This window comes from Onychomys torridus, chromosome 16, assembly GCF_903995425.1.
Source record: "Onychomys torridus chromosome 16, mOncTor1.1, whole genome shotgun sequence".
In the NCBI taxonomy this organism is placed as follows: domain Eukaryota; kingdom Metazoa; phylum Chordata; class Mammalia; order Rodentia; family Cricetidae; genus Onychomys; species Onychomys torridus.
The window spans coordinates 63245212-63306740 of NC_050458.1; the positions used below are offsets into that span (position 1 = coordinate 63245212).

At 44.5% G+C, this 61529-nt stretch overlaps 2 protein-coding genes across 2 annotated transcripts; both read left to right on the forward strand.

The window, feature by feature from the left end:
* Positions 1–28828: 28828 nt before the first annotated feature.
* Positions 28829–29756, forward strand: LOC118596670 (olfactory receptor 8S1-like). The gene has a single exon (XM_036207531.1). The coding sequence runs from the start codon at positions 28830–28832 to the stop codon at positions 29754–29756; it is 927 nt and encodes a 308-aa protein (XP_036063424.1). The 5' UTR covers position 28829.
* Positions 29757–49234: 19478 nt separating this feature from the next.
* LOC118596668 (olfactory receptor 8S1-like) lies at positions 49235–50170 on the forward strand. Its single transcript, XM_036207529.1, has one exon. The coding sequence runs from the start codon at positions 49235–49237 to the stop codon at positions 50168–50170; it is 936 nt and encodes a 311-aa protein (XP_036063422.1).
* Positions 50171–61529: the final 11359 nt, after the last annotated feature.

The window sequence follows — 61529 nt, forward strand, 5'->3', positions numbered from 1 at the left end:
AGAGAAGTACACTCTTGGTACTTGGAGGGAAGAAAGTCAGTGTAGATGGGAAATGAGCAGGATCTGGTGAGTAGGAAAATCCATCTGGAACCAGCCTGGGTACATCCTGAGCACGAAGCAAAGGAAGCACAAGGCTTGGGGGCAGAAGTCATGTGATCTATGTGTTGTACAGAGCCCATTCTGACTACTGCAGAAATATAAAAATGGCCCCGTTTACAGGCTTTGGCAGCAGCTCAGGAAATAAACATGGCTTGTCTGGAGGCCATGAGAAGTGATCAGATACACACACACACACTTTGAGGTACAGCCAGTAGGAAGAGCTAATGCAAGACAGGAAAGGAGTGGGTGATGAGTCCCAGGCTTTTGACCTGAGCTGGCACATGCACCATTTCATGCGAACAGGAAGAATGGGTCTCTAGATGGGTGGAATTAAGAATTTAATTTTGGCCGGGCGGTGGTGGCGCACGCCTGTAATCCCAGCACTCGGGAGGCAGAGCCAGGCGGATCTCCGTGAATTCGAGGCCAGTCTGGGCTATCAAGTGAGTTCCAGGAAAGGCACAAAGCTACACAGAGAAAACCTGTCTCAGAAAAGAAAAAAAAAAAAAAGAATTTAATTTTGGAGTGGAAGTTTCTGTTGGTTTTGGGGATATGTCTGGCCAAAAGGGATAAGTCTATATGATGAGGGAAGATGAAGAAGGAGCTTGGACTCTATAGACATTGAGATAAATAAGTAGGGCTGTCATGAAGGGAAGGGTCCTGGTGCTCTGATGGGTGGTAGACTCTAATTAGACTCTTCTCGGCAATAATCCTATAAGCAATCCACATTAGTGGGGAAGTGGTGTTCAGACAGCCCATGGTGCTCTCGCTAATAACAGCAGAAGTTCTAAAATCAACCCAGCCTTTTCTACAAATCCTAGTGGAAACAGGTGTGAGGGTGACCAGATGTCCAAACTTCTATTGCCTGGGTCTGTCCTGCCATTTTGTCATGAGTTAAATGCAATGTGACTCGACTTCAAATTCCAGATAGATCTTTGGGTACTCTGCTGAAGCATCATTGACTCTTTCCCACCATCACCTAGGCAGATTATGGGCTCTGGAATGTTCTTCTACCTCAACTCCTGCCTTCCCGGACACATGTCAAAGTTCCTACTTTGCTGGGAATGTCCCACACTGACACAGGTCTTCTCTGAGGCTGCTCCTCCTCAGGGTCTGGTCATAGAAGCAGCTAGACCTTGGTCCTGATGCTTCTTAGGATTTTTAGGCATATTAGCTTTTATTCATTATTATTCACCAGTGATTTTTGGTGATTTTCCAAGTCAAAACCTTCTGGAATTCAGAACAAGAATGTTTATCTTTACTGAAGTCTTGAAGTCAGATTTTCCATGCCCTCTTTTGAAACTCAAAACAGAAGATAGGTTCCACTCTGGGGCTCACTCTGGGGATCAATGGATGTTTCATAAAATTAACAGAGGAAAACAAAGGAGCCAGAGTCTCCAGAAACTAAACCTAAAATTTTATATTAGCTCTTTATTTCACCATTTTCACTCGGAGGTAAGAACACCTGAGGTGAGTCTAGAAGGGAGCCTACTGCCCCACATCTATGATGTCACAGCTGAAGTCACAAAGTGTTGGGAGGGACAAGCTAACAGCAGGGGGTCTGCTGTGATATGGGGCACAAAGGGGAGAAGGCTTAAGGGGGGAAGGGTGCAAAGTGTGCCCAGGTAAGTGTCTGGGCTAGGTGGCCTGGTCCCTGGTGGTTTGGAAGATGAGGAAGGGTGTCAGTGAGAGAAGCAGAATGGGACCCATCAAAGTAGGGCTTGTTCCCTATCCAGATCTGGGCTTTACAGGCCCAGGTGTACTGACTACTGTTCTCCTTCCCCTTTTCAAAGCACTTGAAGGCTAGAGCTGACTGACCGCCCACCATGTGTCCACCCTCAATAGATGACTAATTTTGAATTCACTATATACTGTTTTCTGACCTTGCCCTGGATCCCAACTCAAGGAGCCTCTGGTCAGCCCCTTTCCTACATTTTAAATGTGAGCTTCTCCAGTTATGAAGGAGAGCTTTCCTAGGTCAAATGCCTCCTCCACTCACCTTTATCTTTCTTTATGCATACTACACACACACACACACACACACACACACACACACACACACACACACACACTCAAAACAAGGACATTTCCTGGAGTACTTAAGCCACAACTCAGCTTCCTGCCCCGAGAGCAGATGCTTTCTTCTCACCATCCATCTACGGGAGTCTCCTCTTATTTACTTCAGGGCCTAAACTGCCTCCATCTCCAACTCCAGAGGCCTGGCCACATCAGAAACACAAGGATGGCTTCTGAACAGCAGAGAAGGTAGGTGGAGCCACCGACACCCCTCCAGGGCCCTTTGGTTGGATGTATCTATGGGAGGAGAAACAGCTCCCTGCTTCCCAGCTCCATCTGGCTGCACCTAGGGTGGAGTAAGCGGGGACTTTTTCATGTGCCCCTTCTCTCCTTGGTAGAAGGGGCAATCAGTGTCTTCATGTTCTACCCAAGAAGGTGTGGGCTTGTTGAACCAGTCCTCCGAGGGAACACTCAATCATTTCCAGGGCCAATGTTCTCTGAGTCTTTTATGTCCTCTCCAGAGTGAATCAAAGCCAGACATTCAACACCATGCTTCCCTTGGACTAGGATAATTAAAAAAAAAAAAAAAAAAAAAAAAAAAACCTGACATTTCTGTTAAATAAAAGAAGCAAAATACAAGTCCCAGGAAACATTAGCTAAAGTAAGGGGAGGAAGCTTGCTGTGAGCTTATCTATCAGAAAAGCTTCAGAAAAAAGCTGGAACTTGACTTAAGCCCTTGAAGCACAGGACAGATGTGTCAAGGTAAGAGTTTGTATGAATCAGGAGAGGGGAGGGGGTCCTCTTGTAGGTTTGTAGCCCGCCTGTCCTGAGTGGTTAAATTTGTCTCAGGCCCAAGATTGAGCAAAGAACCGAGAGCCTGAATCTTGGCAGATGGGAAGAGTTGTCTTCTGGACAACCGCTGACCTCAAGAACAAGATGGTGACTCTCTTGTGATTTTATATGAGCAAGCACATAAGCCACGCAGAGTCTTGAGTTCTCTACTTAAAAAGAGACTTTTTGTTTGGTTTGGTTGTAGCAGCAAAAGTGGACAAGACACTGAAAAGGTAACACAGATCGCAGTAATGCTTGAAATGAGCTTTACCATTAAAAGGCTTTCTCCATCAATCTCCAAACCCCAGATTTGAGGGCATTCCCCTTGTTGTATAGATGGGGAAGCAAACTCACGCAGGCAAAGGGACTTGACAAGAAAGGTTAGAATTCTGGCCCTAAATTCCATTCTTCTGACTGTAAAGGAATCAGCTTTCCAAGAACTCAACCACAAAACAAGCAGGTTGTGACTAGCACAGTTTACAGCAATCAAAAGCCTATGGTGGAATCAAAAGACCTGAGTTGAAATCCAAGCTTTTCCCTGTCAGCAAGCGTGTGCCACGGCCTGAATTTGCTGCTCAGCAGAGTAAGGCCACCCACAGCTGCTTCATGGGATGTCTGCAGAAAGAACGTGGGTCAGTGCTCATTCTTTTTCTACCTTAAAAGTTCAGGTAATTCTTCCATGAGTCTGTCTCTCTCCTGCTCCTGGTGAGCCTTTCTTCTCTCTGTCCCCATCTCTGTCGCTCTACACATACACACACATACACACACACCACACACACACACTCACACATACACACACACACTCACACATACACACACATACACACATACACACACATACACACATACACACATACACATACACACACATACACCACACATACACATACACACACATACACACACACATACACACACACACACACACACACACACACACAGAGAGAGAGAGAGAGAGAGAGAGAGAATTTGTTCCACTATCCTTGACAAGTATAATTAGTCATTATCTCTGTTTAGAAGAATTTGGATTAAAAATCAACATGGGCTGGGGAAAAAAAAGCTCAGTGGTTAAGGGCATGCTCTGCTCTTGCAAAGAATCCAAGTTCAATTCCCAGCACAGCACCCATGTCAAAACAGCTTACAATCACAGTAACTCCAGTCTCAGGGTGATCCGATGCCTCTGACCTACAAGGACTCCCACACTCGTATGAATAGATACACACACACACACACACACACACACACACACACACACACACACATTTACACATAATTAAAAAACAAAGCCCCTGGGGGATCCTACTTCTGTTCTCTCTATACCCCCTGGAGCAGACATAGAACCCCATGGAAAAGACTTGGGGATATTTTAGAATAAGGGCCATGGCTTGAACTGGAGTGAGGAACATCTGTCATCAGGTTATTTCCGTGGAGAAATAACAGTCTAGCTGGCAGAAGTCTACCCTGTTCCATCCTGAAAGCTCAACATCCTTTGGGGATCCTTTGCTATCCTCTTGTGTTCCCGGATTTCCTGGGGTTACAGGCCTTCATGCTGTCCCTTCTTGTGGCAGGAACAGTTCAAGCAGGACCTCAGATAGAGACCTCAGGGTTCTCAGGTTCTTAAATATGTTTTTCCCTCCATCATTTCACCTTCAAATCCTGAGGGGCTCTATCCAGAGGTGCCTGGAACCTTGGTGCCTGAAACCTTGCCTCTTGCAGATCACTTCCAATCCCCTGGTTCCTTTGGTACGTCATCGCTACACAAATCCCCATGTGGCCAGGAGACCTAAGATGAGTTTCCTTAGGAACCAATAGAACGGTAGCTAGCCATTGCCCATGATTCCCCCATCTCCATTCCTCTCCCATCGGCTAGTTCCCTACCCCACACTTATCCATCCCCTCTCCAGGGTAACTCTGGCTCTCTAGTAGTACTTAAGAATAAGACCTTAGTGGACTATTGATGCGCTACTGGCTTTTTGCCTATAGCTCATTTTATTTTGACACTCTGCCCTGGCTTAAAGAGGTCTATGCACTGTGACACCCACTTCCCCTTGTGTCGTCTTTCTCCAGAATTGTGTTTTCTAATAAATGGCACACGAGGAAAACATCAAGACGTTCAGTTCTGCTTCCCAGGATAGCAAACTAATTCTTCCTCAGCATTGTGCTCCAACCCCATCAGAAGCCATGGAGGAAAAGCAGAACACATCCAGGGACACAAAGACAACAGTTTTATAGCTGCATACACTTCCTCAAAAGGGTCCTAGGCAGTTCAAAGACAAGAGTGGGGTGTAGCTGTGATGGGCAGGAGGACGGTGAGGTACCGCTTCCCCACCGCTGCTCTGTGGGGCTCTCAAAGTTCTTTGTAATAGCCATGATGCCGAGAAGATGGAGTCCTGAGGGGAGTATAAGAAGCGGGGTCATGACTTTTCCTAAAATTTTAGAACTCTCGCTAGTCGAGTGGAATTAAGAGACAACTTTGAATTACCTTCCCTGCTTCTCCTCACATTCCGATCATCTTTCTTTCCAGTACATCTATTGAAGAGACAATAAAGGCACAGGTGGGTAAGACAGTCACATGTGTTGGTTTCTTGGCGGGAGGTGGGGGGGGGGGAGGGGGCTCCTCTGGGGAAAAAGAAAAGGTAGCTCTGGTCAGGAGGCAGGAAACTGTGTGGCAAAGATTGTATCTTTGTGGCACATAGGCTTTGTGGTTCTGGAGCTTGAAAGGCTGGTAGGTTACTGATACCAAGGCCAGGTCACAATTCCAACGCCATTTCTATACATGACAGTCCCAGGGCAGGCTCGTGGATGTTGACAAAGCAGGTCAATGTAGTCTGGATGTTTATAAGGCTCTGCGCTATCTGGAGAAAAAAATAGAGTAACTTTTAGAATTTCACCTCAGTTCCAAGAAATATCTTTTATTCCACCATGTTACATCAGGGCAGATTCTTGGAGAGTTTGGATAATGTTGCCAAGATTTGTCTTGTTATTTCAACAGGAAAGGGAGTTGGCAATAACTGAAACCCTGTGGGACCAGGTAAGTGCACAAGGTTGCTTTTGACAGCACAGTGATGGGGCGGGACGAATGTCTCTTCCTTTAGGCAGATTAGTGTTGAAGGTCACCCCGTTCCCGCCTGTCTTCTTCTATCATTCTTTGAACCCCAAATCCTCAAAAGCACCCATCCCTGTATATCTGCAGCTCCCAACACCCATCAGTCTGGCCCTGATCACAGTCCTGTCTGCGTTATTGGGTCTCACAGCTGTTGAACCCCTTAGGGCTAAGTGGTTGCCACAGACTTGTAAGAGCAGGTTTGGCCACTCCCGTGGGCTCAGTGTGATGCCAAGCTGTGCTGATTCCACACAGTAAACACTCATGGGACTGCATTTCCAAGCCAGTTAGAGAAATTCTTTTTTTCTTTTTAAAGATTTATTTATTTATTATGTATACAGTGTTCTGTCTGCACATATCCCTGCAGGCCAGAAGAGGGCACCAGAATTCATTACAGATGGTTGTGAGCCACCATGTGGTTGCTGGGAATTGAACTCAGGACCTTTGGAAGAGCAAGCGGTGCTCTTAACCTCTGAGCCATCTCCCCAGCTCTAGAGAAATTCTTCAGGTGTCATTCACTACCTCCAGCTACAAGGGTTTAAGTGAAAACCCAGGGCAGAGAAGAACACTGCGGGTGAGCCCAGTTCTGTGTTCTCTCCCTGCAAAACCCTCTGTAACAAGTCGATGGAACCCGGTGGTAAAGAAGCTCCGAAGTGTTTGGGGATAAGGGTCAGGATAAAAACTGAATGTAGACCTCCTCCTCCTAGGATCACAGATAGAAAATACTCCAGCTAGTGCTGTTCTGTATAGCAATGTGTTTGTGTACCACTGTGTGGAGACTGATGGAAACCAATGTAATTTTAATTTCCCTGAAGGCTAAAAATAAGCACTGTTTGAACTGTTTGCCAAACATTTTGTTCCTCCTTTTGAGACTCATCTGTTCAGTTTATTAACCAATGGCTGATTGGAAGATTTGGGAGGGTGTGGTTCTTTCTAGATAGTAGCCCCCTCTGGTGTAGAGTTGGCAAAAACTTTCTCCCATTCTGTAGACGTCTCCACTCTACAGGCCCTTTCCTTTGCTGGGCGGATTTTATGTAATACCTTTTGTCAGTTCCTGAAGTTATTTTCTGTGCTGTTGGAGTCCTTTCAGAAAGTTTTTGCCTTTGTCTATTATGGTTTTTGGTTTGTTTGCTTGTGTTTTTTGTTGTTTTTTTTTTTTTTTCAGACAGACTACTTCATGTAGCCCAGGTTATTCTCAAACTCATAGCTTCCCATTAGCAGTGCTAAGAGCCAGGAAATGTAAAATGATACATTTAAAGTCCTGAAAAATAAATAACTGCTGCCGGGCAGTGGTGGCGCACGCCTGTAATCCCAGCACTTGGCGGGAGGCAGAGGCAGGTGGATCTCTGTGAGTTCGAGGCCAGCCTTGGTCTACAGAGTGAGATCCAGGAAAGGCGCAAAAACTACACAGAGAAACCCTGTCTCAAAAAACCAAAAATAAATAAATAAATAAAATAAAATAAAATAACTGCCAACAAAGACCTCTCTCGGCTAGAGAAATGGTTCTGTAGTTAGGAGCACTTTTTGCTCTTGCAGAAGACCCATGTTTGGTTCTCAACATCAACGTGGTAGCTCACAACCATCTGTAACTCCAATTCCAAGGGACACGATGTCTTCTTCTGACCTCCACAGGCATCAGACACACATGTAATTGATGCATACACATTCAGGAAAAACATTCAGATATCTTTTTTTTTTTTTTTTTGGTTTTTTGAGACAGGGTTTCTCTGTGTAGCTTTGTGCCTTTCCTGGAAATCACTTGGTAGCCCAGGCTGGCCTCGAATTCACAGAGATCCGCCTGGCTCTGCCTCGGATATCTTTTTTAAGTAGGACTCTGAAAACTCTTTTTCAGCTACCTTTTTCTTTCCTAAGATTGTTCTTTTGATAGTTCCACACAGGTGTTTAGTGCGTTCTGATAACTGTCACCTCTGTTCTCTCATTTCCTCCTACCTCCCTTATACGCTTGCGCCTTACAAATCCCTTTCCCACATACACATCTTGTTTGTTTTGTGACCCACTGAGCTTTTAGTATGGCCACGGGTTTGATGCTATTCATTAGAGCATGGTAAGTGCCTCAGTGGGCACACAGCTGAATACAACGTCTGCCGCCCCTCAAAATGCAGCATGAGCTCCCCGTTCAGCAGGGAGGAAGGGGCAGAGGGCCACATGGGCTCCTCCACAATCTGGCTGACTACTGACAGGTCTAGGCTGGTACAGACCCATCTCTTGCTGCTGTGAGGTCATGATTGCATTGGCTGCCATACGTGCCCACAATACACACAGCAGTTCACAGATCATCTCTCTACATTCTGGCTCTTAGGTTCTTCCTCTTCATTCCCTGAGCCTTGGGGGGGGGGGGCATGAATGCCCTGTTCAGGACGGCGGCGTCAACTGTTGCTTATTCCCAGTCTCTTGAGTAGCCATGTATCACTCACTGCGTTCACAACTTCTTCGATCTAAAGAACAATGCTTCTGATTAAGACTCGGTAGCATTTGTCTATGGGTATAAACATTCAGAAGGTAGTGTGGTACTGAGCCAATTCAGTCAAATAATAATAATAAATTTCCCGAGGGCCTAAGACCTCCTCAGCCATGAGCTTTTCGCCATATTTAGAGTACCAAGCATGAATTCCCTCTCGTGGATGGTGTCTCAGAACCAACCAGAAACTACTTGGTTGCCCCATAATAGTGTGTCACCCATGGGCACATCTCGCCTGGCAGATTGATATTGTTGTAGGATCCTCAGCTGAGTAAAAGCAATGGTGCTTTTCTTCCCCAAGAAGTCTGCCTTGCACCTTTTGGCACCCTGAAAGTTGACCAATGAGAAGGAAACATCAGCTCAGCTAAAGTTTGATTTCTCTGTGTGATTACACCCTCAATATTTGGTGGCTTCCGCAACAAGGTCTTATCAACAGTTTCAGGGGTACAACCAAGAGGGATGGCAAGAGCCTGTGTTGTTTTGGGAGCCTCAGGAGCCTCTGACCAACAACTCGTAAGGAAGTATCCCATGCCTGGCACTAGGATTTTGTTATAATAATCACTGGTTATAAGATTCAGCATTGTTCACACATACAGGCTGTCCCCCCCGATGCTTGTATTTTTTCGTTGGCTCCCCTTCATGGTCTAACCCTCTGAATCCTTGAGCCCCATACAAATGATTTCTTCTATAAGCTTCCTTGGTCATGGTGTCTTAACACACCAATAGAAAAGTAACTAAGACATTGTTCTTATAGTGCTCCTGTCTGGGGATGGGAGTGTAGGCTACAGCACCTTCCTGACCTCAATGTTCCCCACAGACTCATATATTTGAAGGTTTGGTTCTCAGTTGGTGGACTATTTAGGAAGGATTAGGAGGTGTGGCCTTGTTGGAGGAGGTGTGTCTCTATGAATGGGCTTTGAAGCTCCAAAAGCCCGTGCCAGGCTCTCTCTCTCTCTCTCTCTCTCTCTCTCTCTCTCTCTCTCTCTCTCTCTCTCTCTCTGCCTCCTCCTTGTGGATCAGTTATAAGCTCTTAGCTCCTGCTTCAGTGCCCTGCCTGCCCTCTATTCTCCCCGCAACGGTGGTCCATGGACTTGCCCTCCAAAACCATAAGCAAGCCCAATCAAAGGCTTTCTTTCAGAAGTTGCCTTGGCCATGCTGTCTGTCTCTTCACAACCACAGAAAAACAACGTCTACCCCATCCCAGTGTGACCAGATGCCATTTTCTGGCTGGTGCCGGCTGCTTCTCTGTAAGAGATTTTACAGAGCTTTGTGTGTTTCTGGTGTTCTTCAATTTCTCTCAGCCGAACAGTCTGTTCTTATTCCTCCTGACCCTTCTCCCTGACCTGTCACAGAGAGGCAACTTCTAGCCCCCCATCTTGCCCAGAGGGCCTCAAAGGTACAGCTCAGACTGACCTCAATTCGAGATTCCTCTCCCCACCCTCTTCAGCACTGGCCTACAGGCAGGTACCAGCATGGCCAATGGTGTTCATTTTAATAGCTGTGCTCAGTTTCAACGGAAGAAGGACTGATTCAGCAGAAATGAAATACTGAGTTCACTAACAATCTCTTCAGGCCCTCTTAAGTACATTACTAACATTCACTCACCACATGGAGCAATGGCCTAGAGACCTATGTAGAGTTGAAGTCATTGTGGGTTATTACTGGGGCTAAAGAGCCCCAGCCTGTTGGAACTCACACTGCACACAGTGGAGCAATTAGGTCATGATATAAAATAATATTCTATAAACCGGGAGGTTAGGTCACTTAATGTTATATGTAAGTTCCCTGTGTGATAAGGTGATGGTTTGAAATACTAATCTGTTGTGTCTGTCTTCTCTTCTTCTGCCAGGTGCTAACAGCCTTTAAGGGCATCCAAAAGGAGGTGAGGTTAAGCTCTGACTCTCTAACTTCCCTGCCTTTTAACATCAATTTTTCTCCATGTTCTGCTGAGATGCGAACGCTTACCAAGGTGTTCATATCAAAGAATATGACCTGTCACCCCAGGCAACTGAGGCAAGAAGAGGCCTAACAACTCCCTCCAAAGAATTATAGTAAAATACTGGGGTCAGGAGGGTTGAATTTACCAGAGATTCTCTCAACAGAATCCTTGATGTGGTCACATGACATGCTGATCAGGGACTACATTGAGAGGAACCCTCTGGGTAGCCTTGAGAGATGATGTGCCCGTTAACTGTGGGAAGTGTGAATTACAGTCCAGGTCTAAACTTTTGTCCTCTCTGCAGAGTTCAGCTGGTTTTCTAAATGCTGATCAAATATTTAAACATGTTATTGAAGCAGGCACTACATTGCTGGCCTTTCCCCAGAGGCTGAGCTTGTCCTAAATGCTGAGGCACCTCGGAGCTGTCAAGTTCCCTGCTGTGCATCCGTCCCCTCCTCCCTCTCCCTCCCCTGCCTCTTCTAGCCTTCTCTACCCCTTTCCTCTATCTATATAATAACTTATATTCACAATTACCTATTAGCAGACTGCTTTCATAGGCTATAATCAGAAGAAAACATAATTTTGAACATGTATCATATCATAAAACAAATACCATAAAATGAGGGCAAACAAGAAATTTCCTTACACACTTCTTTTGTTCCTCAAAGAAAGACATAACTTCATTAAAATTCGACTCTAAATACACTGTGAGCCCCCTGTGGTCTTACAATCCTCCTCTCTTCCTAAGTTGGAGAGGAATACCGGCAAGGAGGCTGAGAAGGCACTAAAATATTTCTCTATTTCACCATTGCCTCTGGTCCCTGGAACTCCATCTGGTTCTGTAGTCCAGTACTCACACCTTGTGTCCTACACAGTGTCTGGCACCGACTCTCCTTATAATCACAGCAGGCTTTGCTTCTGGCTAGGTAAAGCAGGTGCTGGACAGAGATCAGAAACATCATAGTCCCGCCAGTTTTTGCCTCTCTGGTCAGGGCATTTTCTCCCTCCCCGACTTTTAGTCTCCTGAGATCACAGTCTCCTGCAGACAGAATCTGAGCTGGTGGAGGGGGAGATCCTTTTTGGTGTTGACTTGTAGCTTCTCAGGGTGTATATGAAGTTAACAGTCCATCTGCTCCCCGCCTCCCAACCTCACAGAAGGCCTCTGTGGCGCCTCCTCTTGGAGTGATACAGATAGAACCTTCATGTTGGTTCATACTAGATCCCCTAGTCATGGTATAGGGGAAATTTTTTAACTCAAATACTAAGATAAGACAAGCAAGGTGCTGGAAAGATGCTTCAGTGGTTGAGAGCAGTTATTGAGGATTCCCAAAACCCACAATGCAGCTAACAAAACTGTAACTCCAGTTCCAGGGATACGATGCCCTCTTCTGACCTCCACAGGTACTGCATGCATGGGATACAGCCATACATGCAGGCAAAAAACTCAATAACACGTAAAATAAAAATCTCTTTTAGAAAGGAGTCAAGCAAAAGAGAGTATAGAAGGTGTGAATTAGGATAAGCCTAATTTCCGATTAGATAACTCAGACCCACACTAGAGCAGCCATCTGAGTGCCTTACATGAGTTCAGTAGGACCACAATGAACCAGCAGCAGCTGTGTACGCTGAGGCATGTAGAAAGGATCTGCAAAAGCCCTTCCCAATTCTACAGGGAATCACTAGAGACACCATGAGGAAAGCAAAGGGGGAAAGAGAAACCAAAGCAGAAAAGCTAGAAGAAAATAAGTCAGTTCTCTCTATGTACATTCAGGCTGTTAAGTAATGAGCTGCATCTCCCATCTCTACTTTATTATCCACCATCTATTTGCCACATGTTGTAGGGAAGCATTATCTGAAGCAGCCAGCTTTGAAAGATACAAAGCCAATACAAACTCTGCTTTTATAGATTGTAGAGTTCCATCCCATATGTCTTAGGGTTTCTACTGCTGTGATGAGACATCATGACCACAGCAACTCTTATAAAGGAAAACATTTGATGACTTACAGTCTCAGAGATTTAGTCCATTATCAGCATGGTGGGACATGGCAGCATGCAGGCAGACATGATGCTGGAGAAGGAGCTGAGAGTTCTACATCTTGCAGGCAACAGGCAATGAACTGACTCCCTGGGCATGGCTTACGCATATACGAGATCTCAAAACCCACCTCTATGGTGACACACTTCCTCCAACAAGACCACACCTGCTCCAACAAGGCCACACCTCCTAGTAGTGCCACTCTCTTTGGGGGGCATTTTCTTTCAAACCACACCACCATACATCTGTGTTTCACAATTACTCACCTCTACATCTGGCTGGTCTGTGGCCAGCACACTGAAGACCCAGGGTTACCAGTCTTTTAAGTCTCTCATCATGAATCATCATTCTCTTTCAGCTTCAGGAAGATGCTCGGATTCGAGGTAAAAAGAAAGATGCCAAGGTTTGGATATAGTAAGGTTTGGAATAAAGAGTTTGAGAGTAAGGGGTTTATCCCAAGTCTCTTCTAAAGATCGGCCATCTGGATGACAGCTGGACGCTGGCTTCCTCCCCATCCAGTGGAACATTGGCTTTCCTTGAAGCCTCCATAAACACACTTCTCTTCTCCATCCAGCCCAATGACCTGGTATCTTGGTCTGTTAACACTGTTGTCATTATAAACAACAGAAGCTTATTTCTGTGTTAGCTGCCTCACTTCTACTGACCAGAGCCAGGCTACTTCCTGGATCATGGCTCGCCCCCCACACACACACTTTTTTCTTCCACCTTGAAGGTGGCATAGGAGTTGTTTGTTACAAGGACACTAATCCAATTTGTGAGAACTCCAGCTCCCAAAGCCCTGCTCTCAAAAAACATCACATTGGTGATTTGGTTTCAATATGTGATTGTGGAGGGACCACAGCATTCCATCTGTAGCCCTTGGCAATGATGGAAGGATCTTGAGACAGAAGGAATGACTCTTGGGAGACTGAGAACTCTTAGCTTCAATCAGACATGGCTCCTTCCAACAGTGGAGGGACAACTAACCGGGCAGAATGGTTTTCCAGTTGTGTGGGAAGGTTTAGTGGGGATAGGACAGTGGAGAATTTACATAGAATTAGTGACCAAGTTGTAATTATTTTTAAAGAGTGTGTGTGTGTGTGTGTGTGTGTGTGTGTGTGTGTGTGTGTGTGTGTGCAGGTGCCCTCAGAGGCCAGAAGAGGTCATCAGATCTGCTACATGCTGGAGTTAGAGTTAGAGGTGGCTGGGAGCCACCTTCTGTGGGTACTGGAAACTGAGCTCTGGTCCTCTGAAAGAGCAGCAATTGCTTTTAACCACAGAGCTATCTCTCTAGCCCAAATTTTAGTTCCCAGAATATTCAGGACTCTGAAGTTATCATCAAAGCCACACTTGAGGTTCCTTCCTCTACTCCTGCCAGAACAGCCCATCAGTCATGGTTCATTCAGTGTTTGTACTTATTTAAATCGTACAGGTCTCTTGCTAGGAAGCAGGAGTCTTAGGGTGGGCTTGAGTTCTGAGGATCCAGATCTGTCTCTATAATGGTACCAAAGCTGCTGATCTGTCCATCAGGATGAAGTGAGATTAATTCAGGGACCTCAAAATGCCACCCAAAGGTTGAAGACACTTTGCCTGAGGGTACAGTAGGCAAAAGGGCAGTATCATGAATACTGGGGTGGGGGACCCTCTACAAAACAGAACTCATAGGAGTACAAATCTTGGGGATATTTAAATATAGGCAGTTCAGAAAAGAGTCCCTCTGATATTTCTTCAAACTTAGCCCATCACACCCATGCAAGTAAATATGTTCTGGTAGACTCTAAGACATTGTCACTGAAGAGTGTTTTCTTGGATAGTGACCTCTAAGGTCAAAAGGCAAAGGGCAACACTTACTCCTACTTAAAGGATGACCTCTATCTAAGCAAACTTGACTTCCAAAGAAGTCAGTGTAGGAACTTGGGACTCCCTCTATGAGTGTCAACACTCTAAAAAAATGTGGGTTTCTGATCTAACTGCTGTTATTGCAGTTCTGTTTCCTAAAGGAGAACCCGGGATCAATTTTGAGTGATGAGAATGGATCCATTTCTCCACAGCTTGGAATCTAGCTTAGCTGGTGACAATTTTCATCTAGCATGCACAAAGCCCTGGCTTCAATACTTAGCATCACATAATGTCTGTAATTCAAGCACTCAGGGGGCTGAGGCAGGAGGATCAAGAGTTCAAGGCCATCCTTGGCTACATAGTGAGTTCAAGACCATTCTAGGATATGTCATATCCAATTCCAAGTAATATAAAAAAAAATCCACAGGCTTGGGAGAATTCTGTCAGTAAAATCCTTGCCATCCAAGCATGAGGACCTGAATTCAAGCCCAGAACCCACGCTTTAAAACTGAGTGTGGTGACATGTGCTTGTAACCTCAGTGATGGCCACTGAAGGCCAGGAGACCCTTGGGGCTTATTGGCCTACCTTTATTTGGTAAGTTCCAGGCCACTAAGAGATCCTGTCTCAAAAAGCAGTGTAGACAGTACCTGAGGAACAACATGTGTGTGAGTTTGACCTCTGGTACACACACACACACACACACACACACACACACACACACACACACACACACCATTTTCCCATTACCCTCCCCAAAATGCTATAAAAAGGAAGACAGTAGGAAATGGCTCCTCCAGTGGCCATGTCTGAGCCTGAGGTAGTCGACTCAGCAGCACTGGTTGCGCAGATCTCCAGTGCCACAACAGACTGTGCTTCAGAACTATCTGGTGCCACATACCACCTCCTCTGACAGGTTCTATGTTAACATGAGTCTGGCCCCTCCCACTCTGCCTGGCTAGACCCTGAACTGGAGATAGGAGCTTGGCAACTGGGGAGACATTTCCAGACCCCTATAACAGAATGTCTCCTTCCTCAGGCATGAGCAACCGTTCTGTGACATCCATGCCACCTACACCCCCCAGGACTGGGTAAGTGACCCTATTCTAATGGTCTGAAAAAGGGATAACATCCACCTAGATATGGGTGCTGTGGCCGGAAATGTAGCTAGCCATGAGCCCGCCTTCAGAAGTCTATAGTTGTGATACATGCCCTCCCGAAAGAGCATGAATTGGTAAGCAGCAAAGCCAAGGCTTCTTTCTCCATCCAGAAAGTTTTTCGTGAGTAGTGAAAAAAGATTATAGCATTATATACTTCAGGTGGATTTGAAGATATTTTTAAAATATCTGGTTGACATGTTTCAGGTATGGCCCTGCCTAAGCCAAGAACTGGAAAAGGTGAGCTCCCTAGACTCTATCTAAACATAATTTATCCCTCTCAGAGCACTGACCTTACAAAAATAAAGCCATTCCAACTATTATTTATTCTTTGTACAGCACTGGGGCTCGAACCCAGGGCTCTATGCTTGCCAGGCCAGTGCTCCACCACTGAGCATATCTTCAGCTCTCTTTTTGTACTCTTCATTTTAAGACATGGTCTAACTAAGTTGCCCAGGCTAGCCTCAAACTCATTCAGTAGCCTGGACAGGCCTTGAGCTTAGAATCCTCCTGCCTCAGCCTCCTCTAGGCTAGAATTACAGGTCTAAACCACCATGACCAGCACACACATACCTTGTAAACAGATTGGTAGTTACTCTTGATCAGTGCTGAACATGTAAGGAACATTGACATTCGAAAAGTTTTTACAGAAACTCTAAATTGAATTATCATAGACCTTTGCCATGAGGAACAACAATGATGGGCCAAAATTCTGCTAAACCTACCGTCTAATCTTAACTCCTCTGAAGCAAGCCAGAGGCATTTTCCTGATGAACATTTGGCTCTGACGAGCTTTGACTCTTAATCCTAATACCCAACAAGGGCTTTTTTCCTCATGGAATTGGAAGCCCAGAATCAGTGATGCTCATTTCCACTGGTATAAATGCTCAAAGACAGTAGAGAATGTGAAGGGGCACAAAGACTGGGGTCTCGTTCCTTCATGATCTACCATCCCTCTTATTTGGTACAGAAGCTTCAAGCCTCCAGATTTCTCTACAGCCCCAAATAAGGATCACAGGTCAACTCTGGAGAGCAGCCATCAGAAGCAATTCTTACAGCCCAAGGATGTTAACTAAAAGACCAGTCAACCTTCTACCCTAGACTCTAACTCTGTCATCAAGGAAGCTCTCCTGTGTTTCTTCCAGGTATTTACTCAAATACACTTCCCTGCCTACTCTTCCTGACTCCCCTGCTATTCATAGCAGGAACCCAGACTTCCTAGATACTCCTAACAACATAGCAGAGGAGTACCTTAGCAAGCAGGGATAGTCCAGAGCAAAGGTTGAAAAAGCAGACAGATGACGGCAGGACCAGCCCATGTTCTTTTGATCTCTCTGGTCAAGACAAAAACCAAAACAGAATGTGCCAGCCATAAATGGTTCCATATAGAAAAGAGTGTTCAAGAATCAGAGAAAAACAAGAGGTAAAGAGATGGAACCGTGGAGAGGTTAAAATGCTAATGAACATAAAGCCCATAGTTTCTTTCCTTTTTTTTTTGGTTTTTCAAGACAGGGTTTCTCTGTGTAGCTTTGCTCCTTTCCTGGAACTCACTTTGTAAGACCAGGCTGGCCTTGAACTCACAAGAGATCCACCTGCCTCTACCTCCCGAGTGCTGGGATTAAACGTGTGCGCCACCACTGCCTGGCTGCCTATAGTTTCTTTATAGAAAGTATCTTAGAAACTCACATCTCTTTGGGGTCTTAATTAGGCATCAAGAGTCAAACACTAGACAGACATGCATAATGGACTTCTTTTTAACTTTTATGACAGTTTCACACAACATATCACCTCCTCTAGTCTCTCCCCGACCTTACAATCTGCTCCTCCCTACATCCCCCTTCCCACATTCATGACTTTTGATGTTGCTGTTGCTGATGTTTGGCTGAGGCAGAGTGAGTTTATCCAGAGTTGTTCGTGTGACCACAGCTTCGGACTTATCCACTGCAGCCTGGTGGGCTCTTCAGTGTGCACACAACTCAAGAAGACGACTGTCTCTCCCCCAGAACCTGTCGGCAGTTCAGTAGGAAGAGGAAGGGGTCCTATCTTCCCCAACCCATGGCTGACTCTAGATTGACCGAGTCTTGTGTGGGTTTACTGTAGATAGCCATAACTGCTATGAGGTCATGGCCATGTTGGCTGTGTCGTATGGGCCCACAAGACAGTGTTTGACGGCCATTTTCCCTGTCTTCCAGCTCCTACATTCTTCCCTCCCCTTTTCTGCAACATCCCCTAAGCCTTAGCAGGGGTGGTATAAATATCTTGTTTAGAGCTCAACACTCAACTGTCACATTCTCTTTGAGCACCTGGAGTGGCCATGCATCTTTTCATTATCCACCGTTCATTGCAGAAAGAGTCCTCTGACTAAAGGTGAGAGCAGCGTTTGTCTAGGGTAAAAACATAAACATGGAAAGGCACTCAACTGCCTTCAAGATTCTTTTTAATAATGCAGTTGAGTGTGGTGCCCCCTGATGGACACTGTTTAACCAACGGCCATTTCCTCAACACTCTGGATGACTCCTTTGTTTTTTTCTCATCTGACTCTTAAGCCCGCATGCAGGAGACTTCCTCAGTTGCTTGCCTCTCCATGGCCGCCTCTGGGGCTCCCAGAGAATCCTCCTCAAGGCACAGCCTGAGTTACGGGTGACGGAAAAAAAATTGACTTCATCTGCCTGAGTCTTAGAACAGGGACTATATATTGTCTTAAGTGTCCTCTTTGAAATAGTTTATCCCATTTTCCCCAATAAATAATCAAAATACACAAAGATTCTAATATCCAAAATAAGATTACATCCTTCTAAATGAACAACTTTAGTCAGAAAGCTCTGGTCATCTCTCAAAAAACAACTTTTGATTTGGATGCAGAGGCAGAAATCTTTCCCAGCAGTGCAGCAGGTACGCAGCAACGAGGGTGCTGAGCTGGGCCTGCTCCGGCACCCAGTCCATAGTAGTAGCTCTCTGCCCTTGATTTATGTTGGATGTCTGGATGGGAGCCCGAAGCCAGTCACATCACCACAAGCACATCTTCCACATCACCTGACCAGTACATTATCTTTCAGGGCTCAACTCAGTTGCCTGATAAGCAAAGCATAAGAGACAGACATCCTCATTACCAGAGTCTACAGCAGCAACTGGGAACTTGGAAATCAACTGAGAGCCAAGGACACCTTAACTGCCAAGCAAAGAATCCATCAGATAAACAATGAAGCAAATAAATGGGATGTAAACAAAAGTCATCTTGGTTCTTCCTGGGTGGCGGGATCTGAGGATAGAGTTGATAAGTCACAGTGCTGAGCAATGGGAGAATACCCGAGTCACAGCTTGTACCCTCATCCTCTGTCTCTTGTTCTTTGTGGGGTTCAGTATCCTTTTGTGTGCAGGAAAAAGGCACAGGAGTGAGGACTGAAGGCTCCTTTCATGTCTAACACACTGTGCCCCAAATAGTCTCAAGGTACCATTCCACCATAGTCTCCCCCACCTATGGGAGAACCACCTAATCCAACAGAATTTCCTATATTATTTAGAATTTTGGAAATATAAATACATGTTACATGTCAAGAAAGACAGCTTTTATTTCTTTTCTAAACAGAATCTGAATAAATAGAACACAACATATTAAATAACTGTTCAGCATAGAACGTAATCCCAGGTGTAAGAGCTTGTCACTGGACTGGCTGGTCTTGTGTGCCAACTTGGCACAAGCTAGAGTCATCAGACAGGAAGAAGCTCGGTTAAGGAAATGCCTCCATGAGATCCAGCTGCAAGGCATTTTCTCAATTAGTGATCAGTAGGGGAGGGCCCAGTCCATGGTGGGTCCTGGGTTCTATAAGAAAGCAGGCTGAGCAAGCCATGGGGAGCAAGCCAGTAAGCAGCACCCCTCAATGGCCTCTGCCTCAGCTCCTGCCTCCAGGTTCCTGCCCTGTTTAAATCCCTGTTCTGACTTCCTCCAGTGATGCACTATGATCTGGAAGTGTAAGCCAAATAAACGCTTTCCTCCCCAATTTGCTTTTTGGTCACAGTGTTTCATTGCAGCAACAGAGACCCTAATAAAGACAGTCACACAGCCAAGACAACAATAAGCAGAATGTTCTAGAGCAATAGAGTAAGTTCCTAAATTGTCAACTCCTTACATACTGACCTGGTATTAGTTAAAATGCAAATTTTAACTCATTAAAATAGAATTACTAGGTGACACATCACATAATCATCGACAGTAATTGCTGGTTAAAAACAAAAACCAGATACAGAATTTCTCTACTTTCCTGTTAAACAGTATTTAAAATATGCTCTGATTCTTCTATTTCTAAAAGTGGCGTTTTGTCAAATATTAGTTTAAGGTGTGTTACTTTTGTTTCTGTTGCATTTGTTTAACTCTGTAAAGCTGTGTTACCATGCCTGCCTAAGACACCTGATGGTCTAAAAAAGAGCCGAATGAGGAACAGGGAGACAGGAGAAAGGATAGGCGGGGCTGGCAGACAGAGACTCCTCAGAAGGAGAGATCTAAGAAAGAAGAGATCAAGGAGTGAGAGGAGAACATCAGGGGCCAACCACTCAGCTGCACTGCCAGCCACAGAGGAAGAAAGAAAGGCATACTGACATAGAGGAAGGTAAAAGCCCAGAGGCAAAAGACAGATGGGTTAATTTAAAGTTAAGAAAAGCTGGCAAGAAACAAGCCAAGCTAAGGCTGGGCATTCATAATTAAGAATAAGCCTCCATGTGTGATTTATGTGGGAGCTGGGTGACGGGCCCCCTAAAGAGTAAAAATCCAGCAGCAGTGGAGTCAAGGGGTGAACTCTAAAGAAGAGGAAGGGAAGCGACGATGGGTGGAGGGGAGAGGAGAGGCTGATGGGGTGGATATGAGGAAAGTACATAATGTACAAATGCCATCGAGACACTCATTAGCCAATGAGTGTGCAAGCTGACACAATTTTAGAGGAGTATCCATTTTAGAGGTTAGACAAAAAAGTCTTTTTCTGCAGTGAGAGAACATAGTGTTTCAGTCGCATTAAAAAAAAATGTCAAATATTCCTGAAAATAGAATCAAATTACCAAAAAAAAAAAAAAGAAAAGAAAAAAAAAAAACTATAGAAGCAAATTTATAAGTGACTCCTACTGAATTTAGACTCTGGTTTGTTTGAGAGAGGAGAGAGCAAATAGAGGTATCAATCTGTGGAGCCATCTGAAAGTGCAGGGTATTGTGGAGCTGGAAAAGGACCCTCTCTTGCAGTTGTTATTTCTGAGAACTGGTAGTGGCCGTGCTGAGACACGTGCCCAGGCTGAAGGAAGCTTGATGGACTGAAGCAGTTAAGCTGCAGTTCTACACACAAAAGAACCAGGCGTGGGGAAATAGACTGGGTCATGGCCCTTCATTTGTAGTTTACACTGGAGAACTACGTAGCCATGGGTCTGCCCTGAAGGAGCAAACGCAAGACTAAAAATCTGTTTCCTGTCAAAAATAGCTTAGCATTTAAAAAACTAATCAAAGAAAGTAAATGCAAGTTGTAATTCTATATCTTAGAGAAAACAGACTTAAGCGTTTTGTGGGGCATGTGTGAGGGACCTCTGGGCCTCCAGCAGAACCTGGTTAGGAGAAACATCTCACCCACTCCCCTGGTGTGCTAGTCACTGTGGTAGGTTGCAGGAGGTGTCCCAAGGGCTCTTCCGGGCCTCGTGGCCAGTGACTGGACAGGAGGGGGTAGCCCAAAGAATGAGATAGCTTGTCTTTAAGAACATCATCAATTAAAAAACACCACTGGATGAAGCGGCTTGGTTGTTCTGTAGTAACTAGCTGCTTTCTAGTTGGATTTAGAGCCCACTCCACATGAAGAAACTTACACCTGGCACTACAAATATGTCCAAGATGCCAAGGTTGGGGACCTCAGAGGCCCCGATGGCTGAATCTGCTGCTGCTATTTTGCTAAATGGACTAGAATCAAACCTCTCTCTAAACTCACATCGTGTCAGCTCTAGATTCCTGCAGCTCTGAGACCCCATTGGAGAAGTTTCCTTGTGTGGTAACTGATGGTTAGCACAAACTCACAACTGGTTAAAGTGCAGAGAATGAAGAACTGTGGAGTACTAAGCCATAAGTAGGACATCCATCACATCCCTTCCCCGGGGCTAAGGGGACATCTCTAAAGAGGGGACAGAAAGATTACAAGAGCCTGAGGCGGGGGAGGATGAGAGATAACAGTGTTTTCTGGACATGATGGGACCACCACACTCTCAAGCTCTCGGCATCTGTGGTTGTCCGCACAAGATCTACAGAAGATCAAACCAGTCACTATTTTATGGTGGAAGACAGACGGAGGGGCTTAGATGCCCCACCCACAACAGAGGATCTATGAACAGTCGATGGCTTCTGGGGAAGCAAGAGTCAGTTTTCTTTAAGGGTTTGGCTCCTGGCAGTTGACCAGATTCCAGTGGTCGGAGTTATATGGGTTACATTTTTTAAAGGACACAAAATCGGGTCAGGGGTGCAGGGGTAGATCTGGAAGGAGTTTTGAGGGAGTAGTAGGGGATGAAAATGATCAAAATACATTGTATGAAACTCTCTAAAGAATCAATGGTTTTTAAGCATCCTGCTTAGTTTTCTCTTTTCTGGCCTCCAAGTATGCATTCTCCCTGGGTATCCACTCAGCACTGAGCACTGCCTTCTGGGGCTTCCCTGACCTTTTCAGTGGTGGAATAAGCACTGAAGAACCCATGGAAAGACCATAGCTGATGCCATAAATCAATGCCCATGGGCACCACCCCACTGTCCTGCCATGCTAGAGCATAGCTTTTCAATTGGCAGTGAAGAGAGCCCCAGCTTCTTAAACATGGCAGATTGCTTCTTCAGCCATGGTGCCAAGCGTCATGGACAACAAATTAGGAGAGGTCATTGCAACCCAGAAGAGCAAGGAGCAGCAGTAACACAAAATGTGTGGCATCTTGTAGATCACCAAACCCTGCAACCATAGACTAGGCCTCTCCTTCCCCAGCCTCCCAATGAATGTTCTTCAGAGAGTGTTGAAGTCCATCGGGCACAGCACAGCCAGCGCCTGTGCCCTACAAGGGGGGTATCTGGTATAGTGAAGGCATGAATGTGGATGAAGTCAAAGCCTTTGCTTCTCTGAGGAGATGGGAATGTACTGTGTTTATTGTACCCATTGTGGGAGCCAAAGTTGGTGGTAGGATCAACCCCTAAAACTGTTTGATGATAAATTGGAAAAGATCAAGAGGTTAGGTTTATAAATTCATTGCTTACAAGTTATGGTTTTTCTAACTATAGAACATAATTCATCTAAACTTTACGGGACTATATGTAGATGTCCTTTTTTTCCAGTGTCCAGTGGAGAAAAAGTATATCTGATCCAGGAACCTGACCATTCATGTTCCTTCCAACTGCCTTCATAATGAAACATAAATTCTCTAACCCAATAGAAGCTGTTTTCACTGAGCCCCTCACTTCAAACTGACCCTCATTAGAATAGCTCTGAGCATCCATACCTCAGATTCTTTAAGAAAATTCAGATCTTGGGTTGGGGATTTAGCTCAGTGGTAGAGCGCTTGCCTAGCAAGCGCAGGGCCCTGGGTTCGATCCTCAGCTCAAAAAAAAGAAAAAAGAAGAAAAAAAGAAAATTCAGATCTTTTCTGCCTTGTGTTTTACTTCATCTGGTATTTAACCATTACTCAATTCTGATGCTACTAATAGAGTTTACGTTAGTAGCTTCTAATACCAAAACCTTCTATACTTATTTCTGTAGCTACTATAACAACCTAACAAACCCTTAGTCACTTAAAACAATGAAAATGTCTTCTCTTGTAGTTCTGGGGTCCAAAAGCAGAGTATCAGCAGGTTTTGACTCCCACTGGAGATTCCCAGGTGCTGTAGTTCTATATCTCCGCCAGCTTCTGGTAACTGTCAACATTCTGTAATTGTAAATAAACTGGCTACATGCCTTAATCTCTACCTTCATGCTCACGTGTCTTCTTCCCTTTCTTGTATCTTCTCTCTTCTGTCTGTTTCAAACATCCTTCTGACTCTCCTTTGCAAGGACACTTGACATTATATTTAGTACTTAGAGGGTAATCCAAGATGATCTCATCACAACATCTTTAATAAAGTTTTCCAAGACTTTTCCTAATAAGATAAGAATTACAAATTCTGAGGATTGAGGTTTGGGTGTATTGTTTGGAAGCCAGCATTTACCCACTATGTAAGATACAATAGCATAGCTATTAAAATAGGATAAAATAGCATCTTGTGTTAAAGAAAAAGATTAGTACAATTTGAACCCATTCTTTTTTCAATGGCTATAACTTGGTTTCTTTTTTTTTTTTTTTTTTTTGGAGCTGAGGATTGAACCCAGGGCCTTGCACTTGCTAGGCAAGCGCTCTACCACTGAGCTAAATCCCCAACCCCAACTTGGTTTCTTTATATGAACCAAACTACAGATATATTGAAACAAAGCAGGAAAAGTTTACTTTCATAGAGCTTGAAATGCTTTCATTTAATAAGAGGAATCAGATAATAAGATAATAATGACCAAATAAATAAGAAGAGTCTATGTGGTGGTTATTGCATAAGAAAATAATATTGGAGCTCAGTAATATGTCACAGTTAAGCTCACTTGGGAATCCCCCATGTGGTCATGAAGAAAATAAACTTAATTGAGAATAAAATTTTCTAAGAAGATACCTCCTTATTCTTCCCTAATTCCTATCAACCTAATAAAAGTGCTCTTCTAGGCTTTAAATTGTCTTAATTTAGAAAGTCCAAATATTCCTGTTCTTCCCATTGCTTTCCCTTCTGGTTAATGAGGAATTGTGTAATTAGTGAGTCCAGAAATTGGCTTCAGTCTGAGGCTTCAGGGGATATCAGCCCAGCATCCCACGGGAGTCAAACATAGCCTATTGATACATGAGCACAGATAGCCTTTTGATTGGTTCTGCTAGAGAATTCCTTAATATTCTTAAAATAATAGCACTCAGAATATCACAAAGGAAAGAGATAGTCAAATAGCCCAGAGAGATGGCAGTTCACTTGATCTGAGATCCTGTGATGATGTCTTAATGAAATATGAGCTTCTTTAGAGGAAATATTTGTGTTTTTCCTTAATGTTTTACACTACAGAATGACACCGCTCTGGGGTTCGCTCCAGGAGAGTAGTCTCAATGCTGTAGCATCTCAAGTTTTTGTAGAGTCATTCCAAGCTCAACATTTATTGACAGCAGGAAAAGAACTGTCTTCTCCCAGATCAGTACTCTTGTGACAAGGTGAGCATGCCCCCTCTCTCTCTTTCTCTCTCTCCTCTCCTCTCCCCTCCTCTCCTCTCCTCTCCTCTACTCTACTCTCCTCTACTCTCCTCTCCCCAACCCCAGGACCACTTTACCTATGGTGCATCGACTTCCATAGCAGAGCCAGAGTGTGAAGAAGCTGCCTCCTGCAGAAGATTCCAGAAGCATGGTAATATATACCAGGATAGCTAATGCTCCTCCTAATTTTTCTCTCTGAAAGATGATAATTGTATTTTAATTTTGCTCACCATCCTTTCCTCCGTCCCTGATTCATCCCAACAGCACTAGATACTGAATCTCCCATTCTGTCTATCCCACTTCCTTCAGCTAGAGATGGAAACACCCCAGTCCTCGGGAAGCCTTCTCTTTCCCTGTGTTGGCCCCAGCTGTCTATTTCTAAATACATCACATTTGTTCCAAATGCTTTAGACAGCTTCTCTCCCCTCACTGCATGGCATGGGGAAGGGACATCTTAAAGCCCGTGCATAAATCTCTCCATGCTTTAGGGCTCCAAAAGAAAACCTCCTGCTAGGGTGCAAGAATATCAGAAACTATTGGAGCTACTTCTCCACTTGCACAGAACCCCCATTAGCAAGCTTTTCGATGATAGAAACTACCAAACTATGAGACGGTATGAATCATATGGATGAGCACAGGAGACACCTGGAGAGAGCCTCATCCTAAGTCCTACAGTCTGCCCCAAGCTCCAAAGATACTCTAAGCCACCTTGTCCAGGCTGACCTTCTAAACCTACACTTCACTCACTTTCTTATTCCAAATACATCTCCAAACAACCAGCAGGTGAGAAACTATCTGGGACCCTTCTAAAATCCTCTCTTCCTAATTCTTACTCTTAATCATCCCTTCTTGAACATCAGTCTTTTGTTCTGACCCATCTGTGTATAAATCCAACATGAATCTAAGTGTCAGTATAAAATTAAGCCCAAGTATTTCATGTGGTGATATTTTGTTGTACTCTCATAAAATTTGCCTGAAGATCAGAAGACAGAGCCAGCCACTAGATTAAACATAGAGGTCAGGCAGTGGTGGCACACACCTTTAAACCAGTATTTGGGAAGCACACATCCCAGCCCTCGGAAGGTTGAGACAAGAAGTGAAATGGCTGGGCAGAGACAGGCATATGAGGCGTGAGGAGATAGGAACAAGAGTTTTTTCAGCAGAGGACTCAGAGGCATTCAATCTGAGGATTCGTGGAGACAGGATCGGCTGAGGAGTTGGCGAGGTGAGAGGTGACGGTGGCTTGTCTCCTCTGATCTTTCAGCATTTACTCCAATATCTGGCTCTAGGCTTTTATTAGACCACTTAGGATTCATGCAAAAATTTCACCCAAAATAGTGAGTGGAAACTGAGATATTTAGCTCGGTTGGGACTTTTTACTTAGAATTTAGAAAAGTTTTACTAGAATCTGACCTAGGCTGGTTCATCCCTTAGGCAACCTGGCGGTCCCCCAAAAGCCAACACAAAGTGAACTCAATGGCAGTTTGGGGGATGTTTTGTCTCATAATGCTTTATTTGGGCATTGTTTTAGCCTCATTGGTCTTTTGTTTATATATTATGGTTTCCAAGAATGTGGTTTTCTGGGGTTTGTATGATGCACGAGTATATGTTGCTGCATATGGATGTTTCTTGTGTTTTTTATTTTGTTTTTCCCTCTGTTTGTTTGCTTTGTTTTATTCTGGTTTGGTTTTTTTATTTACCTGCTTGTTTTCTAGAGAGAGATAGAAAGAAGGCATGGAGTTTGGCAGGTGGGGAGAGGTGGGGAGGATCTGGGAGAAGATGAGAGAAGACAACCATGTCAGAATATATTGTATGGAAATTTTTAATTTAAAAAAAATCCCTAGAACCCACATAAAAAGCTCTGGCCAGTGGTGCATGCCTATAATACTGTGTTGGAGAAATGGAGACAGAATACCCAGTCTTGCTTGACAGCCACTAGAGCTGAATCAGGGAGTCTAGGGTTCAGTGAGAGACCTTGACTCAAAAGACAGAGAGCAATTGAGGAAGACACCTCACATTAACCTCTGACCTTCACATGCACACAACGCATACACACACATACACACACATACACACACACACACACACACACACACACACACACATAAACAAAATAACTCTGGAATCAGTTTGAAATGCCCTTCGAGATGATGAGGAGGGCTGGATCCTTTCTTTATGATGCTTCTAAAATCATCCAATGTAAAAAGATGTATTCTTTCATTCATACAATACATGAATGTTATAAGGAAAAATATTCCTTAGAAATACTACATTCTTCTTGGGTGAAACTCCATGCGCCCCAAAGACATTGTTGGCATCTCCTTGTGACTAACAGTGAAAGAATAGGTTAATTATTGATTAATTATCCAAGTCCTTGATTTTAAATATCCAAGTCCTTGAAAACAATAGAACAAATGTATCACCTCACATTGCTTTTGTAAACTTTTATACACTTATTCATGCAGGGTCATCAAAAGTTGTGACTATCAATGTCCAAGCTTCAGCATCTGTGGACCAAGCTGAAATTGCACGTGTGCATACACACACACACACACACACACACACACACACACACACACACGCCTCAGTTTGTACGCATTCAAGGGGGGCTGTGACTAGGGTCTAAGATGCTCTTTAGCTTTAGCTGATGGGTCTGCCCTTGGGAGCAGAATTTAAGCTATCACTGAGGAAGAAAAAACAAGGTATGCATTGAGGTTGAAAGGCGGATATGAGTTCCGACCAATAGAATAAAAGAGGACATTGAAATGAATGGCAGTATGGGTGAAGCCCCAAGAGAGAAGCTTTTTGTTCTCCAAGAAAATCAATGAGCCAGCATGCTGTAACTCCAGCATCAGAGAAGAATCAGGAGGTCAGGGTCACCCTCAGATAAATAACGAGCTCAAAGTCGGACTGGAGTATATAAAGACCTTGTCTTAAAACACACACACACACACACACACACACACACACACACGGAAAATTCCGCCTTCCATGCAGGCAGTCCAGAGCCACCATGAACGTCTGTTGGGTCCGCCTGCCAGCCTTTCAAAGTCCTGAATCAGGAAGGTGTGACCTGTCCTTTTTCATCTCTTTCTTTCTGATGCTGGCCAGGAACTAAGCAAGCTTCCTCTAGTATGTGAGGTTCTCACCTTCCCTAAGACTCTCCTCCCTGACTCGAGGCTGCTTGTCCACCAGGTGGCTGACCTCTGGACCTAACTCAAACAGCATGGCTGTCTTCCTCCATCTCTCTCCTCCAGGGAGCTGCGAGGATTTACAGCTTGGTGTCCTGGGTTTCTCGTTTTTAATTCTAATAAAATTTTCCTCAAGCTTCAAAAAATAAATGTAATAAAAGAGAGGAGGGAATGACTGGAAGTCAAGTTAGGGTAAGTAAGGAAAGTTCCAAAATACTGTGGTTGGAAAATTGGTCTTTATCGGTGTGGAACCCACCTGAAATACTGGACTAAGAATTAGGAAAACAAGGGGTTTTTTCCCCTGGCCCCTCTACTTGACATCAACACCATCCACTGTCACCTTTCCCAAGGGTAGAATGAAAACAGCTTGCAGAGACTGGAACCATTTCCTGGAATTGCTGCGAGAACAAACAGGAAGAGGAAGAAAGCCCTCTGAATACAATTTTTAATGTTAATAAGATTTCACATACTGGTAAGTATCTTTGGCTTATCCTGAAGGAGGAATGCGGGCGAGTGGGAAGTTCAGAACAGCCATTGTATATGCAATGCAATGGATTTCCGAGCTGCTGTAGAACATGTAGGGAAAGCTCCATGTCTAAGTAACCCAGCGGTATTTCATGTCTAGTCAAGCCTGTGGAGCAGGAATGGGATTCTCTGAACTGGGTAAACACTGTGAGCAGAGAGTAGTGACGGCAAGGTGTCCGGAGAGCAGCCTGACACGCGGGAGCTCAGGTTCAAACAGAGCAAGGGGAAATGAAAATGCAGGCATGGTGATGGCCCAGCTAACACGAAAAACCATAGGAAACCTCACCTCTCTTTCCGCTTTATTCCAAGGAAATAATCACAAATGGCCTGGAGGAACCACAGCGCCATCACAGAGTTCCTTCTCACGGGGCTCTCTGACGACCCCCTGATCGAGGCTCTACTTTTCGTGCTTTTCCTGGGGATTTACCTCCTCACCATGATGGGGAACCTGATGATGATGCTGGTGATCGGGGCTGACTCCCACCTCCACACGCCCATGTACTTCTTCTTAAGCAACCTATCGTGTATAGACCTCTGCTTCTCGTCCGTCACGATACCGAAGCTGCTGAAGGACTTCCTGTCTGTGAAGAAGAGCATCTCAGTCGAGGGCTGCCTGGCTCAGGTCTTCTTCGTGTTTTTTTCTTCTGGGACTGAAGCCTGCCTGCTGTCAGTCATGGCTTATGACCGCCATGCTGCCATCTGCCATCCACTGCTCTATAGCCAGGTGATGAGAACTGAGTTGTGTGTGAGGCTTGTGTTGGTCTCGTGGGGCGTGGCCTCTCTCAATGCAACCATCATTGTGCTCTTGGCTGTCAACCTGGACTTCTGTGAGGCTCAGACCATTCACCACTACACCTGTGAGCTGCCTGCCCTCTTCCCCCTGTCCTGTTCAGATATCTCTATCACCGTTGATGTCCTGCTCTGCTCCAGTTTATTGCACGGGCTGGGAACCTTTATCCCAATCTTCTTCTCCTATGCCCGCATTGTCTCCACCATCTTGAGCATCAGCTCCACCACGGGGAGAAGCAAAGCCTTCTCCACCTGCTCGTCCCACCTCACTGCGGTGATTTTGTTCTTTGGGTCAGGATTTCTCTGCTATCTCATGCCCCCCTCTGGGTCCTCCCTGGATTTGCTCTTGTCCTTGCAGTACAGCGCAGTGACCCCCATGCTGAACCCCCTCATCTACAGCCTGAAAAACAAGGAGGTGAAGGCGGCTGTCAGGAGGACGCTGAGAAAGTACCTGCTGTAGGCAGTGGACTATGTAAAATGGCCTGGTTATATGCTTTTATCCCACATCCTTCAAACACAGTCTCAGGTATTGGGGGGGGGGGATCTTCCGTGGCTTGACTGAACATCTAATCTCATCATTCCAAGGTATGAATGGGCTCTAGATTTGGATTTTTATTGGAAAAGTGTACACTCTGTTGGTTGGAACAGAATGTGAAGACAGAACTCCACAGAGGAGAGTAATATGAATGGACAGATACGTGCTGGGAACACAGCACAGTGGTAGAATACTTGACTAGTCAGTCCGCAGCCCTAGCTAGGTTCAGGATTCCCTTGCTCCCACAAAAAAAAGGGGGGGAGTCCAATGATCACTTCAGGAGATTCTGAATCTAACCCTGAGGACTTAGTGAATTTTCTAATGAGAACTTGACAACTTTACTAAAAAGGAAAGAAAATTTTAGGTCAACAAAAACTCAAAACTCTGTGTAGACTATTGTAGACATAAAAATGTTGCATGCTAAAACTGTGAAAAACTTCAATGAAGTCTTTGGGGAAAACAAACATCTATCATTAAATGGCTATTAATAAACAAAAGTTCAAATGTCTGCATGTTCAAATCCAGACCTTGGAAAGAGAACAAGACCTGAGCTCAGGGAGCAGCTCAGTTGGTAGAGCCTTCATGAAGCCTTGGGTTTGGTCACCAACACCTCACAAACTGTCATTATGGCACACATAATAAGGACCTTTCATAAATAAAATGCAATAATAAAAAAAATCCCCAAAAGAGCAGAAACACTGATAATTTCTCAAGTTAGTCTTACTAAACTTTAATGCTATTTACATTCTCTAGACTAAAATACTAAAATGATACATATTCAGGGCTAAAGTCATTATTATTCAAAATCTGGAAAAAAATATTCTCGAGTGACTATATTAAGCAGTAATTCTAAATGAAGTATTAATTACTGAATCCAAAGGTGTACTGGCAGATTGCTACTCTGTGTTGTAGTCCATGACCAGGTCAAACTTATTCTGATTTGATTCTTCAGTCTGTAGGTTAAACAAAATAGTCTTATTTTATCTGATAAATTTTTTAAGTACTTTTTATTTTCATTTTTAATTATGTGTGTGTATGTGTGTCTGGGGTTCCGTTGAGGCCATATGGATTAGGATCCCCTGGAGTTGGAGTTATGGGAGGTTGAGACACCTGGTGTGAATACTGGTATGGAATTCAGGTCCTCAGCAAAAACAGTGTGAGGGTGTGTGTTGTTACCTGCTGAGCCGTGTCTCTAAGGCTCCTGACTCTTAGCAGGCAAAAAGTCAACAATTATTTTGACCTTAACTACTTAGTATAAATTCAATTAATTCTTTCTTCCACAAAAAAATCTTTACCTTTAAACAACAAAGTGAATGGGGGAAAGGCCACTCAACTCTACATAAAGAGCAACAGGAAATTAAGAATTTTGAGAACCAAAAAAATAGTCTTTGACAGGCAGTGGTGCCACATGCCTTTAATCTCAGCACCCAGGAGAGAGAGCCAGGTAGATGTCTGTGAGTTCAAGGCCAGCCTGGTCTACAGAGCGAGATCCAGGACAGGCACCAAAAACAACACAGAGAACCCCTCTCCCAGAAAAAAAAAAAAAAAGGTTAAAAAAAATAGTCTTCCCCAGGAAAGAGCACATCAACTGGTTACCCAAAACCAAATGACCAGCCATGAAAATTTACATACAAGTAACATTATACAGACTGAATAGGTTATATTTAGGAATATACATGTATATACATATATGTATATGCATGTAACAAGAATTAATGAAAAAGACACCATTCATCTGAAAGAAAGCAAAAAGAGATATATGGGAGGGTTTGGACAGAGGAAATGGAGGGGGAAATGATGCAATTATAATATCAAAAATAAAAATAATTAAAATTTTTACCTCTAAGCATATAAAGCCATAAGCTGCATGGTATAAAAAAAAATCACACTGGAGCCAAATCACACTGTGAAGAACAATGTTTTTTATTAAAATCTCTTGTCTTAAATTGTAACCACATTTATAAAACAGATTCAGGGACCCTAGGAAAGACCCAGGGATCACCCAATGACAGAGAAATGGATGAGATCTACATGAACAACCTAGATGACAGTGGGAGTAATGAAGGGCAAGGTTTGAGGGAAAGAAAGCTTAGGGGATCAGGAGATCCCAGCTGGATCAAGAACAGAAAGGGAGAATGAGGAATAACAGACCATGATAAATAATGACCACAGGAGAACAGGAATAGGCAGAGTGCTGGAGAGGTCCCCAGAAATCCACAATAATATATCCTCTGTGGACTGCTGGCAATGGTTGAGAGAAAGCCTGATCTGACCTAGTCTGGTGATCAGATGACTAAACACCCTAACAGTCATCTTGGATCTCTCATCCAATAACGGATGGAAGTGGATGCAGAGATCCTCAGCCAGGCCCCAGGTAGAGCTCCAGGTGTCCAATTGCCGAGAAAGAGGAGGGACTCTAAGAGTGTGAATTGTTGAATCCAAGATTGCAAAAAGCACAGGGACAAATAGCCAATTGAATGGAAGCACATGAATTATGAACCAACGGCTGTGGAGCCCCCAGCTGGATCAGACCCTCTGGATAAGTGAGACAATTGAATAGCTTGATCTGTTTGGGAGGCTCCCAGGCTATGGGACCAGGAACTGTCTGTGGTGCATGAGCTGGCTGTTTGGAACCTTGGGCTTACACAGGGACACATGCTCAGCCTGGAAGGAGGGGACTAGACCTGCCTGTACTGAATCCACCAGGTTTAAATGAGTCCCCAGGGGTGTCTTGGTCCTGGAGGACATGGGAATGGAGGGGAGGGGCTGGGGGGAAGGTGGGAGTGGGGCAAGAGGGGGGAGGACAGGGGAACCCATGGCTGATGTGTAAAATTAAAACACATAATAATAAAAAAATCAAAAAAAAAGAAAAGGAAAAAAACAGATTCAGACAGACTAACATTCAACAGAACAACTGTATCTTAACCAAATCAATGAATTTAAAAAAAAAAAAAAAGCCAGCATAGTACCAAGCAAAGATGGTTCGAGGGGTTTAAGGTTTTCACATGCTTCTGTCTAAATATTTCTCACTCCAAGTCTTGAGGTTCACTAGTTTCCTCGTAGGACTCCAAATTTAGCACAGAGAATTACTGAATGTAAACTGAGCTCTGTAACTCAGCCACTCTCACATCGTATCCTAATCTACCAACTATCTCAAGCAAAGAGTGTCTTCCAACACTTTCCTGAGGTTCTTCATGACCTGAGACCTATGGAGGTCAGAGGCATCGGATGCCCCATGGTTAGATTTACAGACTATTGTAAGCCCCCTTAAATAGTTGCTGAGAAAACAAACTCAGGTTCTCTACAATAGCACTGTGTGCTCTTAACCATTGATTGGCCTCTCCAACTCTCCCCCAGACTGTTGGATAGCCGTGTAGAATCAAAACCTTCTTTATAAAAGGGGACTGTTGGAAAGATCACCAAACAGTTGGGGAGCTGTGCAGTAGTTTGTGACAAATTGGGGGTGCTCACTAAAGAATGAAGCTGCTGAAGAGAAAGGAAGTCTACAGCCTCTCCTTGGCGTGCTAACTGCATGTGCATGACGTCACTAATCAGTGATCCACAGGAGGAGCTTAACCAAAACACTCAGATCTTCTTTTGAAAAAAATCCATCATTCTGAGGAAGGATAAAACCAGAAGATGGAAAAAGCCAAGAATCACTTATTTTGTGGCATCATTCTAACCAAATGAAACCCAAGTTTTTCTTTATTGAAAAGTTTTGTTCATACAATGAATTCTGATTATGGTTCCCCTCCCCCAACTCCTCCAAGATCCTCCCTGCCCTGAATAGAACAAAATAAACAAATAAACAGAAAAACAAATAATAAGATAAAACAGAAACAAACCTGAATAGAACAAAATAAACAAACAGAAAAACAAATAATAAGATAAAATAGAAACAAACCTGAATAGAACAAAATAAACATAAAAACAAAGAGCAATGAAAAGACACAAGAAACACAAATAGACACACACACACACACACACACACACACACACACACACACACTGACAAACACAGAAAACACAAAAACATAAAAACACAACATTGGAAACCATTACACATAAGCAAAAGACTTGCAGGGTAAGAAAAAAAGTGTGTGTTGGAGGGGACCCCAAATAAAGCATTAGGAGACCAAAGAAACCTCCAAAAGTATCATGGAGTTTGATTTGTGTTGGCCATCTATTGCTGAGCATGGAGCCTGGCCTTGAGAGTGGTGGAGCCCAACCAAATGTGTAAGGACAAACTCCAGTGGGCTTTTGAGAAGGATCCTGTGTGATGGCTATTCTTGGTTGTCGACTTGACTATATCCAGAATGAACTACAATCCAGAAATGGAGGGCACACTACCCTTGTGTGGTGGTTTGAAAGAAAATGGCCCCCAAAGGGAGTGGCACTGTTAGGAGGTGTGGCCTTGTTGGAGCAGGTGAGGTCTTATTGGAGGAAGTGTGTCAGTGTGGAGGTGGGCTTCTGGGTCTCAAATATGCTCAAGCCACACCTGGTGAGACAGTCTACTTCCTGTTGCCTGCATATCAACATGTAGCAGCTCCTTCTCCAGCACCACGTCTGCCTGCACCCTGCCATGCTCCCCACTATGATGATGATGGACTAAACCTCTGAACTGCAAGCCAGCCCCAATTAAGTGTTTTCCTTTATAAGAGTTGCTGTGGTCTTGATGTCTCCTCACAGCAACAGAAACCCTGACTAAGACACCCCTGACACCACTTTTCCCTCACAACTTCATTGCTCTTTTTTTTTTTAATCCACTGTGTCCACTTAGTGCCACCTGTATATGCCCAAGTGTAGAACCATCTGCTGAAGTCTGGGTAGAATGTTAAAAAACTGATACTCCCTCCCTGTCTTAGTTACTTTTCTGCTGCTTTAATAAAACACCATCACCAAGGCAACATATAAAATGAAGCCTTTAATTGGGCTTACAGTTTCAGGGGGCTAGAGTCCATGATGGTGGGGTGAAAGCATAGCAATAGGAATAGCTGAAGTTTGCATTTTGAACCACAAACAGAAAGTAAAGAGCGTACTAGGGATGGCAGGAAGTTTTTGAGGTCTTAAAGCCTGCCCCCATGACACACCTCCTTCACCAAGACCACACCCCTAATCCTTCCCAAACAATTCCACTAACTAGTGACCAAATATTCAAACACATGAACCTATGGGAGCCATCCTCACTGAAACTACCACACTGGCCAGGCATTCATCTTGTTAATAGCTCCTCAGCTAGGCTAGGACTTTGTGAGCATCCCTGATCATGCTGAGATTCATAATATATAAAATAAAAGTGCAAGTATTATATAATCCAGTACCCCCACATCTCTGGTTATCTACTGAAGGGAATTCATATAAGCATCTAAAAAACACATCCAAATGTTCACTGCAGCCAAAACACAGAAACACCCTAAATATATATTGACGAATGAATAGACAAAGTGTGTGTGTGTGTGTGTGTGTGTGTGTGTGTGTGTGTGTGTATGCATGCACAAACTACAAAGTTGGCTCAAACAGTAAAGTGATTCCCTGGGACCCACATACCTGTAAGCCCCGCACTGGAAGATAGACATAGAGACAGGCGCTTACAAGGAGCTAGGTTAGAAGAGACCATCAAGCTTCAGGTTGAGACTATCTCAACTTCTGGCCCCCACATACATTCACAGTCATGCACATGCATGCACATGAATAGGTACATACACACATACAGTTAAACTAGAACATACATACATACACACACAATAATGAATTAATATTCTGCCTTCATAAAGAAGGGAATCCTGGCTTAGGCAACAACATGCTATGCCTGAGGGACAATATGCTTTGTGAAATAAAGTAGGCTCAGAAAAACTGCTACTGCATTAGGAAAAGAAGCAGAAAGACTGACAGGTGTGAGACTTTTGGCCAGAGGTAAGAAAAATGGGGAGTTGCTGTTAAAAGGTACAAAGCATTTTGATATATTAATGAAAGCTATTGGGGTCCAGCCCCAAATAGACTTCTCCTAGCGTCCCCGGAAGAATCTACAGCCAGCTGGGAAATCTGCTTATCTATGAATAAATTTGCTTATCTGAGGGTATATCAACAAATCTATGCACACTGTGCTCTTTCGGTCCATCCACTTTATTGTTCTAAGTAAGCTTCCTCATCTCTGCTTTGTTCTCCTGCTTCTCTACATCTACAGCTTCTTCTCAGCTCTCAGTCTTAGCTCCTCTCTTGCCTGACTACCCGTACATTTCTAACAGGAGATTCCTTGATATCCTGAGAAAAGTTTTAAAAACCTCAAGGTCATTCCTAGAATAGACAACAAGGAGCAGAGCCATTACCATGGTAACACAAGGTTCCAAGGTCTTAGGACCAGAGGGAGGGGCCAGTGCCCAGTGCAACAAACTGAGACATAGCTTTTTATCAGCAGACTTGGCAAGAGAAGAACTGGCAGGCTTTTCTTAGGGTGTTTTGTGTTAGTAACCTTGGCAAGACACCTGAGACTCTGACCTTGTGCATAACTGTAAAATTTTTTAAATGATTTATTACCAAAAGCCTTTAGTCTAATTTGAATTTGCTCTGAGGTAAAAATGAGCTAAATGCATGCAGTTAAATGCAGTTTGAAATGAGCTAAATGCAGTTTGTTGTTAGACTGAGGAGAGATTATTATTTTCTGTGTTAGTCTGAGCAAAAGGAACAAAGCAGGCAGTAAGTGTCTACAGTATCATGGGACAATGAACCTGGCTATGAAGCATATTCTAGCATATTTTCTATATATCAAAATTATACACCTAGGTGAAAAGTCATCTTCCTGACCACTCACAGATATATGTGCCCATCAGATTGAGATGTAGTCATGAGATTACATATACACATATACATTACATGAAGACGCATGGTGATGGGGAGAATCATAACTGTTATTGCATAAGAAGTTTCCAAGAAACAGCCAATTCATTCAAAAGGCAATAACTCCAACACACCTTGTGTGATGGCTTAGTCCTTTTTATAAAGATTTATTTATTATGTATACAGAAGAGGGTGCCAGATCTCATTACAGATGGTTGTGAACCACCATGTGGTTGCTGGGAATTGAACTCAGGACCTCTGGAAGAGCAGTCGGTGCTCTTAACCTCTGAGCCATCTCTCCGGTCCCCTGGCTTAGTCCTTTACCAGAACACTTGGTTCTGATAGGTTGACCTTTTGAACACTAGCTGTCCCCTACTGTATACTCCCATGACCTTTTGCTACCAGCAGCTCCCAATAATATATGAGTAAGTTCTGTCTGTCCACCTTACCTTAACACACTTGGTTCTGATAGGTTGACCTTTTGAACACTAGCTGTCCCCTACTGTATACTCCCATGACCTTTTGCTACCAGCAGCTCCCAATAATATATGAGTAAGTTCTGTCTGTCCACCTTACAGCATGTCTTACCTTAACGCCTGTATGGAATTGTGTTAAGTATGCTGTGTTTTGGAGGCAATGAACAAATTTATGTACAATTAATAACATCAACTATGGTGATAGTTTTATGAGTTCACACATCTCCAAACCAATCATGTACAGCATTTTACATGTCAGACATACCTTAATAAGATGTTTTGTTAAGTAGACCATGTTAACTGGACCATGCATGAGATCCTAGGTTTAAATCCCACAGAGCATAGAGGAGAGGGAGGGAGGGAGGGAGGAAGAGAGAGAGAGAGAGAGAGAGAGAGAGAGAGAGAGAGAAGAAAGTCAATTCCATCTCTAAAAGGATAGAGACAGAGTCATCATTTGTGAAATCTAAATTTGGTTGTGAAGATTTTTAAGCAACAATTGAGACTCCAGTGATCAATCTTCAGAAGAATATGCTTGAGCCGATTTTATCCTGGCATGCTCACACCCACAGCTGTTCACACCCACAGCTGGTTCCTCATGCTCTGAAATCATCTTTTTCCAGACATGTGTAAAAGTAAGGTAACTGTCAGTGTGTCAGTGTCAGTGAAGCAGAAGCCAGGCTCCAGGGTGTTTAGTAAATAGATATAAAAAGCATCAATAAGTGGTACGAAGGTCGAGGGATTCATTTTTAATGCGGAAGTGGTTGGGCGAGCTAGGGGATGAAGAAAAACGTCGGAAACGCTGGCAGAATCATGAAGTTCAAGTAGAGAAACTGCGGAGGCCGGGCTAAGGGAGTCCGACGCCCACTTTCCGCTAGTCACTGTGAGCAGGGGACTGAGAGCTGTGATGTCTGTGGGCCCCGATGAGCGTGGAGACTGCGCTCCTGAGATCTGGGACACGTGAGCCCAAAGACTGAGAGGGTATTCCTAAAATGCGTCCTTTTCCACCTTCGTTGCTTTGATCTGCACTGTTCATATTTGTCCTGCATTCGGGTGTTGTGTTCCCAGTCCTGTGTCGTCGTCCCCACCCCCACACACACACCCGCCACCTCCGCCCCTGTCTGTCTAAGTTCCTAGTGACCTGACAGCCAACTCCAGCATTAATGGTGCCGGGTCATTCAGAACCAGATGTCAAAGTCCTCCAATGTCAAACTCCATCCACTCTCATTCAACTTAACTTAGGCATTGTATGGCGTCCTTCAAGATAGAATCACTCGTCCTGTCTGAATGGTGCCAACCTGGTCATTTTAATGTCCAGGATTCTTCTACCGTTTGACCATCTCACTTTTTACTTGCTCTGTGACTCTCAAAGTTCCAAGTTCCTCATTTCATCCCTCTCCTCACCATCACTCAATTACAGTTTTTCTTTCTTTCTGTCCCGATTCCCCGGTGTATCACTGTGGAAGCCCAGGTCTATGACTCCAGCGTCTCTGTCCACTTGTTCTTCAATTACATTCACAAAACTGACTGCTTTCTCCATTTCAGTACCCAGAATGCAAGTCTCTCCAATGGTTTGACCCTTGGAACTCGTGGTGGTTTGAATGACATGCCCCCCATAGTCTCAAGCATTTGAATGGCTGGTCCCCAGTTAGTGGCGCTGTCCGGGGGATGCGTAGGAGGTGTGGCCTTGCTGAATGAAGTGTGTCACTGGCCGTGAGTTTTGAGAGTTAGAAGAGTCACATCATTCTACTCCCCCTCTCTGCTGCGTGCTTGGAGTTTAAGGTCTGCGCCCTCGGCTTCTGCTCCAGCTGCCTGCCTGTCACCTGGTGCCTGCACTCCACCAGCAGATGCTCTGATCCTCTGGACCCAGAAGCCCAAATAAACCCTGTCTTCTACAAGTCACCTTGGTGGTGATGTTTCATCACAGCAATATAAGAGCTCTCACCCTTCTTCCTCCTTAAACTTTCAAGGATCTCCCATCCCAAAACCAGAATTTCTCATTTTCCTCCATGCCCAGAAATGATCTGTCTATATCTGCACATGATTTGGTCCCTTTATTTCATTATCATGAAACAGTTTATAAAAATGGGTTTATACCCTCTCCTCACTCTGTCTCCCTCTCTCTGTCTCTCTGTCTCTCTCTCTGTCTCTCCCCCCCCACATTGTGTGTCTCTCTGTCTGGATATGTATGTGTTGGGTTGAATGAATCTTTACCATCTCCTCCTAGACCTTAAATTAACACGTAAGTGTTTGCACTTTAAACTTGGTTCTATAAGTACTTTCTAGAGATATAAACATACGGTTTTGTCCTGTCATAAGAATTGTCCAAGCGTTATGGCACACATCTGTAATTCCAGCACTTGAGAGGCTGAGGCAGGAAGGTCATGCATTCAAGAACTATATTGTGAGAACCTATCTCCAAAACTAAATAACTCGTCATCTCCCTTCACTTCCATTTCTCAGTCTTACTGTCTTCAGAGTCGTGTTCATATGTTCACAAACTATTGGTTCACAGCCAGATAGAAAGATGATGATCAAGACACACTGTCTGACTTTAAGGAAACTGTCAAGGGTAATGACAGTTATAAACAGGTAACTGTACCGTACAGCATCCTTTCAACTCAGGCCATGTTCAGACTGCCTTCCTTCATCTGCATTTACCATCTTGTCCTAACTTCTTACTTCTGCTCAGAAGATGAACACCAACACGGCCAAGTGGATGAACACCAGCACAGCCAGGTGCATAAACACCAGCATGGCCAGGTGGATGAACACCAGCATGGCCAGGTGGATGAACACCAGCATGGCCAGGTGGATGAACACCAGCATGGCCAGGTGGATGAATACCAGCATGGCCAGATGGATGAACACCAGCATGGCCAGGTGCATAAACACCAGCATGGCCAGGTGGATGAACACCAGCACGGCCAGATGGATGAACACCAGCACAGCCAGGTGCATAAACACCAGCATGGCCAGGTGGATGACCACCAGCATGGCCAGGTGGATGACCACCAGCATGGCCAGGTGGATGAACACCAGCATGGCCAGATGGATGAACACCAGCACGGCCAAGAGAACGCAATGACAAAGGGGGACCCTTGAAGGGGTGCTTCCAGGTCCTTGGCTCCTTGTCCTCAGCCTGAGCTGTGGGGCTCTTGATGACATTTTCCTTCTTCTTTACATGCTGCCTTTTGTACTTCCTGGTCCTTCCCAGGTGGAGAGACAAGCCCACCCAAGTCTGATTGAACTTTCCATTTCTACCATCCATGAATATGCCACTTCATCCACAATTCTGTCCACAAGAGTCTTTACTTTCTACTGCATGTGCTTTCCTGGAATTATCCTGTTTACCTCCACGGAATCAATGACCACTCATTTGGCACTGAGTTTACATTCTATAAACTGGACATACTGTGCTATCTCAAAGGAAACATATATAAAATTGAGCATATTTCTTATACATTCACAAAACCAACATTGGTAAAAATAAACTGAATATCAAACACTGAAAACATGCACACCCATTACATCATCCCCATGCATTTTTTTATTAACAAATTAAACTCTGGCTGGGCAGGGGTGGTGCATGCCTTTAATCCCAGCACTTGGGAGGCAGAGGCAGGTGAATCTCTGTGAGTTCAAGGCTAGCCTGCTCTACAAAGTGAGTTCCAGGACAGCCAGGACTGTTACACAGAGAAACCCTGTCTCAAAATAAAAGAAAAGAAAAAAAGAAAATTAAACTCTGATACCTTCGTGTTTGCTGCACCTAAATCAGACGAAACTTACGTTGTGGAACTCATGTTGTCACCACCTACCTCATTTTAGATCACTTTCATTTCCTAACTTAGAATCAGTGAAGAGTAAACTAGGTCAAATGTTTTCAAATGTGGTTTAGCTCTGATTGCATATTTTTAAATCTTCCATAAGAACATGAAAGATGAAAATGACTCAGATGTACCTGCTCTGGATTAACTGGCAGCTTTGAGAAGATGCGGCCCCTACCTACACCCTTTCCCTGTCTGTCCCCACCAAAGTCCACAGGGTGGCTCTGATTGTCACAGAGAAACATCAAGTCCTAACCTGCCCCAAGCTCTAAAGGCACTGACTCTGTTTGCCCTCATGCTCTGTTTCTGCATGCCAGATGTCCTCGTCAGGGTTTCTGTCGCTGTGACAAAACACCATGACCAAAAAGCAGCTTGGGGAGGAAAGGGTTTATTCGGCTTACACTTCCTCATCACTGTTCATCAATGAAGAAGTCAGGACAGGAACACAAGCAGGGCAGGAACCTGAAGGCAGGAGCTGGTGCAGAGGCCATGGAGGAGAGCTGCTTACTGGCTTGCTCCCCATGGCTTGCTCAGCCTGTTTTGTTTTTTTATAGAACCCAGAACCACCACCCACTGTGGACTGGGCCCTCGTCCATCCATCACTGATTTTTAAAATGCCCTGTGGCCGTATCTTATGGAGGCATTTCTCAGTTGAGGTTTCCCTCCTTGCGGATAGCTGGCTTGTGTATCAAGCTGACATAAGATCAGCCAGCACAACTGACCCCTGGTCAACCTGACACTCAAGCCCATCACTATTAAGCCATAACCCTTCCTTTCTTATTCATCCCTAAGATGTCACATTAAAAACATAAATAACGGGGCTGGAGAGATGGCTTAGCAGTAAAAAGCACTGGCTGTTCTTCCAGAGGACCAAGTTCAGTTCCCAGGACCAAGGATCTGACACCTCACGCAAACATGCATGTAGGCAAAACACCAGGGAGCATAAGATAAAAATAATAAATTTATTTAAAAAACATAAATAACTTTAAAAGTCCCACAGTCTTCACAAACCCAAACACACTAAAATTTCCATCTCTTTAAAGTATCCAATCTCTCTAAAAATCCAGTATATCTTCTAAAAGTTCAAAGTCTTTCAACTGTGGGATCCTGTAAAAATCAAAATTAAATTAAATACCTTCTTCAAGAGAGAAGACACAGGGCACAGTCAAAATTTGAACAAAGCAAAACCAGACTCCAACAGTGTTAATAACTCAATGTCCCACTATTCAGAATTCACTCTCCATCTTCTGGTCTCCTACAAGGAACTTGGGTCTCTTCTCCAGCTCTGCCCTCTGCAGCACACACAGCTTGTCTTCTAGGCTCTGACCAGCTCCACTTGCCACTGCTGCTGTTCTTGGTGGCCATCCCATGGTACTGGCATCTCCAAGACACTGGACGGCAGCTGGACTGCACTGTCACCAATAGCCTCTCATAGGCTCTCTTCTTGGTATCAAGCCTCAGCTCCTATGCATGACCCCTTCAGGCCTGGACCTTCAACTTCTAATGAGGCTGCACCTTCACCAATGGCCTCTCACAGTGCCAAGCCTCAGCTGCTCTCCATGACCCCCTCATACCTTCAAAACCAGTACCACCTGGGTGACTCGTACACATTACCAAGTCCAGCTGCCAGCATGAGGTACAACCTTGGCCACCTCTGCAACACAGCTTCTCTGTGCTCTCAGGAAACACTTCCCAGGAGATTTCATCTCAGCGATGCTGGTCTCTTTTTAATCACCGCTAATTTCTTAGTTCCAGCTGGCCAGCATCAAGTATCCCAGGAAAGCAAAGTTTTGCTTTAGTGGTGCTTTGGGGTCGGGGGTGAGACAGGGTTTCTCTGTGTAGCTTTGGCGCCTTTCCTGGAACTCACTCTGTAGCCCAGGCTGGCCTCTAACTCACAGAGATCCGCCTGGATTAAAGGCATGGGCCACCACCACCCAGCACATTAGTAGTTCTTGTATCTTGTTAATCACAGCTGATTCTTCAGCCCCAGCTAACCAGAACCACGGGATATGAATTCAAAGTAGCAAATGGCCCTGACAGAGTCTTTAATCTTCCCTCTGAAACTTCACAAGCCAGGCCTCCATCTTCTGCCCTGCTCCCAACACTCTTACCTTCCAAGTTACCACAGAACAGCCCACAGGACTCTCAACACTCAATGGCTCTTCTAGCCCAAAGTTCCAAAGTCCTTCCACAATCCTCCCCAAACATAGTCAAGTCTGTCACACAATACCCCACTATGCTGGTACCAACTTGTCTTAGTTAGGGTTTCTATTGCTATGACCAAAAAGCAAGTTGGGGAAGAAAGGGTTTATTTGGCTTACACTTCCACAGCACTGTTCATTATTGAAGGAAGTCAGGGCAGGAACTCAAACAGGGCAGGATCCTGGAGGCAGGAGCTGATGCAGAGGCCATGGAGGGTGCTGCTTACTGGCTTGCTCCCCATGGCTTGTTCAGCACCAGGAGCCCAGGGATTGTATCACCCACAGTGGGGTGGAGCCTCCCCTGTAGTGGGTAGCCATCCCAGCCTTGGCCTGGAAGTTCCAACCCCCATTGAGGCTTCGGTAATGGTCATGCCCACAAGGCAGGGCTGAGGGAGGAAGGTGAAGACCCAGGATGGAAAGGAGAGGTGTCTCTTGTCTCTGGGACCCTGGACGCTGGAGTTCTCCAGAGAACACTGCCAGACTGTGCCATACCTTTGCCAGACGCTGTTAACTATCCCTTCATTTGTAAGTTACCTAACAAAATAAACCTCCCTTTTAACTATGTGGAGTGGCCTTAATAATTTCAGCAATACTCCCCATTGATCACTAATTAATAAAAAGCCCTACATCCTGATCTTATGGAAGCATTTTCTCAGTTGAAGTTCCCTGCTCTCTGATAACTCAAGTTTGTGTGTCAAATTGATATAAGACTAGCCAGCAAGTCAGTCAAAAGCAGTGTGCTGCAAACACAGCCACAATTACTCCACATGGGGCTTTAGTACATGCTTGCTTCCTAGAATGGAGGTTTTTCTTTTCTAACAAGGCAACAGCTTCTCAGGAATCAGTCGATCTGGATTGAACTTCCCTCAAAGGACAGTGTTTGATGATAATGCTGGGGCCAGGGTTGTAGTTCAATGGTAAAGGGTTTGCCTGGCACTTGTGGGTCTGTGAATTGGATGTCAATGACACAATAAATAAGTTAATAAATAAAAAACAAATAAATAAAGCCTATTTCTACCTAAGAAAGCATAGCCTGGTTTTAGGATGACAACTCGTTCATTCTGGAATCCTTTGTCTCTCACCGTGCCTGGTCCTCACCTCTCACTGAAGAAATGATGGGGAAATGAATGTTTTATGGATTTCTGCATCACTTCATCCAAGTCAGAATAATGCAGTCAGCTTCTTATTTATATATTAACTCCATTGAAATACTGCTGAATCTTCCCTGATCAAACAATAAATTGTTCACTTTAGATGTCTTTTAACCCAAGTATGTTTTTATACCAGAATTAGTTCGGCTTTGGAAAATATATTATATGTGGGGCTGGAGAGATGGCTTGGTGGTTAAGAGCACCAGCTGCTCTTCCCAAGAACTTGGGTTCAATTCCCAGCACCCACACTCAAAACCATCTATAGCCTAAGGTCCAACACCGTCTTCTGGCCTCCCTGGGCACCAAGCATGGAATTCAGGAACAGACCAATGTGCAGGAAAAACACCCAAACCCATTAAGTAAAAATTAAAAATGAATTCAAGATTTAAAAATATGAATCCTGTGAGGGTTTTTAAAAATACATCATATACTTGAAATGAAATTCAAGGCTGAATGATTTTTTTTGGAGGGCAGAAAAATAAAGAAAACTTAGGGCTAAGGTTCAGTTGGTACACTGCTTGCCTGACATTCAACAAAGTCCCGGACACTATTTCGTGTACCACATGGTGGCACATGCCTGTAATCCCAGTACTCGAGAGTTTGATGCAATGGGGTAAGAAGTTCCAGGTCATCCTCAGCTATGTGTGAGTTCAAGGCCATCCTGGGATCCCTGAGACTCTAACTCAAAAATAAATAAGTAAGTAATGAAAACACAATGTGCACTAGAAAATGGCATGGGGTCTGTAATGTGTCAAGCTCTTCTCCCTTGACAGCGACCAGCAGGCACTCTCAGCCTATGATGCCATGAAAAAAAAAAAAAAAAAAAAAAAAAAAAAGCCTGTTCTCCAACTGAACCTTTTTCCTTAAGTCCTCTCCCTCTCTTTCTCCACCACCCGTGTCTACTGAGAGTTGACTTCTAGGCTTCAACTAATTGCCTTGCATCATAGGTTCAGATATTGCCCTGCAGGCTGTTCTCTGAGTCTCCACCCTCAACTTCTCAGCTTCTACTGGAAGCCGAGCTTGGCTTCGGGCTGGTACTTCAGGGAACCTGGCTCTGGCCCAGTTTCCCTTGGCTACCTGCTTAAGCACAGAGAGCCTTCTCATTGGTTCTGTTAGGGGAATCTTGTTCCTTAAATAGTACTTCTCCAAGAATATTCCAAGTCACAGAAGAAATAAATGAAGTTGGATACTGCACCTGGCGCTGCTGAAGACAATTTAAAAGCAAGGCATGCATATTGTTCAAACATAAGCTTGGCAGGAAATGCCCTCATCTCTCCCTCTGGGGGCCTGCGCTACAGAATGGCACTCCAACTTGAGGTCCTCAGAATAACTGTGGTTAGGTGAGGTAGCCACAGTTCCCACATTTATATTATCATAACATCTTGTGCTCATTGATATCAAAGAGAAATGTCTTTTGTGCAGAATCAGACTCCTAAAGTTGGGATTACCTCATATGAAGATGGTTTTTTTTTTCCTGTGAAATGTCTGTCATGATGAGAAATACAGAACGCACACAGCTACTTCCTCCAGGAAAAGCCAGGAGAATGGTAGGTGGCTGTCTCTGATCCTGCTGGGCCCTCATGTTTTGTGCTTTAATTCTGCTGCTGACTGCTCCCCTTCTCTGCACGCCTGATTGGCTCTGTCCATCCTGGTCCTCTGAGCCACTTCATCCCTAAGCAAGAGACAGGCACCTCCTAACCCCTGACAGACCATCTCCTCCTTACAGGACCCAAATGTCCCTGTGTTTCCAAAAGGTCTATTTGTAGCTGCTGCCTTAAATACCTTCTCAGAAAAGTCATTACTCACTCCCTGACTGCCACTGAGGACAGCAAGGCCTTAAAGACTAAGCATAAACCCATTTACACCAAAGGAGTACAGACCCCTAGAACGCAGTAGATGTATAGAAATAGATGTTGGTCTGTTGGGGCTGCCTGTTTCCCAGCTTGCCTGGTCTCCAGTGAGGGGAACTGCACTAAAGCTTCGCTGTCATTGAAACCATCCTCAAATCTGCTCACCACAGGCACAAGTGTGAGCGTGTGCAGAAGTGGTTGTGTGCCAGCCCTCCTGCCCACCTCCATGCTGAGTCCCCGAGCGTCTACAGCCTGAACGGCAGTCTTCAGCCCCCAGGACCCTCCCATCACCTTCCCATAGCTCACCTTCTACACACACCCCTCACTCCTTTAGTCCAATAATGTCTTCAAGCAACTAGTGTCCCACATCCTTATAATAACTTGTAATGGGAGACATAGGCTCTGTCTTCTCATGCAAAATGTGCATTGAGAGACAGATCTGAAGAAAGAAGAAAAAAAAAAACAGGATTTGAAACTTCCCCTGAGACACAAGGGAGGGCAGCTCTGAGGTAGCTGAGCAGAGTCAGGTAAAGTAGAGGGCTGGATCAGATGGGCTGACCCCCATGGAAACATGTCCTCCAGAGGACCCAGTGTCCTTCTCACCAGAGCCTGCAGCTGCTGTCCTGCCCTGAGACCCCTTTAAAAAAGAAACAGAATAGAAGAGATTTTCAGGATATTTTTATGTAAACACACCTTGAAATATCTGACTCCTTACAGAAAATGTCTCCCACTTGACTAGCGTACATGGCTTTCAAAGCATTTGCTTTCAACGGTGTTTACTATTTCATCTGTGCAGAATCCTCAAAAGTAACTTCCCCAGCTGCCTGTGTTTCCTCATCGTTGTCCCTGGCCTCCCAGCACACAAAGGTAGGTGTTTGTCCGGCATCAGGTGGCCTAGACTTGGATCTAAGATGGGCCGAAGCTCAGGTTGGTAGATTTGTTAATAAATCAGAATTTACAATTCTCTTAATGGTTTATCACCTGTCTAAACATTCCTGGCGAGGATAGAAGGGTTGGAATCACAGCTGCCTGAATAAGCAAGGTGAAAAGTTTTCTATAAAAGCAGAAGCCTGCCATAGAAGCTGATTACAGAAACCAAACAGAAGCAGAATATTGGTAAATTAGATTGTGAGGGACAAGTGAACAGGATCTTTACCCAGGATGGCGACATCCTCACACAGCCCATAATCAGGTTTCAATTATTTTTAGTATCACCATTACCATAAGCATTGTACTCTTGGCCCTCTTAGACATAGCGTTTATGTAAGTAAACTAAAATAATAATAATAGTAGTAGTAGTGTGATAGCAGATGATAAAAGAATAATACAGAGACAAGGAGAACACTGCAAACATTCTTCTGAACTAATGCAACATTGTTTGCAGCCTCTCCAAAACTGAGGGCCTCAGAGGATGCTGCAGGATTCACTCTGCTGATGAAAGCTTCCTTGAAATTCAGCAACAGTCTCCTCAGACTAGATCCGCAATCCTTCTGCCAGGAACTAATGCTGTTGAGGGATTAGAGGATGAGATTACAGCTGAAGTAGTCCAAGGCTCTTGTCCAAAGCAAGCCACAGAGTGTGGGCATCCAGGCCAGTGTGGGAGGTGTGGCCTGGAACCCCCAGGAAAGGGGTGTGGCGGTGCCCAGAGAAAGAGATACTTTAAGACAGTTGTTACAGAAGGTGGAAGGAAACTGCAATGCATGTTTGACCTGAGGGAAGAAACAGAACTCAGACCATGACTAAAGCAAGACAAAGTGTGGGCTGAAGAAGAAGTCACCAAGACAGGCTATTTTTATGTAGTCTTTGGGGAGACATTGGAGAGCTCATGGAAGTTTAGATTCCTAAAATTAAAAGGAGGCTGTATTTAAAGTGTTAGAAAACACAACCAGTGACAGAGAAAGAAGCAAATCTTCTTTTATGTCAAAAATCAGTAAAATGGCTGCAAGATGAAAGGATGGATATCAAAGTCAGACACTGTAACTCTTCACTGCGAGCCCAGCGAGGCAGAGTCCGCAGTCCAAGGAAAGCGGGTCATTATTTTTTTTTCACATGTTGCCAAGCTGACATTACAACATCTCCCTGGGTACCAAAGTTCTCACGGCAAAGTAGGAACAAAACTGTGTCCTAGGGAAGCGGGTTTCCCGCCTCCCTCACAGGTTTTCCTTAAAAGCAGCTGAGAGAGAGGCTGAGAAATGTTCTATGTACAGCTCTACTGAGGTGTGCTGTCCGTGAGGTCACTGTGACTTCCTCGCATGCCAGCTGCTTTTGCTTTTATGGGTCCCCATTCCCATAAAAATAATTTATATTTTATTACAGTGTCATAAAGATAACTAAAATTAGTCTTGTTGTATCCATTGTTTCCTTTTTTTTTTTTCTTTTTTGAGGTAACATTTCATTTTGTACCTGAGATTAGCCTAGTAATACATACATAGCCCAAGGCATGGAACTCATAGCCATCCTCCTGCCTTAGCTTCTAAAGTGCTGAGATCGTGAGTCTTCACCACTGCAACCAGCTACTTCTAATCTTATAGAAATTATTTTCACCTGCCACTGAAAGGTCATGACCCCAGGCACTGTGTCAGAGTCGGCCCTATTGGAGTCAGCCCTGGTCAGGAGCCATTGAATTAATTTGAACCAAAAACAAGAGAGAGAGAGAGAGAGAGAGAGAGAGAGAGAGAGAGAGAGAGAGAGACAGGGAGGGAGAGAGGGAGGGAGGGAGATTAGACGCCACAAACCTGTGCTATACATTTTCAAATTTCTGGACTGAGTGCAGGAAAAACCAAGACTAAAATGGTGGACCCAGAGATACTCACTCTCCCTGCAAATGCCAGTCAGAAATGGAGAGAATTCTCTTGAAGCCTGTGAACCCTGAACTGCCGACAACAACGACAAAACAGGGTTTGAAACTTCCCCGGAGACACAAGGGAGGGCAGCTCTGAGGGAGCTGAGCAGAGTCCAGGCAAAGTGGAGGGATGGACTACATGGGATGAACCCCCCAAAGGACATGGTCACAACCGTCAGAGATGTAACCTCTTTCCGCTTTATTCCAAGGAAGAACCATCCACAAATGGCCTGGAGGAACCACAGCGCCATCACAGAGTTCCTTCTCACGGGGCTCTCTGACGACCCCCTGATCGAGGCTCTGCTTTTCGTGCTTTTCCTGGGGATTTACCTCCTCACCATGACGGGGAACCTGACGATGCTGCTGGTGATCGTGGCTGACTCCCACCTCCACACGCCCATGTACTTCTTCTTAAGCAACCTGTCCTTCCTGGACCTCTGCTTCTCGTCGGTCACGGTACCGAAGCTGCTGAAGGACCTCCTGTCTGAGAAGAAGACCATCTCAGTCGAGGGCTGCCTGGCTCAGGTCTTCTTCGTGTTCATCACTGCGGGGACAGAAGCCTTTCTTCTCTCAATGATGGCCTACGACCGCTATGCAGCCATCTGCCACCCGCTGCTCTACGGCCAGATAATGAGCAATGAACTCTGCCTGAAGCTGGTTCTGCTCTCCTGGGGCCTGGCCTCTCTCAGCTCGGTGGTCATTGTGCTCTTGGCTGTGAACCTGGACTTCTGTGAGGCCTACATCATACAGCACTATATGTGTGAGCTGCCCTCTCTCTTTCCTCTGTCTTGCTCTGATATCTCCATCCACGTTGACATCTTGATCTGCTCCATCTTGCTGCACGGGCTGGGAACCTTCCTCCCGGTCTTCCTCTCTTATGCACGCATCGTCTCCACCATCCTGAGCATGAAATCCACCACAGGCCGGAGCAAGGCATTTAACACTTGCTCTTCCCACCTTGTGGCCGTGGTCCTGTTTTTTGGGTCAGGTTTGGTGCGTTATCTCGTGCCCACCTCCGGGTCCGCCCTGGATTTGCTCTCCTCCTTGCAGTACAGTGCAGTGACCCCCATGCTGAATCCCCTCATCTACAGCATGAAAAACAAGGAGGTGAAGGCAGCTGTGAGAAGGACCTTGGGGAAATGCCTGCATTGCCTGGAGTGACCGCTCAGAGTGGCAGGAAAAGATTCTGTGTTGCCAAGAACTGGAACTTCAGGCAGCGTTTTAGACCACTGACTTAAAGGGCGCCTCTGGCAATGCTAACAATGAAAAAGTATGTAAAACTATATATAGTTAGGTAAAGTTTATATCTAAAACATATGGCCCAGCTTGGCTTGTCTTAGCCCTGTAATATTTCTACCACAATGTTCTTCCTGAGTTACCTAGTTAAGAGTTATAACCCCTGAACTGGTATCTTATTTTTTTAATATTTCTATTAATTCTTTAGGAAGTTCATAAAATGTTTTCTGATCATGTCCACCCCGCACTCTTCCTCCTAACTTCTTCAATATCCACATACCCACCTTCGCATCCCATCCCCAACTCCATCTCTTCTTTTTTAACTTAATATAAATTCAGTATGAAATTCTTTAAAAATTTATTCCCATCCCTCCTCTCCCCCTTCTAACTCCTCCCATGTCGCCCAGCTAAAATTCATGGCCTTGTCTTCTGTAGTTACGTGTGTGTGTGTGTGTGTGTGTGTGTGTGTGTGTGTGTGTGTGTGTGATTTAAAACCTACTGAGTCCGTTTAGTGTTGCTGGTGTGTACATGTGTTTAGCGATGACCACTTATCTCTGTAGAAAACTGATTCTCCCTTCTCAGCAGCCATTGATCTGCCTATAGCTCTTCATCTAAAGGGAGAACCTTGTGGAATTCGCCCCATACACATTAGCATGCTAACAGGTCCCTGCAAGTCTTCTTTAGGCGGCCCTGTGTTGAGATCTCATGAGTGCATCATCTGTACCATGTCTAGAAGACCCTAGTTCACGGCAGGCCTGCCTCCTCCGCTGCCTCCTCTGGCTCTCATCTTTTCTCTCCCTCTTCCGTGATGTCCCCTGAACCTCAGATGTAGGGGTTGCATTGTAGATGTGTTATTTGGGGGTTGGACACACCTAAAGGTATTATCTGCATTCCGACTAGTTTGGATTGTTGTGATCTGCTTGGCTTAAGGACTGATCTAGCTTGGGTAAGGAGGGAATGTAAAACCAAAGACACAGAAACACTGTGCTTGCCAGTTTTATATCAGCTTGACACAAGATAGAGTTATCTGAAAGGAGGGAACCTCAACTGAGAAAATAATTCCAAGATCTGGCTGTAGGGCACTTTCTTAATTACTGTCTTATGGAGGACGGCCCAGCCCATTGTGGGTGGTACCATTCCTGGGCTGCTGGTCCTGGGTTCTATAAGAAAGTAGACTGAGCAAGCAAACCATGAAGAGCAAGCCAGTAAGCAGCACCTCACCATGGCCTCTGCATCAGCTCCTGCCTCCAGGTTCCTGCTGTGTTTGAGTTCCTGCCCTGACTTCCTTCAGTGATGGACTGTTACCCGGAAGTGTAAGCTGAAACAAACCCTTTCCTCTCCAAGTTTGTTTGGTTATGGTGCTTTATCACAGCAATAGCAACCCTAACTAGGAACAGAAAATGGTACCAAGACCATGGGGCATTGCTGTGACAGACCTGACCATCTTGTTTGGGGGAGGATTGTGGAAGGACTTTGGAACTTTGGGTAAGAAAAGCCACTGAGTGTTGAGAGCTCTGTGGGCTATTCTAGAGCAGTCTGGAAGATAGGAGTGTCAGGAGCAGTGCGGAGGGTAGAAGGCCTGGTTTATGACATTCCAGAGGGAAGTGCAGACTCCAACAGGCCTTCTGTGTGAAGAATCTGTGGTGTCTGGTCAGCTGGGGCTGAAGTCTCAGCTGGGATTAACAAGAGACCAGCGTCTTTGAGGTGAAATCCTCTGGGAGGTGGTTCTTCATGGTCAGCACACAGAAGCTGTGTTCCAGGTGCAGGCAAGGTTGTACCTCATGCTGGCAGCTGAACTTGGTAGTGTAAGAGTCACCCAGGTGATACTGGTTCTGAAGGCATGAGGGGGTCATGGAGAGCAGCTGAGGCTTACCACTGGAAGGAACCAGGAGAGGCCACTGGTGAAGGTGCAGGCTCAGGATTAGTTGAAGCCCCACAACTGAAAGAGTCATGAAGAGAAGTTGAGGCTTGGCATCATGAAAAGAGCCCAGAAGTGGCTATTGGTGAAAGCGCACCCCAGTTCCATTAGGAGATCCCAGCATTTTGGAGATGCCAGTACAATGGGATGACCACTAAGAACAGCAGCAGCAGTGGAGTGGAGCCAGCTGGAGCCTAGAAGACAAGCTGTGTGTGCTGCAGAGGCAGAGCCGAAGAAGTGACCCAGGCTCCTTGGAAGAACCCAGAAGATTATGAGTGGGTGCCAGATAATTAGACATCAAGTTACATGCACTTTTGGAATTTGGTTTGCTTTGTTCAGATTGTGGCTGTGTCCTGGTTCTTCCCTCTTGAAGTAAAAAGTTTTTTTTTTTTTAATTTTACAGGATCATACAGTTGAGAGACTTTAAATTTTAAAATATTTTGGATTTTAAAAAGACTGAATTTTTAAGTTCTTTTTTTTCTTATTAAATTGTTTTATTTATTTTACATATCAACCACAGTTTTCCCTCCCTCTTCTCCACCCATTTCCTCTCCCAACTCCATTCTACGCACCCCAACCCCATCTACTCCTCACAAAGGGGCAGGCCTCCCATGGGAGTCAACAAAGGATGGTATATCAAGTTGAGGCAAGACCCTCCCCAGCTGAATCAAGGCTGAGCGAATGATCCCACCATAGGGAAGAGGTTCCAAAAAGCCAGTTCATGAGCCAGGGACAGATCCTGGTTCCACTGCTAGGGCCCCATAAATAAACCAAGCTACACAACTGTCACCCACGTGGCAGAGGACCTAAATCGGCCCCATGCATGCTCCCTAGCTGTCAGTCTAGCTAGAGTCCTTGAACTCTCATTTCAGGTCAGCTGAATGCTCTGAACTTCTAAGTGTTTGAATTTCTGAAAACTGTGGGACTTGAGTTCAGGCAAAGAGCTTAGTGTGCTAGGAAGTGAGGCCTCCTTCCTCCGGGCCCCCCACGACCTCCAGCCTGTGGGTGGATGAGCCCCTCGATCCCGGAACACTCACAACTGCCCAGACGGAACAGGATGTGACAACCACATGAGGCCATTAGGAAATGCGGCCGAGATATACCCGCCTCTGTAGAGGGCCTTGTATATAGTATGAGAGAGATTTCTCTCTTTGAGAGAGACCTTTGGCTAAATCTGGACATTTAACAGTAGAGACTGCCTACGCAGTGTAAAGTAGAGAGAGGAAATCACATGTGTACCCAGTCATCATTAAAAACATGTTGGGGATTTAGCTCAGCGGTAGAGTGCTTGCCTAGCAAGCACAAGGCCCTGGGTTTGTTCCTCAGCTTAAAAAAAAAAAATCATAGGTGTGTCTTCAAGAAGTGGCTTTGAGAGGGGCACTCAGGATGCAGAGGCAGGTGGATCTTTGTGAATTCCAGGCCAGCCTGGGCTACAGAGCAAGATGGGGGGGGGGGGCAGTGGCTTTTAAATGGAATTGTTTAGGCGACTCTAGAAAGACCCCAGGGGTGATACTTGTCCTTGTGTGTTCAATAGTTAGAGGACCCAGCCAGAGGAAGAAGAGGTCCAGAGCCAGACTGGTCACGTAAAGAAGATGTCTTTTTTAATGTTCTAACTATTATATTGTTCATGCATTTTATTCATTTCAAGCCCCACCCCGAGTGTGTGTGTGTGTGTGTGTGTGTGTGTGTCTGTGTGTCTGTGTGTCTGTGTGTGTGTTTGAAATGCCAAGTATTTTTTGGAAATATCTTTCTACCTGCTCTAAAGTGCCTGATGTGTTTTATAAGTAGTAGTAAAAACAACACATTATGTAAATACGGTTTTTTCTAGGTTCATTTGAAAGATTGCATGGGGAGGAATAGCCACACCCCTACTAAGCTGACCACATTGTGTTTCAGCCCTGGTCCCTGGGAGAAGGACATGCAGAGCTCAAGCTATTGTGCTCCATGGATGGAAAAGAAACCACTGCCCCATGATGTTTGGCTTTGCTGTGTACATAATACATGTAAAGGACACAGGACCCTCACTTACACCATCTAATCGCTCTAGATGTTAAGAGGTTGCCAGAGTAGAACAATAATGCATTTTGTACTTTTGTGTTAAAATTTTACTTTTCCATGTTAAAAAATTTAATTATTACTCTTGTTACATGTGTGCCATTTACCGAACTGCTGTGTACATAGTAGACATCTGGTCTATCTAGATGTTTTGAAGTGCCCAACATATGTTAAATGTAGAGGTAGTAAAATGTCACTTTGTAAATATCTTTTTGCGAAATCTCACGAAATGCTGTCTTTGGGGAGTAGAATTTGAACCGCTCTGTGAGCAGGACTGTCTGGACTTGCTCACTGGTTTGGAAAGAAAATGCAGGGAGGCAGTGCGGTCATGGGCTACTGTGTTTATCTGGGACCTTTTCAGACGCCACTTCTATTATTTACATTTTGTTTTGCCGGGTGTACACTGTATATAATGGACAAATCTGTCTGAAATCTTCAGCTTCTAGTCTCTAGATGTTAGAGAGGTTGCCAATCTATGACAAAGTAGTAAAATTAGCACATTGTGTACACTGTTCAAACTTATAGGACAGATAGCTCTGTGAATGATTTGGGGATATGAATTTGTGCAGCTGTTTCTAAGCGTTCCATAGGCCTGTGTCTAGTATGACAGAGAGATGGGAAAAGAGAGTGGGTTGAACCCAGATGGTTATATGGAGAAGACACCTCAGATAATAACCATTGCTTTGCATACAGTTTTATTTATCAGTGCAGCATGAATAGCAGAAAAGTTCTTACATGGAATACCTAGTCTTTCTAGATATTTTTAAAGCACTTGATATGTTTCAAAGTAGAAGTAGTAGCATAATATTTTGTGTAAATAGTTTTGAAAAACTGGAGAGAGACTATGTTTGGAAACAGAATTGTTAACCCACCTCTGAGAACAGTGCACCAGCTGTACTTGCTCAGTGGATTGAGGAGGCGGGAGAGAAAAAAAACTGCAAAAAGTTTAGTGTGCTAGACATTTTTAGTTTGCCCATCACCCCATATGTTAGACACATCTCATTTAACACTGCTGTTCTATATGTAGTGTCCACACTGGACAAAGGAGTCCGCGTTTTATGATCTCTAGTTCCTAGGTGTTGAAGAGGTTGCCAACGGATGGCAAATGTAGAGTGAGTGAACTAACACACTCTGGATTCTCTGCGTTAAACTTCATAGCAAGGTTGTCTGCTGAGAGAGTTATGAAAGTGTCATCCAAGTGAAAGTGCCCGTGTCACATGATCAGGGGAGAGGCTAGAGGAAAAGAAGGTCGGAGACCAGAATACTCTCAGCAGAGGACACTTTGAGATCTAACCATTGTTATGTTGTGTGTGGTTTCAACACTACTGTGCATATAGGGGACAAATTTATGTCATAATCTGAAACATCTAGTCCTTCTGGGTGTTCGGAAGTGCCCAAAGTATGTTAAAGTAGACGTCGTAAATAATACATGTTGTGGATTCTCCTGTTTAAACTCATGGTGACATGCTGTCTTTGGAAATGGAATGACCAAATCAGTTCTGAGCAACACAGACTTGTGCTGGTTTGGGAGGGAGGAACAAAGAAAGCATATGACGGGCCTAATGTTATTGAATAATACTTCAAGATGTGTTATGTTGGTTTATGCTGTGGAACATTTGTTTAAAGATGCAAAGATGTGTTGCATTCTTTTATATTGCATTTGTTTAACTCTGTGAAGCTGTGTTGATGTGCCTGTCTAAAACACCTGATGGTCTAATAAAGAGCTGAACGGCCAATAGCAAGGCAGGAGAGGAAAGGTGCGGGTGGCAGGCAGAGAACATAAATAGAGGAAAGCTGTGAGAGGGAAAAGGAAATAGCAAGAGAATAAAGGGAGGAAGATGCTAGGGGCCAGCCACCCAGCCATCATGGAGTAAGAGTGAAAGAAGGTATTTTGGTCTAATAATAAAAACCCAGAGTCAGATATCGAGGGTGGAAGCTGAAAGATCAGAGAAGCAGAGCAGCCAGCCACTAGAAAGACTTTTTTTACCTCTAGGAATCCTCAGACTGAAAGGACAGAGTCTCCACCCCTGCTTATCACTTTCTGTTTCCTCCTCCCAAGTCCTGGGATCAAAGGCATGAGATCCCAAGTGCTGGGATCAAAGGTGTGTGCCACCACTGCCTGGCCTCTAGTGGCTAGCTCCACACTCTGATCTCCAGGCAAGCTTTACTTGTTAGAGCACAAACAAAATATCACCACAGAAAAAGCCCAGAGGCAAAAGGTAGATGGGATAATTAAAAGTTAAGAAAAGCTGACAAGAAACAAGCCAAGCTATTTTTCATAAGAAGTCTCCATGCACTTTATTTGGGAGCTGGGTGGCAGGCCCCCCAAAAGAGCAAAGAGCAAAAACAACAGCAGTCTAATACTAATGTACGTCTTGGTAATACAAGATTAGCTACTGTCCCTCTTATCTGTGTGGTCTTATTTTGCAATATGTCATGTATACAGAAGACAGACAAGTCGAAACATGCAGTACCTAGTCTCCCTAGATGGTAAAGAATCTGCCAGTGTGTGACAAAGTAGAGTTAGTGAAAAGACATGGTTTAAAGTTGTGTTAAAATTTGTAAGAATAAAAAACTCTTAAAACCACTTAGGAAGTGAAATTGTTAATGTCCCCCACACAACATGACAGGTATATAAACCTGACTCCCGGGTTAAGAGAGACGGGAGAGGTTCTAGAGTGGAATGTTGCTATTTGTAAGTCGGCTAGGTTTGTGCAGTTTCTTCACTGCACTGTGCATATGCCGGGGAAACTGGAGTGCTACAGAAAACATCTTGTCTTTAGACTTTTAAGTGCATAATAGACTTGCTGTGGTAGTGCATGCCTTTAATCCTAGGCTGAGGCAGGTGGACTTTGTGAGATCCAGGCCAGCCAGGGCTACACAGACTTTGTCTCAAAACAGTAAGAAAGTGTGCATAATGGACTGGTAGGGTGGCTCAGCAGATAAAGGCGCTTGCCACCCAACTGGTGACCTGAGTTTGATCTCCAGGATCCACACGATAAAAGGAGGAAATTGACTCAACAACTGTCTTTTAGCCTCCAGACAGGCACAGTGGCATGCATGTGCCCACATGCATACACTAATTATAAATGTAAGAAATGCACAACATGGTAAAGACAGAGGGTTACCAACACCTTTTAAGCATTGTTATTTCATCAGAATGGTTATCCTGGGGGAATGGGTTGTTCAACTGGGTCTTTGAGCAGACGCTGTTACCAGTGGTGGAGGTGGCTAGGGGAGTAGAGTGTGGAGTAAAGTCCTATGTCTGGTGGTTGGCTCCCGGTTGTCAAGCCATTGTTGCGGTGTGCATTTCAGTTAGTGTTGCCAAGTACACAAGGATAAGTTCCAGTGCCCAGTGGATGTTAGATGTAGCAAAATAATCACTCTAAGTCTCCTGCTAGTCTTTTGGAAGGGCTGCCTTTGGGGGTGACCTTTGTAATGCTCTCACTAGAATCATCCCAAACTGGAGCTGTGCAGAGAAGAGCATGGATGAGGGAAGAGCTCCTTGCTAGGACCACCACATCTGGAAGACAGTTACAACTATACCCAGGGATCCATATGTGTATTTCTGGGAAGGTACTTGTGTTTCTTGTGCACAAAATTCATTCCACAACATCTGAGCTTCATAAATGTCCTAAACAACAGCATATGGTTAAAAGGACAGCTTGACAGAAAAGGTTCCTCTTGAGCATAGACTTGCTCAACCAAGTCTGGACAGTGTGAGTTAATTCATGTTGCTATGCTGGCTGTGGTGGGGCAGAGGGAGGCTCACAGGGTGATTGACATCCTGAGAATCCCTGCCATGGGTGCACCTTCAGCTACTCCATTGGAACACATTGAGCAGGAACACGCCTTGTTCCTCATATTTTAGTATAGAGATCTGATGATAAACTTAGGACTGCTGTACTTCCTGTGGCCTGTGACTTTCTGTTTCCTGGTAAGCTGAGCACTGAGGAATGCAGAATTTTAATTCTGACTTTGCCAGTCCTTCTATCTAGGGGCATGCTGCCATTTTTGTCTTCTATGAAATTTTTGTTGCCAAGGAAGACAGGATTACAGTTTTTGTCTAACAGATTGAGAGGGTGTGGTGTACTCCTGGTTATCAAAATACTCATGTAATGGGGTTTTTTACTTGGTGAATATTCGCAATGTGGGGGAAAGCATGGTACATTCCCTCCCTACTTGTGTGTACACTTGCAGCGTCTAGAAGAACACATCAAGCTGAGCTGCTTTGTGCCTGGGGGGCTGTTCTTGGCTTCTTGTGTTTCCTGTAATGCACATACTACAAATAAATAAGTTTCTTTTAAAAGCTTTAAAAAAAAGACTGTGGGACGTTTAAAATTTGGAATGTTTATATTATAATGTTTACGTTAATGTATAATATTGGGAAATAACATTGAAAAAAGGGTTATAGATTAACAGTGACATGTTTGTGTGTCAAGCTAAGGGGCAATTGTGCTGCCTAGTTTTATGTCGACTTGACACAAACTGGGGTTATCTGAGAGGAGGGAACCTCAGTTGAGAAAATGCCTCCATTAGGTACAGTTGTAGGGCATTTTTCTAATTAGTGATTGATGAGGAGGGCCCAGCCCATTGTGGATGGTGCCATCCTTGGGCTGGTGGTCCAAAGCAGGCTGAGCAAGCCATGAGGAGCAAGCCAGTCAGCAATACCCGCTCCATGGCCTCTGCATCAGCTGATGCCCCCAGGTTCCTGCCCTGACTTCCCTCAGTGATGGACTGTTATCTGGAAGTATAACCTGAAATAAACTTTTCTCCCCAAGTTCCTTTGGTCAGGATGTTTTATCACAGTCATGGTAACCCTAAATAGGACACACATATACAGGAAATCTGGGATCACGTGGGCTGGGCACTTGGATGAAGATGCACCAGCAGCAGCTTTGAAACTTAAGGAGTTTGTTTTATACAGCTGAATCAAGGAAGCAGGTTCAGCAATCTCTCTAGGGAGCAGTCTCAGGCTGTAAACAGCCAGGGAGAGGGAGCTATGGTTGATAGTTTCTGTACACATTAGTTTGAGCTAAAAGTCAGTCATTTGTAACATCAATACTTGGACCAGAGGAAGGCTTTCTCTTTTCTCTGAGCCTCACCTGGGGAAGGCTGTGCCATTTCTATGGGTCTGGGGCACTGGAGTCCTTGACATGGCTCTGCCCCTTGACAGTGGATTTCTGCAATTGTCTCTATGTGCTGAAAAATAAGCTTCTTTGAGGAGGGGTGAGAGCCATGTGTATCTGGCATAATGATAAGTATTTAGAAATTATATAGGTTTAGGAAAATAGCAGGTGGAGGCTATCTAAGGTCCATGATCTCTCTAGCCAGAGGTACCACATTCACATACAGTTCCAGCTCAGATCCTCCAAGTCCTCTGTCCAAAGCATGTGGTATCCTCAGGAATAAGGCCTTACCTTCAAGTTCCTGGAGGCAAACAAGGTCAATGGCAATACCCTCCACTGTTTGGAGGGTCTCTTGAACCCCCCACAATAACTAACAACTTGAAGAAGGAAGGTTTCCCATGTTGTCCACTGGGAGGGTTGGCAGACATTCTATGGCTCTTTCGGGAAATATTGTCACCCACATAGCATGATTCCATTTAAACTGTGTGTGTAAATGTTTGTGTGTACACAAATATGTGTATTTTAAATAAGCTTATAAAATAGTGTTTCCCTATGGCTTTTTCAAACATCCTGATTATTATTAATCTCTCCTTCTTTAGTCTCCCTCTATATTACCCTCCCTTAAATTCTTTTAATATTAATGTAGAAACACAAAAGTCCCCAGGTAGCCAAAGAAACCCTGTTGGAAAAAAATAAGGCTTGGGGTATCACCATTCCTGATTTCAACGTATACTATGGAGCCATAGTAATGAAGAAGCATGGTGTGGCACAAAAATAGACCCATATGTAACCCCATACAGGGCAGTCTCCTAGTTTTTCAAAAAGACGCCAAAAAATACATATTACATAGAAGACACCCTCTTCATCAATGCTGAGAGAACTGGGTACCCCTGTGTAGAAGAATGGAGCTAGATCCCCATATCTCACCCTCCACAAGAATAAACTCCAGAGGATAAAGATCTTGGTGTAAGACCTGACACAGGCCTGGGGAGGTAGCTTGGTTGGTAAAGCATGGAGATTTGATTTCAATGCCAGCACCTACATAAAAGGCCTATTGTGACAGTATGAGCTTGTAATCCCAGGGCTGGGACGGCAAAGACAGTGGATCTCCAGGATTCACTGGACAACCAGCCTAACTTACAGCAAGCAAGCCCTGAGTCCTGGTGAGAAAGTCTCTTTCAAAAACCCAAGGTGAATGGTGCCTGAGTAGGAATGACATTTAAGATTGCCTGGGGGGGAAGGGTGGTTATGTGCACATGCATACACACACACACACACACACACACACACACACACACACACACACAAAGGGTCTGAAACATATAGAGGGAAAATATGCTTTAAAACTCTAAGATATAAGCATAGACTTTTTCAGGAGAACTCTAGTCACTCAGGAAATAGGGCCAACCATTGACAAGTAAGACCTCATAAAATAAAAAGGTCTCTGAACAGAAAAGGAAATAATCAGTTGAATAAAGAGTCTACAGTTGGGAGAGAAACTTTGGTAGCTATACATCTGACAGAGAATTAATAACTAGAACATACAAAGAATCCAAAAAACTAAACAAGACCTCAGACAACCCAATCAATAACTAGGCTAATGAAGTAAACAGTTCCAATAGTTTACAAACAGCCAGTAAACATGAAAAAGGTTCAACTTCACTAGCCATCGGGGAAATCAAATCAAAGCTATGTTGAAGGCTGGGTGGTGGTGGTGCACACCTTTAATCCCAGCACTTGGGAGGCAGAGCCAGGAGGATCTCTGTGAGTTAGAAGCCAGCCTGGTCTACAAAGCGAGTTCCAGGAAAGGCGCAAAGCTACACAGAGAAACCCTGTCTCGAGAAAAAAAAAAAAAAAAAAAGAGCTACATTGAGATTCTATTTGATGCCTTTTCTCCCCCAGCAGCCTGCATAGCATCTTCTGGTACTAATGAATGCTAGGGAGGAAGCTTCCAGGTCAGTATAACAGCTTCATTTCTCTAATGCGTGTGGCATAGTGTCTTCAACAATACAGTCTTCCCATTAAGTTCCGGTAGGCAACCAATACTAAAGAGCTGGTGAGGCCCCATCACCAGACTTCTTTGGTCTCCACTCTCTCACCACACATTGGGTCTTTCTGATGGCCAGTTCTCATCCCGAAGCTGTCTAGGGGCTCTAGACTACATTAGCGTAAACTTAGGTAG

What these genes read in the sequence shown, in the direction of transcription:
- LOC118596670 (XM_036207531.1), top strand. Translation starts at nt 28,830, where the DNA reads ATGGCCTGGAGGAACCACAGCGCCATCACAGAGTTCCTTCTCACGGGG.
- LOC118596668 (XM_036207529.1), top strand. Translation starts at nt 49,235, where the DNA reads ATGGCCTGGAGGAACCACAGCGCCATCACAGAGTTCCTTCTCACGGGG.